We start from the raw sequence: 72,089 nt of genomic DNA on the forward strand, positions 1-72,089 counted from the left end.
TGGATGCATACAATTCATCTTCAAGCAAAAACCCAGTGATGTTCTTTGAAAAATTTGAGTGGATCAACCTCTTTTGCATTCTGGTCCAAATTGGTGATTTGTACTGCAACTTTATTTTTCTTTGCTCTAGTAACCTTGAGCTTTTTCCTACTTGTAGCCCTCCCTTCAAAACCCTTAAGTCCAGGGGATTGAACCCAATTGGCATATTTTTGGTGCATGCAATGTCAGCCTTTAGTTTCTGCCCAAAACTGGTTTCCTCAAATTCTTGCACTATCAACTTTTTGTTTTTGCCAAACTAATCCTACCACCATCTCCTGCATCTAAAGAGACACTGATTTGGAGATTTTGGCCACTCCAAGAGTTGCCTAAGTGCATCTGGCATTCTGTCGAACACCTGGTGTGCACAGTCTGTTTTGGCATGAGTTCTTTGTTTGCACTGTGATTTTGTTCCACTGACCCAGCAACCTTGTCCACTGAACTCCTAGCCACCCCTACCCTTGTTCTGTTCTTTGCCAGCTCCACCCTCGCACTCTAGATCGCATTGGCATTTCGTCGAGCAGGTGCCGTGCGTGCTCTGGGCACGCGCGCGCACTGAGCCGACATGCCGCACTGCCGCACTCGACGCGACCTGTCCCTGGCCCCTACTGCATCGCTGAACCGCGCACTAGCCCGCTCCCTGCTCCACGGCATCTCTGGCGCCCTACTGCGCCGCTGGCCGCGCCCTTGGCAGCACGCCGGCGTCGGCAGTGGCCTCTGCCATGTTCGGCACCGCCCAAACCACGCCAGCGCGCCAGCTGCCCCTGGGAATAGCTCGTGCTTATCCTCATGCTCGTCGGAACGCTTTCGTCGCCGCCACGATGCCCTGCCACTACAGGAAAGTGGTCGCCGGCGATCTTATCCTCGGCCACCGCGGGAGCCAGCCTCAAGCGCCTATTTAAAGGGAACCCCGAGCCTCTCCGAGCACTCAGGCGACATCAGACCCTCCCCGTAGAGCTCCCCTAGCAGTAGATTGACCGGAGAGGACCGTCCTCTCCAACTCCGGTCAGTTCGGCCGCCGCTAAGCTCCGGTGCGATTCGTCGCAACCAGCCACCCTTTCGCCCAACCAGCACCACCAGTAGCTCCCTCTGGTCCTTGCGGAGCTGCCCAGCTACCCAACTTCGATCGGGGACCACCGGAGCACAAAAAGCACTTCGCCACCGTAGCCTCTCTCCGCCGCGGAGCTCGCCGCGGGCGACTCCTTCCACCTCCGACGACCCAACAACCACCTAGGGGACCGCCTCAATCTAGCCGTTCCATCCCCGCCCTTGGATGCCCGTGAGGTGCTGCCATTCGTCGACGGCGATCGCCGGAGCCTCGCTCTCGTCGGGCAGAAGAGAGGAGAAGGAGGGAAGAACGGTCAAACCTGACCAGTGGGCCCTCTGGACCCACTGTCAGTGACCCGCGCGACCGTTCTCTCTCTGTTTAAGGGAAGGCGCAAACTCCCGAGTGCGTCTCCTCGACTGCGAAAGCGTATTTTCTTCTGAATCGTTTTCTTTTCTGGTTTTATTTAAAAACAGAGTTTGACCAGACTTTGACCAGCTATAACTTTTAAAATAAAACTCCAAACGAGTTGATTCTTTTTCCTACCTCTCTCAAATTTCATCTAGTTTATTTTAAGATTTATTTCAAAAATATTTGAGACAACTTTTGGTACTGTGTTTGAAATATTTGTTATTTGTATATTTTGCAAAATAGGATTTTGGAGAAAAGGGAAAGCTTCCAAAAAGTGCATCCTTTGCATACTCTTGAAGGCAAGCATTTCTGAACTCTGGCATAATATTTTGTTGTGGTGTTCTGGTGCGATCACAACACCTTTTGACTTGGTATATGCGTTGGCTTTATGTATCGATATAGTCTCGTGCATGAGTGCACTTTGGAGTTGTGTTGTGGTCAGCAATGGATACATTAGTGATTTGGATCATCCTCGTGAGCTTCTCATGCATACCGGTAGGAAGCCGGGAAAGTCGTGGTCTTGGGTAGACACGAGCTTGTCCCTAGTCCCTCGTCGAGACGAGTATGTCCGGCATGGCATGGTGAGGCTTGAGGAGTGGTGATTTATTTCACTAGTGGTAATATTGTTGGAGGATTCTTGGACCACCTGAGTCGGTTGTAGATCGAGTCTTGATCAATAGCTTCCTTATTTGTTGGTACCACCACTTGTCCCTGCAGGGGACAGGGTATGGTTCAGTAAGTTGTCAACCCCTTACCAAAGCACACACCGTACAGAGAGGCCATGGTGGAAGATACCGGAGGCCACCGGTAGGCATGCCACCTGGTCCGGGGGCATGGGTGTTTCCGGTTGGAGCCGAGGGGGGTAGCTCCCCTAGTATGCGCGCGTTATAAATTTTGTGATCCCATGCTACGTCGAGGTTGTAGCCTCCCCACTTAGAGTTTTTCTTGGCAGGTGTCGTGGGTGATTCCAGACACCGGTGAGTTAAGCTGGTGTGTGCAGGTCAGGCGTGTTTTCGATTAAAAGGCCGTAGACGGAATTAGTCCCGATGGACTAAGTAAACCCGTCACTCGTGGGAAAATGGTACTCCCTCTGCAGAGGATATATCCTGTTGGATAGTCATGTTCTTGAGTAAAGACCTCAGTCTGAGTTGAAACTAGTAACGGTATTCGGATGGAGAACGGTTTAGCTAGAACTCAGTGACGGTTTTTGGATGGAGAATGATTTAGCTACAGCTCAGTAACGGTATTCGGATGGAGATACATTTCGGCTAGACCATATTATCGGTTTTCGGATGGAGAAACGACTGAACTAAATATTGTTTATGATTATGGCACATATGAATTATTTCTGGACTAACCATTTATATTATGTATTCTTTTTTAGTATCCCTGGGATGGTTCTACCTCCTGGATACTCACTGTGATTATTCTCTTATAAGCCCTTTCTGTGGTGTCGCTCAGACGCCCGACTGCGGCATGCTTGTTGTTCATTTAACTCTTATAAGCCCTTTATGTGGTGTCGCCCCGACGCCCGACTGCGGCATTATTATTCTTGCAGTTTCCTCTCGAGGAGTCATTCAGACCCTCGTTTGGCACCAGTATTACTATTCTTGCAGTTTCCCCTCGAGGAGTCATTCAGACCCTCGTTTGGCACCAACATTACTATTCTTGCAGTTTCCTCTCGAGGAGTCATTCAGACCCTCGTTTGGCACCCAGTATTTTACTTTAGAATATTTTAACCATATGTGTGCATCATGGTCCTTCGCATATTTCGTGACAGACGTGTGATCATCTAATTAACCCGGAGCATGTTTGATATATTGTACCCGTGTTCTTAACGTTTGCGAGTACATTCAAACGTACTCACTGGCTTGTCCCTGGCTATTGTCTTGGCCAGATTCCTTGCTTGGAGATAAGCATCGCGGTGACAACCTCGGAACCTACGTGTTGACATGTGCAGCCTCGCGAAGATAGGAGTTATCCTGGTCAGCTGTTCTTGTGGGAAATGGAGTCCCATAGACGCAGATGTATCCAACCGCTTCCGCCCTCTACCATTAGAAACCAAGTGTTGTACTCCTAGGCCTCAATGGTCTTGTACTACATATTTTTGTACTTGCTTGGATTTTCTTGTATCAAGTTGGTACCTCATCAGCTAACAGTAATCCTGGGGCTGGTGAGCACACAGGCCGTTTTTCTGGGAATTTATATCCCGAAAATCCGGTCGTGACAAAGAGTGCAGACGCTCCTCCATCCGGTTCCTAGTACTAGTATAGTACATACCTCTATAGACTATAGTAGTAGTACTAGTACTAGTAAACTTTGCGCTTGGCTGTTCGCCTCTTCGGGAAGTCGAACAATAATAGTACTAGTATAGTGTATGCTTCTAGCAATCTGACACTGAATTAACTGTTGCACGTCCACTGCCTGAGCGAGGGAGAGCTTGCATTAGGAAAAAGTTTCTCCTTGTCCTGCGAGCCACCGCGCGCAAGCTTCTCCCGTCCTGCAAGCTTCTCCTCGTTCGGCAAGTTGACGGGACACAACAAAGTAATGCTAGTCCATACTGCCTCCTCTCCGGTTAATATGGCTTAATTTCAAACGAGATAAATACACTGTCTGTCACTGTATATTTGTAAAAATACGGTCAATGGACTTCATAATATGCTCATTGCGCTCAATATATACATTTTCCGGTGTTCATACAGTCACTAGCTCACCCTGGCTGAGTATGTGTGTGCATGCACGTGTAGGTTGAGCACTTGAGCGTGGCCGTGTGTGTTCCTTCGTGTGCTCGGACATGCATGCATTAGGGCGTCGCGCGCGTTTTTGCGTCCATGTGTACATGTGACTGTTGCATACACGTAGGGGGAGCACGTGTAGGGGCCACTAAAGGAGCAGTCAAATCACACAGTAAGTTAGTCGGAAGAAGCAACCATCATTTCACTCTTCAATGACACGCACGCAATATAAAATGGTTGATATGGAGAGAAAAAGAAAACCACTATATATACACTAGCAGGAGCCTAAGATACAAGCTTGCTTTCTTGGGTTTCTCTCTTCACAAGCATAGAACGACGGTGGCCACACCACTGGTCACATATCCGGCCTGATCCGCAGCTGGGGAAAGGGAACAATGTTTTGCGTAGACACGGTCGACATCGGCGAGGTAGAAAATCCACAGTCGGTGCGTCCCAATCGGGGGTCACCGTGGTATGGGCCGATGCCGCGTCCCAACCACCCTTTTAGCTACAACCCGACGTCTGTTTCGAAAATATTAGTGCATGTCAACAAAAATTATACTATCACTGTTCCGTTTCGAAAAAAAGCATATAATCTCTTACTTCCTACCTAAGGATCTTTATATTCAACAGACACAAAATATCCATTCGACTGTTCAAAATTACTTTCACTGCTGATCTGATGTCGAGGTAATTGCTACATCGCCACCAAAATCCACCATCTCTAAAGCTAAAGTAGACCGAGCTAACCCCTATATTAGCATATTACTACGATAAACAGAAGGCACTGTAGAATCATTTAGGACGTGAGCTTGTCAATCTGAATGTGGAGGGACACCAGCTTAGCCCCGGCCAGCAGCTTGGGTGGAACTGTGAAGAATGTCAGCTTCTGCACGGCGACGTCGCCGGGATCCCTGCTGCTTGTCACCTACATTTCCACCTTGACGGCGTCGGTCCTGCCTTTGGCCTCCCCCGGCGGGCCGTTCGCCCACAGCTTGGCCACGTAGTGTGGCAGTGGGGATGCCCCCGCTCTGATGCAGATGACTGACACGGTGATAGGCGCGCCGATGTCGAGCACGCCGCCAACCAAGAAAAATGCGCGGTCGTCCTCCTCCGCAAACAGCAGGAGCCGTGGCTCCAACAGTGGTACTTGCAGCCTGAGCACCTTGCCGTACTGGATCCTGTGCACGGGCATGGGATGCACGGTGCTTATGTGGTGGGAGAGCACTGGCGGTGGGCCTTCGTAGACGCAGACGGGCACAGGGCATTTGCAGGGCGCGAGCGGACACACGCTCTGGTGATCGGCGAGCTTGTGGTAAGTGGCGTAGAGCCCACAGCCTTCGTGCGGGCACTCCACCCTCACCGAGGAGAGGACGGCGTCCACCGCCGTGTTCTGCCCGTCGAAGCCACCGCCGCACTCGCACTTCTGGCACTGCCGCTGGTTCCCGGGGCGCTCGACGCGGCAGTCTGCGCAAGCTAGTTTCCCTCCCTTGCACTGCACAAATCAATCGAACAACACATCAATCAAGAAACCTGCACCTTGCTCGATCAGCCGAACGAACGAGGTGTATTCGAACCTCATACACTGGAGCCTTCAAGGGGCGGAGGCACAAGGGGAAGTGGAGCAAGGTGAGGTCCATCGAGACCATAGAGAGCTCCATCGTCAGGTCCTGTTCCGTCTGCATGATATCGCCCTCCTGGTGCACAACCATCTCTCGCTTTATTATGGCCGGGGCATTACAAAGCTTTACCGTCACATATTCATACTACTTCAAGGTGCATTAAATAAACACATGCAAGTATCAAAAGTTGAGTCACGGCATGCATGCATGCGTTGTAATTAATGCATCGATAAACGCAAATTATTGAAATATATCGAGTGCAGTGCTTTGATGTGTCGCATCAACTCGTACAAGACTGAGAAGTTTGATTACTACAACGCCCTCTCGCCTTAACCGCACCTGGCTTTGGCTGCACGACAGGTGGGCCACCGACCTGTTGGGCCCACCTGTCATAGACACAAAGGCAGGAGCACTAAGTCGATGAAGCTGCGTCCCTCCCTCGCCCATGAGCGTGGTGGCTGCCAGGACTAGGAGAAGCTTTCATTCGCTACACGCTCTCCCTCCTGCACGCGGTGGACATGCAACAGTTCAATCGATGTCAGATGGCCAAAAGCATATTGTAGTACTCCTCCACTGCAGTAGTACTCCATCATTGTTCAAGAGGCGAAGGGCCAAGCGCAGCCCGGACGCTCGTGTGGCAGTTTCATGTGTAGAGTAGTCTAGGATAGCGTATACCATGCCTGTAAGCTTAAAATCATTGGGGTCGGCTCCATGCTATATTTTTTTATTAAAATAATCTTCTGGCCCTACCTGTCATCCTGGTGATTCTAGTTTGCACGCTCATCTGGTCAAGACAGGAATATATATTTTAATTTGTGGTGGGGTAAATGTTAGAGGTTGCAGCAAATGGAGTATTGTACACTGCGGGTCTTTAAGCCATGTTTAGAGGCAACCATGTGGGGCCAGTGCTATGATGTGTCGCGTCAACTCGTACAATGAGGAGAAGCTTGATTTTACTACTACACACCTTCTCCCTTGCCCATGCGCGCGGTGGCTCACAGACAAGGACAGGCTTTTGTTTATAGTACTACAACAAGCTATCCCCCCCGCTCGCGGTGGACGGACATGCAGTAGTGGATTCGATACTGTAGAAGCAGTAGTAGTAACATCATTGTTCGTATTCTCGAAGAGGCGAAGAGCCAAGTGCAACCCGAACGTGGCAGTTGCGAACCTTGGAGCACGCATATAGCCAGGCTCTTGCAAGAGACAAAATTGCTATGTGAGCCCACTATTGTAGTACTTGCTAGTATAGCCCTGTAAACCAGAAAGGAGTATTTGCCTTTCTAGAGATTTCAACAAGTGACTAGACTACACCGAGATGGAGTACATATGGAGCAAAATGAGTGAATCTACACCGTAAATAAATAGGTAGTTCTCTCGTTTTCCTGTCAGCCTTGGTCGCGGTGCACAATATTGAGTATACTTACTATCATCTTCAAATTTACGAAGTCAGCATAGGCACCTCGTCGTCGATGGGAACGTCTCCTCGCACGCGATAGACGCGAGCGGTAGTCGCCTCCATAGGTGCTTGAATGCCAAGGAGGGAGAGGGTAGCAGTTCCCAAGACATTGAACGGTCAATGATGCACCCTCAAATTACATGCAGAGGGAATTAATTGGAGAAGCAGAATAGAGCCAGCACGATGTGAATGCAACAGAGTTTGGATTCTCATATAAAGGCGCCCCATCACTCCAATCCATCTACTCCTTAGTCTCTACACAACACTGCTCACTCCAGTCCAAGACCAAGTGACCAGAAGCCAGAAGCACCTATGGAGGCGATGGACGCGAGCGGCAGTCGGCTGTGCCAAATCATCCAAGGCGCCGGCCTACGGCCCCGCACCGCGCAGCGTTTCCAGACGGTGCTGGTGACCGCCGGCGTCATAGCCCTCGCCGATGCGGGCTTCGCCTCTCGCATGGACGACATGATGGTCAACTCCATCGCAAGTTCGCCGCTGTCAAGAAGCGTGTAGCGAAAGCTCCTACTCGTCCTGCCAGCCACCATGCTCATGCGCGAGGGAGGGACGCAGCTTCATTGACTTATTGCTCCTGCGTTTGCATCTATGACAGGTGGGCCCAACAGGTGGTTGGCCCACCTGTCATGCAGCCAAAGGCAGGTGCGGCTAAGTCACCGGAGCTCAGTCCGCGAGGGAGAGGGCGTTGTAGTAATCAAACATCTCAGTCTTGTACGAGTTGACGCGACACATCAAAGCACTGCACTCGATATAAGTCTTTTTACACATTTCAAATGGACTACAACATACGGATGTATGTAGACATATTTTGCTTCGTATGTAGTCACTTGTTGCAATCTCTAAAAAGACATATATTTGGAAACGGAGGGAGTACAACGCATGCATGCATGTCGTGACTTCCCTTTTGATACTTGCATGTGTTGATTTGATGCACCTTGCCAAATTTTGACTATAAATTTAACTAACCAAATTTTCATGCATGTCACAAAAAATTACGGGGCTGTTTGGATTGTGACTATGTTTGTCTTATGTTGCCACATTATTTTTCCCATACTTGCCACACTTGCCTAACTTGAGTTGCTCAAATTGTTAGACACACTTTGGCTTGCCTAAGGGAATCTTGCCACCCTTTTTGTGTCTATGACATGTGGGGTTCACTGCTAATAAAAAAATTCTTGTCTTAGGTGTGGCTATTAAAAAAGACTTATATTTAGGAACGGAGGGAGTAGAAAATATAAATAATAATGCATGTTGGGGCAACCCACGTTTCCGATATGTTTCTTGGATTTTTGTTTCTCAGGGCAATAAACTATGAATCACCACTTTATGCCCCTGTTTAGGTGCACGGTGCTGGACTGCTGGTGCACCCACTGTCCCATGCCCTTATACCAAATATTTAGCTATTCTTAATGTAATGCCCCTGGTAAAAATGAAGCCATGTCATTGTTATAAGCCATGATAAGTTTAGCCAAATGTTTTTGCCTGTAATTGTTTGAGACTCTGACTGTTTCCTCTGTAGCTTTTTGTGCAAACAGGGATATCCATTTCACCTGGTTGCTGTTGTGACCTTTTGGTGCACTGCACAAAACTCTTCTTAAAAGAAGTGACTTTTGTGCTGTTTAACTGGAATGTCAGAATGGAACAGTTGGTTCATTTCGATGGAACTGCACAAAGGGAGATCTGTGTTCCAATCCTCATCATCCATATTGGCACCATAACCTTCCTTTAGGTAAGAATGATATTTAATGTATGTGTTCATCTCTATTTTGCGACTGCCATGAAAAAATAATGCTATTTTTTACTAGTACACTTGTACTCCCTCACTGACAAAACCAATTCTAAAATAGAAGGCCAATCATGTACTTGGTTTCACCAACTGGTGAGGAGAATGAGAAACAGAGCATGAAGAGGAGGAAGAAGAAGAGCAAACAGTGCCAAGGCGATCTTGTTGAAGCCAGAGGCCTCAGTCGAGGCCATTCAAGGGCTCCGGCAATGACTACCTTACATGTGAGACGATCCTCCAGGGAGCCCTTCCACTTCTGCTGTCTCACTTAATTAATTAGGAGTACTTAAGTACCACTAATTTATTGCTGCCTAATTTTCCTGACGGTGTTAAAACAAATCTTTAGTAGCACCCTATGTTGAATAATGTACATGTGTATGTTTGTCTATGGAGGTGAATCATGTGGTGGAGCAGGGAGCGAATGCTAACTTTACCCATTAAGATAATGAGGGTGCTTCTATTTGTTAGTGTATGTTTCATCAATTAGTCCCACTGTTACAGTAATCTCACTCTCTCAATATATGTGCCAACAGGGATGCTCGATTTTGGTGGAACTGCACAAAAACTTTGGGTGCTTCATTGCCTCGACAGCTTCCTTCATTTCCTGTTAGTCGCTAATCTCGGCTTGCATTCTTCCTTTGCTATCAGTCACTTGGCTTATCTCGGCTTCCAGTCAAAGGAAATAGTAATTGATATGCTACCTCACACAGGTTGGTACTGGTCTTTATCCTGATTATTGTGCTTGTCATATGTATTGGTAATTTGGTATTGTGCTACTGTTTGCTGATTTCATAAAGGAGTAACTTGGAGCCTGAACTCGCAGGCAAATCATTACATTGGGCGATTTCACTAGAACTGCATGAAAAGATTAGATGGACAGGTACTTATGCTGCTGCTATGTACTCCAAAGTTCACTCAGACAAGCATCAACGTTGACAAGAAGAAGTGCCTATATTCATTCGAGTATCAACCGGCGTCAACCAATTGTCAAACTCTAAGTATTAGGAGAGTGAACGCCAAAAATATTGCTTAGCGCATAGCCCAGAAAAACGCAGTCCAGTCTTTGGTCCCAACTTGTGCCTTTTGGTTATCGGCACATATGGTAGCGAACTATATGGCATGGAGTCTAAAGATTCCAGACAAGTTAGTTGACGCGTATATTCATCTGGCACTTAATCAGTCTGCACGCCAGGGATGCTCCATTTCAGTTGAACTGCACAAAAAATTTGGGTGGTTCATTTTCTCAACCACCTCCTTTCTCGTCTGCAATGTAGAATTTTGGCGAGCTACAGGACCAAGATGAGCCAGTAAACTAGTTGGATGAAAGTAGTGGCCAAGTTGCTCAAACCACCCTCGGCACGAGGCCACAATTTGAGGATAAACCGACAAGCAAAGTTCAGATTGTCCGTGCTGCCTCTTATGTACTCGAAAGTTTACTCGTACAAGCATTACTTTTAGCAAGAAGTTCCTCCGGCTGAACACCATTAACCAGTCTGTACCCTAGGTAATTAAAGTTCGTCCATGTATCATATTGGCTGCGATCTCAATGATTTGCATGCATAAACATACTGAACATGTGTATATCTAAATCTTTTTGTGAATTATCTATGAATATTGTTGTGTGATCTATCAATCATTTGGATCCATAGACATGCTGAACTTGTGTATATATGAACCTTTTGTGTTGTTGATAGTGAATGTTGTGAATATGAACGTCTCCTGTGAACCTGAGTTTGATACGAATGTTTACCTTTTCTGTTGTACTTGTGTGTGAACTTGATAGTATGCCTACTGTGGGGTATGTGACATGTGGGTGTCAACGGCACACCTTCTTCCCGAGAAGAATTGCACCTGCTTTGTTAGGGTAGCAACAACACATCAGCTCTTTTCAATCTTTTTTCTTTGTCTTGCCCCCTCCCCCGCTCAACCCCCGCCGTAATGTTTTCGGCCTCAAAACAAACATAGTACAGCGTTGTTTTTGGGGCTTGATGAAAAATCGAGTGCTGGTTTCTGTAGGTTGGCCCGCCCAGCAAATGGGCTGCTGGTCCACCACGGACTGGGAGGCTAAAAATGCAAGTTGTATGGTGCAGAGGCAAGTAAAAAAAGCCATCGGGAGCCATCCATTGAAGAAAAAAAATCGCTCCTGATGTGCTTCTTCAGTCATGCCGCCAGCCCCCTCTTTAATCCAGTTCGCTCGGGGATCTGGTACCATTTTTTCCAGAGGGCGAACAAGTATCAGCTAGGCCTAGGTTTTGTACTTATTTTTTGAGGTCCATACGGGCCTATGGGCTTTTTCTTAAAGATCAGCAGCCCAATGTATTTTTTAACCACATTATATATATTTATATTATTATTATCGTATATTTTATAGAAACTTATATATACATTATAAAAACATCCCACGTGTTATTAACTTGTAAAAGTAAATGTTTAACAGAAGTTGGCAAGGAAAATCCTGGTTGTTTTTGACTCACAGGCAAGGAAAATCCTGGTGATTGCGTACAAAAGCTTGCGAAGATTTTAAGGATCAATGTAATAATAACGTGCTCATTTTTATTTTGAGCAATAACTCGCTAATTTGTTAATTATGTATATAAAAAATGTGCCTCTCCGGTTTATTTTTTGATATTAATTGCTCCTTCTAACATAACATTATATATATAACGAGCCCAACTAATTTGTGTATTTGAAGGAAGTGCAAATGGGCTGGGATTTCCTAGATAATATAAATGGGATGCATTGACGTGAAATTATTTGTTCACCCAGCCCAGCAAATGGAATGTACATTCTAGAAAACATGGGTTAAATATATGCCACATTTTTGCAGGCTGACATGTGGGCCAATAGGTCGAAGCCTACGCAGCGCGTTGTCAACTTGGTCGGCATGCACCTTCAATCTCTCGTCTTCTTCCTCCAGCGTCGCCGGGACCGCCTGGTCCGGCCTCCGGCGGCTAGCGCTCTGCTTAGCACGCATCGCTGCAAAGCGCTACCCCACTGCCGGCCAGGCTATCCTTCCACCCCTCCACACCTCCTATTATTCTCCACCGACTGCAGCCCCACGCCGCACCAGAACCAGTTATAACCCTTCTCCTCCACTCAATCTGCGACTCCACTGCCACGTCTTCCCATCTCCGAGTCGTTCCCGTCCGGGGCCTCGCTGTCGTCCACCGCCTCGCTGCGCTCGGTGCGGCGTGGTCAACAAATGAGAGTCATCGGAAGAGGACTGTACGTGGAGAGCTTGACGTCGGGGACCCATGAGGTCCATGGTCGCACGCAAGGAAAGTTCCTCCTTATTAAGATGAAAAAAATGTTTCCTCCACCTGACAGCTGGGATCCACCGGCTGTATCTTCGCACGGAAGGAAATGCCTCCTTGTTATGCAAAAAAAACTTATTCCTCCCGTTGACAGCTGGGACCCGTCAGATTTGGTGGCTGACTTGTGGGCCTACTAAGCGGACGTGTACGCAGGGAATTGTCAACTGAATCAACAAATGATTCTAGCAGCTGGACCGTTGGATGTTAATCCAACTGCCGTGCTCCTTCTTCAACCTCTGTTCTTGCTCCTGTCTCCCGTGGGCGGCACCGCCACTGTGCTGCCGCGCACCCGAACCAGTCAAGTTTCCCACTCCTCTCCATCCGCGACTCCACTGCCCCGTCTTCCCCATCTCCGGGTCGTTCCAGTCTAGGGCCTCGCCGTCGTCCACTGGCCTTGGTGTGCTCGGCACGTTGTGGTCAACGTGGTCAACAACCGAGAGTCGTCGGAAGATGACTGTACGTGAGAGGCTGACAGTGGGGACGCACCATCCCCATGGACGCATGCATGCAACAGAACGCGGCGTGGTCAACGTGGTCAAGGAACGACTTCCATCGGAAGTGTACCATACGTGGAGAGGCTGACAGCTGGGTCCACGGCCGCAGCAAGGAAGTGCCTCCTTATTACACGGAAAATAATGATTCCTCCACCTAATAGCAGGGATCCACCGGACGGGCCACCGTATTTTGCAAAAAAATGTTTCCCCCCACTACTAGGAAAAGGCCTACTAGTGGCGCACCAGTTTTGCCTACTAATGGCGCACTACTGGTGCGCCACTAGTACCACGCCACTAGTATTTTTTACTAATGGCGCACCACTCGTGCGCCATTAGTATCTGGTATACTAACGGCGCACCAGGCAGTGCGCCATTAGTATAGGCCACGGTGCGCCCATAGTGTAGGCCACTGGTGCGCCATTAGTATAGGCCATGGTGCGCCATTAGTATTTTTGAATTTTGAAGGCGGGAAAATAGTAGTGGCGCACTGTCTAATAATGGTGCACTATCCCCTGGTAAAGCACGAGGAGTGTGCGGCGCCTCTGTATCGGGCAACGTCACGACGGAGTTCAGATGACATCCGTGTTCGGTGTTCGGCCCGAGTTTGGTTATGCTTATCACGCCAAGCTTGATGGCCCTCGTCTCGTGTTGGAGCATCTCCCCGTGATCCGTAGATTGATCTAGTATGACCAACTCTATTGTCCAGGTCCTGTCATAGGTCATGGGTATAGCCCGGAGCCGCTACCTCTTTGTCGCGACGGCGAGGTGGCGCGGGTTGGTGTTCGTCATAGGTAGCCACTTTGTCCCGTACACGTGTTGGTCGGTCCGGTTCGTCAACATGATTATATCTTGACGGTATTGGCTCAAGGGCCTCGTTGTCAAATTGTGGTAGTAGCCTTTGTTTTGGATAGCTCTTTGCTGGACGCTCAAGGCCGTATTCTTCGGCAGCCAGGACCTTGGTCCATCTGTCATTGAGCGTATCATGTTCGGCTTGAAGCTGTTGTCGTTTCTTTTTCAGGCTCCTCACGGTGGAGATGAGCTGCCGCTTGAAGCTATCTTGTTCGAGGGGTTCCTCTGGTATGATGAAATCCTCGTTACCGAGGCTAACATCCTCCTCGGAGACCGGTAGATAGTTACTATCCTCCGAATCCTCGCGATCGACAGGTTCGTCTAGGTTGACTTGTCTTTCTTCCCACTCACCTGCTCGAGAGCAGGCTCGACGGGGCGGCCGGAGTCTTTGGCGTTGTCCGGGGTGTTATTGTCTCCGGTTCCACTATTACTGTCCTTTTCCCGACGCGATCGTGAGTGGCGCCGCTGATGTCGGCGCTTTGGTGGTGCTTCGACGGGCTTGTTCTCAATCGGGTCTTGCATGCCGTCGTCGTCCTCTTTGGGTGTATCCACCATATACATGTCGTATGTAGAGGTGGCCCTCCAACACCCGGTGATAGGCGGGTTTTAGCCTGGGTCGGCTCTGTCATCATCGTCCATACCGTCGATGTCTTCGGAGGCATAGTCTAGCATGTCGGTTAAGTCCTCGACAATGGCTACCAAGTGTGTGGTGGGTGGGACGCAAAATTCCCCGCACTCAGCCCCTAGTTCGGGCTCGGCGTAGTTCAGAAGCGACACTTCTCTGATGGCGAGAGATCGCATTAAGTCCAGAGCTTCGCTTAGAAGTGAAAACTGGACTGGTGGCTGAGGATCTGCGGAGCTGGGCCTGGTGAATGCCGCTCGGCCGTGCCCAATGGACGCAGACCTCAAGAGTTTGGAGTTAACATCCAGAGGTGAATTCGGCTTCCTGACAACAAGGAGAACCCTATTTGATTCCAGGTCTGTCGATAATATGTTCGCCTCTGGGTCTCCGACAGGGAGCTCCGTAGTAGGAGAGGGTCCGGTGGGGTTCATACTCCCGCGTTCGGACAAGGTGGTCCGCTCTGGATCTAAGGCCAGGGTAGGAACGATAGTTGATCCTTGAACGGAGCCTCGTGGTGGATTTGACAGGCTTCCTTCATGTGGGTGAGGAACGGCGGTCGAGGCCGAGAACCCGCTGAAGATCAAGTCTCCTCGGATATCGGCGATATAGTTCAGGCTTCCCAGCCTGTTCTGGTGAGCAGGAGTGTAGCTGTCGATCTGTTCAAGGCGACTAGTTGAATTGGCACGCTGAGCGAAGCCACCAAACACGAAAAGTTGTCCAGGGAGGAAGGTTTCCCCAGACACAGCATCGTTGTCGATGATCAAACGAGCAATCGAACCTTCTACCGATGACACAGTGGTACTCTCAATGAAAGCACCAATGTCGGTGTCAAAACCGGCCGATCTTGGGTAGGGGGTCCCGAACTGTGTGTCTAAGGATCGAAGGTAACAAGGGACAAAGGGGACACGATGTTTACCCAGGTTTGGGCCCTCTTAATGGAGGTAAAACCCTATGTCCTGCTTGATTGTCTTTGAGGAGTATAGGGGTTACAAGAGTTGATCTACCTTGAGATCGTAATGGCTAAACCCTGGCTGTATAGCCTATGTGAATTCTGATAGCCTCTATGGACTAAACCCTCCGGTTTATATACACACCGGAGGGGTCTAGGGTTGCACAAAGTCAGTTTGTAGAGGATGGAAATTACATATCCGGAGACCAATCTTGCCGTCCACGCATAGGAGAGTCCTACCCAGACACGGGGGAAGGGCTTCCGCCTTGTATCTACACGGCCCATCAGTCTGGCCCATATCAAATATCCCGGACAACCGAGGACCCCCTAGTCCAGGACTCCCTCAGCAGGGGCTGAGGAGACAGCTAGGGCGCTCGTGACAGCCAGGGAGCACAGCGGCGGCGCTGGTGGGAGTGGAGCGGGAGGAAGCGGAGCCATCGTGTAGGGTGGATTTTTATTTGTTCATCTTTCGACTTTTTGACAAACGCCGGCAGCGACCAAGGACGCATCTCACTGAGGGACGAGCACTCAGGTTGTTGTATCGGCTACTCCTTGATGCTGTTTCATTCAGCGTAAGACAATTGAGGCATGGAGCCAATAGATCTGGTGTTCGGCTCAAGATGACTTGTCACGACGGTGCCGGACACCGTGGCGATCTGTTCGCCGCCCGCCGCCAATCGGCGACAATGTTCCACCGCTCAAAGGTGTCAAACTGTCAATGAGACACATGGTTGGACGTTGAATCTTGGTTTATGGAGATTAGATGGTTTAAATTTGAAAGTGATCCATGGAGCAAGGAATACAAATGAAGATCTTCAGGGAACACTTGAGCTCAAGTTCAGCGATTTATAGTACGCGTTTAGCAATGTCGGAGTAAATGGCCACGGGTAGCCTAACCAACTACCCCTGGTTCTTGGGAAAAATTATCAGGCCTTTGGGCCTCCCAACGCTCCAAGCATTGGACCCCCTTCCCTGGCCGGCTACCTCTGAAGCCGAGTCACGGAAGGCGGCCCAGCCTCAAGCGAGCTCCATCCCCAAGACAACCGCGGGGTGGCCGACTCCAAGAAGCCGGCTTCAAAGAGCGCCGACTCCAAGAAGCCGACCGAGACCACAACCACCAAAGCTACTCCCACATAACGGTGACAAGACGGGGTGTGGCCACAGTGCGGCCCACTACCCCCGAAGCCCGAGGCGGGCATGGCTACAGGAGGCCGTACGGGACGGCCGCTTCCCATGCGGCTCGGCACTGTAGCCATGCTAGCCTCAACGTCATCCACGACAGACTCCCGTACGGCCCACGGGCAGCGGGCCACTTCAGCCAGAGAGAGGCGTGAAGGCGGCCCGGCCTTTCCCAGTCGGCCAAGGGCGTAGCCGGCCCCCAGAAGCCGGCTACTCCCTTCCTTGAAGCAGGAGCCCCCGAGGCGGCCCACTGTAGCCACGCTCACCTCGACAAAGCCCTCGTCATCAGAGGCAAGGCTACAGTAAGCAGCCGCCGACAAGACCCTAGGCGGTGGGGCCGGCCTGTCGACCAAGAAGCCGGCAGCCGGCGGGACCCACCAGTCGGCGGGACCCAACAGCCGGCGGAGAAGTCGGCAAGCGTAGACACTGACGGCTGGGACCAGTGCCCAGCCGTATTAATATTGTACCCCCAGGGGGGTAGGCCTATATAAACCCCCCGGGGCACCCATGCAAAGGGTTGGCTTCTAAGCATAGCACACACACCATAGATAGAGAGAAGAGAGAGCTAGCCTTGTTCTTCTTCTCCCTTGAACCTAACAGCTCTAGGAGCGATTGTAGCTACTTTCACCGATCTAGTGATCATGCGGAGACCCCGCAGAGCAGGACTAGGGGTGTTATCTCCTCGGAGAGCCCCGAACCTGGGTAAGATCCGCCGGCGTGCATGTCTTCGCCTCATCCCGTTTCCAGGCACCGGCAACGTCTTATTGGCACCCACAATGATAAGCCATCCATTGGCATATGTCGCACCAACCACCCGACATTTGGCGCCCACCGTGGGGCCAGGTGCACCATCGTCCGGAGACCTGTTCTGGACGGGAACCCTCTTCCTCCCCCGCGAGCGCAGCCAGCCTGCTGCGCCCGATGGCGTTTGCCTCGACGCGCTGCAAGGCGTCGGCGACGCCTGCGCAGCAAGACGCCTCGCCGATCTGCTCGGCGAGACTCGCATCTCCGACGAGCCTGCATCCGACGCAAGCACGGACTACCCCGAGAGCCGCCTCGTCAGCCTCCTCGACCAGCTTCACGTCTCCAGCGAGCCTGCTGCAGATGTGGAGTCGGTCGGCTCCACCGACCCGATGGTTGTCGACTCCGACACCGCATCGCTTGACGCCTACCCCTCCGACGTGGTGGTCTTCGACGACCCCCTCCCACGAGCCGACAGCGGCAGCAGTGCTGTCACCGAAGTGCTGGTCATCAGCCACGTCGCCAACTCGGGCGAGAACGCCCACGACGCCCTGCAAGCCGCAATGCACGACCTCTCCGTCCCCATCCCGGCCGATGCCGACGCCAAGACCTTGGAGGCACGCCGCCTCGCCCTCATCGCGGAGGGCCAGAAGATAGCCTCCATGAGACGCCTCACCGAGGCTCACCAGCGCGAGCCGAGCCGGCTTCGTCCAGAAGCGCGGTGCGGCCGTCGCCAGCATGCTGGGGGCATATCGCCCCGTCTACGCCACCCCGCTCGAGAATTTGCGAGCCGCCCAGGCGGCCGTAGAAGAGCTCAATGGGCTGGGAGCCGACGAGCTCCCCTACATGACAAGACAGATCCAGCAGCTGATCGACGCGGCTGCAGAACGGCACGAAGCCGGCGCCCGTGCTGATAGCCATCCCCCGCGCCGGGAGCACGCCGCGACGTCCCGCTCGCCGACTGCGAGCGGCGCACGCCAGAAGAAAGACAAGGAGCCGGCTGCCAGCCGCAGCCGGACTCGCATCACCATCGAGCGCGATGCGGAGGGCCGCCCTCGAGCAGTAGAGCACCAAGGAAATCTGCCCCCTCCTCCGCCTCGAAGAGAAAGACGCCTCACTCCGCCGCCTATCACACACCCGACTCTTGGCGACCGACTCGGCCGCCGAGAAGGAGTCGGCGAGAACGACGCCCGCCACAGGATCGACCGCCTTGCTCGATCCTTGGCGTTAGAAGAAGAAGACGATGTCGGCCCGCCATGCTTTGGCCCCCGCATCCGCGACGAGCCCTTCCCCAAAGGGTTCTCGCTCCCCAGAGACACGCCCAAGTACAACGGCTCAGTGAAGCCGGAAGATGGCTCATCGACTACTCCACAGCCGTCAGCATAGCCAACGGCAATCGACGCGTCGCCGTGAAGTATGTCCCCCTCATGCTGCAGGGCACGGCGCGCACATGGCTCAACAGCCTCAAGCCCTACAGCATCAACAGTTGGCTGGACTTCACAGAAGTCTTCGTCCGCAACTTCACTAGCACCTACAAGCGGCCTCCCAAGCCTCGCCAGCTCTCCCTCTGCGTCCAAGGGCCCAACGAGTCGACCCGCGACTACCTCACGCGGTGGGCCGAGCTCCGCAACTCCTGCGAGGGGGTGCATGAGGTCCAGGCCATCGAGTACTTCACCGCCGGGTGCCGAGAGGGCACCCTCCTCAAGCACCGACTCCTCTGCGACGAGCCGGCTACCCTCGACGAGTTACTGGTCATCGCTGACAAGTACGCCACAGCCGACTCCTCAATGAAGACCGAGCTGCGAGTAGACGCCTCGGGGAAGATGATTGCTCCGGCTCCCAAGACGCCGGCTGGCGACCCTAATCGGCGCCCCTACCAGAATGACCACAAGCGCAAGGGCCCCATGCCGACTTCCTCCAGTCGGCAAGTGGCCACCGTTGAAGATGAGCAGCCCGAAGAACGGCCCGCTCCCAAGAAGAAGGGTGGTCGGCCGCCTTGGCAGCCAGCTTTCTCCTACGAGCAGGCTCTTGATGCCCCCTGCAAATTCCACAGCGGCGCGAAGCCGTCCAACCACACAACCCGGAAATGCCATTGGCTCACCCGCATCACCAAGGGCGAGGGGATGCTGCCGCCTCCGCCTCCCGGCCCGCCGCCTCCAGCCCCCCAGCAGCCGGCGGCTCGGCCGGCAGTCGGCGCCATCCAAGACGAATTCCCTGAAGAGCATGCCGCCTACGTCGTCTTCACCAGTCAAGCCGACGACAAGCGCAGCCGACGCCGACAACATCAAGAAGTGAATGCAATTACCTCCAGCACCCCCGAGTTCATGCACTGGTCAGAGAAGCCGATCAGCTCGAGCCAGGCCGACCACCCAGACGTGATGCCTTCGCCTGGCTCCTATGCAATGGTCTTGGATGTCACCCTCGCGACGGAGAGGCGAGCAGCCAGATTTTCCCGCGTCCTGATAGACGGCGGAAGCAGTATCAACATATTGTACCGCGATACCATGGAGAAGCTGAACATCAAAGCAAAGCAGCTCATGCCGAGCCGCACCGTCTTCCATGGTATTGTCCCCGGCCTGTCTTGCTCTCCAATCGGCAAGATCAAAATGGATGTTCTCTTCGGAGACAAAGATCATTTCCGTCGGGAAGCAATATGGTTCGAGGTAGTGGATTTGGAGAGCCCCTATCATGCACTGCTTGGCCGACCTGCTTTGGCCAAGTTCATGGCTGTGCCCCACTACGCCTACCTGAAGATGAAGATGCCGAGCTCGAAGGGGATCATCACGGTAGCCGGCGACTACAAGAAGTCCATCGAGTGCGCCATGGCCAGTAGCCGGCTGGCCGAGTCCCTCGTGGTGGCAGAAGAGAAGAAGATGTTGGAACGGGTTGTGGCCATGGCCGGCAAGCAGCCGGCCCTGTCCCCCAACCCCAAAGATGGTGATGTGCAGGGCTCCTTCCAGCCTGCCAAAGAGACAAAGAAGATACCTCTGGACCCGGAGAACCTGGAGAGGTTCGCTGTCATTGGAGCGAACTTGGACAGTAAATAGGAAGGCGAGCTCGTCGATTTCCTCCGTGAGAATCGAGACATCTTTGCATGGTCCCCAAAGGACATGCCGGGTGTCCCGAAGGATTTCGCCGAGCACAAATTACATGTCCGAGCTGATGCGAAGCCGGTCAAGCAACCCCTCCGCCGACTGTCCGAAGAGAAGCGAAGAATTGTGGGAGAAGAGATAGCCCGGCTCCTTGCCGCTGGCTTTATCATGGAAGTATTCTTCCCAGAATGGCTAGCCAACCCAGTTCTGGTTCTGAAGAAGAATAACAAGTGGCGTATGTGTATACACTACACCAGTTTGAACAAGGCCTGCCCAAAGGATCCGTTTGCTCTGCCGCGGATTGACCAAGTAATAGACTCCACAGCCGGATACGAGCTGTTAAGTTTTTTGGATGCATACTCAGGGTACCATCAGATCAAGTTGGACCCGGCAGACCGCCTGAAGACTGCCTTCATCACACCCTTTGGAGCTTTCTGCTACCTGACAATGACATTCGGCTTGAGAAATGCCGGTGCCACTTTTCAGCGTTGCATGCAGAAATGCCTCTTGAAACAACTCGGCAGAAATGCCCATGTCTATGTAGACGACATTGTGGTGAAGACAGAGAAGCGCGGTACCTTGCTGGAAGACCTGAAAGAAACACTCGCCAACTTGCGCCGATTCCGAATCAAGCTCAATCCTGAGAAGTGCGTGTTCGGAGTGCCAGCCGGCCAGCTGTTGGGCTTCCTGGTCTCCGAGCGCGGCATCGAATGCAACCCCGTCAAGATCAAGGCCATCGAGAGGATGGAGATTCCCACCAAGCTGCGAGATGTGCAGAAGTTCACTGGCTGTTTAGCCTCCCTGAATCGTTTTATCAGCCGACTAGGAGAGAAGGCTCTCCCCCTATACAGACTCATGAAGAAGTCCACTCACTTCGAGTGGAATGATCAAGCCGACCAAGCCTTCCATGAGTTGAAGAAAATGCTGACCACTCTGCCTGTCCTGGCTGCGCCGACTGAAAAGGAGCCCATGCTCCTCTACATCGCCGCGACTAGCCGAGTCGTCAGCACTGTTGTTGTGGTCCAGCGCCCGGAGGAAGGCCGAGCCCAGCTAGTCCAGAGGCCGGTGTACTATCTCAGCGAAGTGCTATCCAGCTCTAAGCAAAACTACCCGCACTACCAGAAGATGTGCTATGGGGTGTACTTCGCTGCCAAGAGACTGAAGCCCTACTTCCAAGAGCACCCATCACGGTCGCGTGCACTGCTCCGCTCGCCGAGATCATAGGCAGCCGGGATGCATCCGGCCGGGTGGCCAAATGGGCCATTGCATTGGCACCCTACACAATCTTCTATGAACCCCGCACCGCCATCAAGTCGCAAGCATTGGCCGACTTCCTCGTTGACTGGGCCGAGACCCAGTACCTACTGCCGGCTCCCGACTCTACCCATTGGCGGATGCACTTTGACGGGTCCAAAATGCGCACCGGTTTGGGAGCCGGCATCGTCCTCACCTCTCCCAAAGGCGACAAGCTCAAGTACACGCTGCAGATCCACTTCGCCGCCTCCAACAACGTGGCCGAGTACGAGGCGCTCGTACATGGGCTCCGGCTAGCCAAAGAACTCGGCATACGCCGGATCCTGTGCTACGGCGACTCAGACTTGGTGGTCCAGCAATCGTCTGGCGACTGGGATGCCAAGGACGCGAACATGGCGAGCTATCGATTCCTCGTCCAGCAGATCAGCGAATACTTCGAGGGCTGCGAGTTCCTTCACGTGCCAAGGGCCGACAACGACCAAGCAGACGCCCTAGCACGGATCGGCTCCACCCGACAAGCCATACCGACTGGCGTCTCCCTCCAGCGCCTCCTCAAGCCGTCCATCAAGCCGTCTCCAGAGTCGGATTCCATCTTCGTACAGCCTGCACCAGACATAGCCGGATCCGACTGGAGAAACCCTGCAGGCGGCACGGGGACTTCAACAACGGGCCCGACGACTGCCGTAGTCGCACCCGGCCCGGGGACTTCAGAACCCGGCCCGGGGACTGCAACGACACAAGAAGCAGTCGGCCCGGGGACTGCAACGACACAAGAAGCGGTGGCCGACTCCAATTCCACGCCACCCAGCCCACCCACCCGAGTCATGGTGGCTACATTAACAGAAGAAGAAGTCACAGCTCCGTCATGGGCCCAGCCCATCCTCAAGTTCCTAGTCAGCAGAGAGCTGCCGGCTGATGAGATCTCAGCAAGACTAGTGCAACGACGAGCCGCAGCATACACAATAATCAACAGAGAGCTTGTGAAGCGCAGCATCACTGGAGTCTTCCAGCGTTGTGTCGAGCCAGAAAAAGGAGTGGCGATCCTCAAAGACATCCAGCAAGGCGAATGCGTCCACCACGCAGCCTCAAGATCACTTGGAGGATGCTAAAGAAATAGTCAAGAGCTGCAGAGGATGTCAAGTTTTTAGTTCCAAGCAACACCTGCTGGCTTCTGCACTCAAGACCATTCCCCTCACTTGGCCTTTTGCCGTCTGGGGACTGGACATGGTGGGCCCTTTCAAGACAGCCCGCGGCGGCTTGACACATCTACTGGTCGCGGTGGACAAGTTCACCAAGTGGATCGAAGCAAAGCCGATTAAGAAGCTGAACGGGCCGACTGCCGTGACATTCATCACCGACATCACCACTCGGTACGGCGTACCGCACAGCATCATCACCGACAACGGCATGAACTTCGCCAAGGGAGCACTGGCACGTTTCTGCGCGACGCAGGGCATCCGACTGGACCTAGCGTCCGTTGCCCACCCACAGTCAAACAGCCAGGTCGAGCGAGCAAATGGACTCATCCTCTCCGGCATCAAGCGTCGACTAGTTGTACCACTGGAACGATCGGCCGGCTGCTGGCTCGATGAGCTGACGGCTGTCCTTTGGAGTCTGCGCACTACACCCAACAAGTCAACCGGCTTCACTCCATTCTTCCTCGTGTACGGTGCCGAGGCTGTCATCCCACATGAAAAATGGCTAAGGAACAACGAACCTATATAGCAAAGAGACGGCCTCCAAACATGCCTTCCGGCTGTCAAAAACAGCCGGCTGGCTGGCTTCCTAAAAACTTAGCTTTAGTCCAGCAAAGCTAAAGTACTTCCGCCCCCCAATCGGCCAAGCACTCCTCCAGTACAGATTGCGGAGCAACTGTTGGACTGGGGAGGCAGCATCCAAGGGAGGGCGGCAAAGGAAACAGCGGTAGGATAAAAAGCAAAGTACATGGAAAGGCCAAATGCATGCATAAGTTATATATACACATAAAGCCCCCAACGGGTTGGCAACAGACATAAGTTCGAATACACCCAGTGGGTGGAATTGTGCAGACTTAACCAAACATTGTTCCAAAAGTAACTAGACAGGAAAACAAAAGATAGCAGACTAAGGCGCGACGCGGAGGCCGAGCTGGTCGGTGAAGGCGGCCTCGCCGGCCGAAGGGGTGGCCGCCTAGCGGGTCTCGGCTTGATCACCACCTACGGCAGGCGACGCACTCGCGCGCGACGTGGTGCTGGAGGTGCGGTCAGGCTGAGGCTGGCCGGCTGCTCCACCAGCCGGCTCGGCGTCTTCACCCTCCTCCTCCTCCTCTTCTTCACCCTCGTCGCTGGAGTCGATCTCCTCCGCCGAGTCTTCGCCGTCCGCCGGGTTCAGACCGAACCACTCCTCCGGCTAGGCGACACCGTTGTCGTCCACGTCGGGGGTGAAGAGGCTGGTGTCGGTGTAGTCGGCGATTGCCGAAGCCCGCCGGATGATGGCCGGCCGTGCCGGCTCCAGCTCCGTGTCGGCTTGCTGCCGCCAGGTAGCCAGCTGGTCCAGGCTCAGGCCGGGATACCAGGCCTTGACGAACTCCAGCGCCCGCCTGGCACCGGAGCGAGCCGCCGAGGCCTTCCAAGCTTCGAAGCGGCCGACTGCCACCTCCAGCCAGTCGGCAGGCCGACTGGGGGTGCGAGGAACCACTTGGCCTGGCCAGAGGGCGGTCAAGACTTGCGCCCCGGCTCGCTGAAGCCGGCGGAGCGGTCGGTGAGCCAGCTGGATGCGGGCCTGGATCGCCAGAAGCTATTCCTCCAGCGAGCGGCCGGCGGTTGGCGAGATTTCAAAGCCAGCCTGCCTTCGCGCTTGACGACGGGCCTCGATGGTCTGGTTGGCGGCAGTAGAATAGCCAGGGAAATACTCTGCGCAAGAAAGAAGAAGAAAGGAAGAAAAGAACACCAAAATCAGAAAACAAGCCAAAGTGGCAGATGGCAAGAAAGGACGAAGAGGTAGGCGGCTTACCGTCAACCAGATCTTTGATCTGGCCATAGCCAGAGATCAGAGTCTGCCTGGCCTCAGCCCAGCCTGCCGCCTCCGTCTCGTACTCGGCCTGGAGAGTGGCTTCGCGGTCCTGCACAACCTTCACAGCCGCCTTGTGGCCTTCCTCCTGGTCGGCCAACTTCTTGGCCAAGCGGTCGCGTTCCCGCACCAAGGCGGCGATCTCGGCATCCTTGGCACGAAGGGCAGTCTGGGACTCCCCCAGCTGTGCCCTCAGACTGGCGTTGGCCGCTGCAAAGACGGCAGAAGAAGAAAGAACAGTAAGAAGAAGTCGTCAAGGAAGATCCGACCCGACTGCTCAGCAGTCAGCCCGAATCTCGGGGACTACACCCAATGGGTGCGCTGACGCGCCCCCACATGAGACAAAGAAGCAAGCACGTACCTCGGCTCTCAGTAAGATCGGCGGTCTTCTGGGTCAGCTCCCGAGCCTGGGAGTTGAAGGCGGCCGCACGAAGATTGTGTTAGTCCTGCAAAATAGGCAGAAGATCGGAGTAAGAACAAGAATAGCAAAGACAAATCCTCCAAGAAGTTCCAAGCCGCCTGCTCAGCAGCCGACTCGGAACTCGGGGACTAAACCCAGGTGCGCTGACGCGCCCCCATGGAAGAAATCAAGATCAAGAGAAGCTAGATGGGAAGACTAACCCGGATGGCCGCCCGTGTCGCGAGAAACTCATCGGTGAACTGCCTCAGCGCCGCGGCTTGGCCCTGGAGCTGGGTCTGGACGTCCTGGGCAGCCACATTCATCACGGCCGTCCCTCCGCCTGGCGTCCACCCTGAGGTTGCGCTGGCCGCCTCCGCATCCTGGGCCGACGAGCTGGAGCCCACGGCCGGCTGTGGCTCCGACGCGGCCTTCTGTGGCTCCGACGCGGCCTTCCCCGCGCGCCAACGCGGCGGTGTCCGGACCGCCATCTCAGTCCTCACGGCCGGCTCGCCCCCCGCCGACTGTGTAGGCGGCTGATCAGGCCGGCCGCCTTGAGCCACCCCAGTCGGCGGGGTCAGCACCGGCGCCCTCTCCAGGATGATGACGTCGTCGTCTCTTCCCAGCCCTGGCTGGTCACCGCTGGCTCCTTCTGGCGAGGGCTCCATGGAACCCGGCGCCGCAACGCGCAGGGGGGTGACCATCAAGACCTCCCCCGCAGCTGCAGCCTCCGCTTCGGCCCTGGCAGCGGCATCGGCGAGCACCTTCGCCGCCTCCTCCTCCAGCGCCGCCTGAGCGGCGGCCGCCTTTTGTGCCTCCGCCTCTCGCGCCTCCCGTTCCGCCCGCGCCTCCCACGCGTTCCGTTCTATCGCCTCCTGAAGATCGGCCCGGGGGTCCACACGGTGGGTGGTGCTCCCAGACCCCCTCGGCGACTCGACGACGGAGGCAGCAGCCGCCCGCTCAAGCGACACTGGAGCTCTGATCATTTGATGAAAGAGACAAGGGTTCAGAAACCACCAAAGAAAAGAAAGAAAAAGAGTATATGAAAGAAAGCGAACTTACGCCAACACGGTCTGCGGTTGCTTCACCGCCTTGCGGAAGCGAGCCGCCTTCGCGGCCGCCTCCTCCCGCCTTGTAACGCCCCGGATTCGATGCGCCAGGTGTCTGCCAGTTATTCGCCGTCGTTGCCATGTCATTTGCTTGCGTGTTGCAGTTTGCCATGTCATCATCTGCATTTCATATCATGTCATCATGTGCATTGCATTTGCATACGTGTTCGTCTCATGCATCCGAGCATTTTTCCTGTTGTCCGTTTTGCAATCCGGCACTCCTATGTCACTCGGCGCCCCCTTTTGTCTCTTTTCGCGTGCGGGTATTAAACGTTCTCGGAATGGGGCGGTATTTGCCGAGTGGCCTTGGTATAACACCGACAGACCGCCCGTCAAATTTCGTCGCGTTCCGAGTCCGTTTGTTAGCCCAATCGTTGAACTCATAGCGGTACCGTTGCCGGTACCTTCGTCGGACGTTTTCGGTCTCTGGAAATTGTTGCCGGGCCTCTCCCTCTTCTCTCCTACAGCTCTTGGCCCTTCTGCACAGCCCCCCTGCAGTCCACCTAGCCTGCCTAACCCCCTCTCTCGATCGGATCCGTCGGATCGCGATCGGAGACTCCGAAACCCCCTCAAACTCCCCAAACCCTAGCAAACTGCTATATATAGCAGCCCCCCCTTGCCATTTTTGGCCTTCTCCTCCCTCCTCCTCGAAACCCGCACCCCCAATCATCAGCCGCCGCCACCTCCCACCTTCCCCTCAATTTCCGCGCCGGCCCGCTCCTCCTCCGCCACTTGGCGCTGCCCCCGCCGCCAGCCACCACCTAGCGCCGCCGCCAAGTCAGCGGAGACGCCGCCCGTGGCCACTCCCCGTGCGCCACGTCTCCCTCCCGCACCCCAACCGCCGCGGCCCGCCCAGGCCCGGGCCAGACCCGTGAAGCCCATGGGGGCCCGCGCCCGAGCCCGCTCGCCCGAACGAGCGCCGCCGCCGCCCGGCTCCCGTGTTTTCCCCGCCTCCGCGCCTCCTCACCGGCGTGCACCGCCGGCGCGCCTCCCGAGCTCCCTCGCCGCCCGTTCGCCGCCGCCTCCTCGTCTCCTACCGCCCCGCGCCCGAGGCGCCTCGCCTCCGTCCGCCCCGCCGTCGCTCGCTCTCGTCACCGGCGGAGCCCCGCGCCCCGGGCCCGTCGAGTCCGGCCGCGGCCGGAGCGCCCCGCTCTGCTCCTCCGCCGTTCCCGCCGCTCCGCCCCGTTCCTCGTCAGATCCGGCGAGCCCTCGACCGGATCCGCCCGCGCCAACCTCCACCACCCCTCGCCGGAGCCGAAGCTCCGTCCGGCCGCCGCCGTGGCCTCGGGCCTCCTGTGCAGCAATCTAGATGCCGCCGTCCCGGAATCCCGTCATCCAAACGTCGTCCCCGAGCCGTACCGCGCCGTCCCGAAACCCCTCCGTCCAGTTTTTCCTGCGAGGTCCAAATTCTTCTAAGTCCCAGGATTTTATCTCATGTTGCCTTGTTTGCCATGCCATAACTCCATGCATATTGCTCCGTTTTGTGCATGTAATATGTCAAATTGTTCGTCTCGTGATGCTCTTCATTTTGTTCAATTGCACCTTGTTCATTTGAGTCCATCTTGATACCCTAATCATCGTTGCAAGAGTGCTAGTTGCTGTTAATCTCTGGTTCTTATCAGAACTTGGAGATTTATCATTTTTGTATCATTTATTCTGTGCATCTTTTGAGCATGAGCTCTACATGTGTCTTGTAGTATGCCATGCCATCTTTTCAGTGGTTTAGTCCATGTATTTTTGTGATCCCTGTGGTGACTAGCACAAGCATGCAAAGTAGGCCCCGTAATATTTCTGATTTCAGAGACTTAGTGATTTCTCCAAGTCCTTGTCTGCTGTAATTTTGTTACCATGTAAACTTGATGCTACAGAGATATCCGTGCATATTTTGGAGATGTTCAGTAAGGATGTTTTGTAGCTATTGTTGTAATTGATCCATGCCTGCAATTGTTTGCATTTATGGAGTGACATAGCATGACTCAATCTTGCTCTACTTTTGCTATAATATATTTCTGGCAGATTCTTAACATGATATTCATTTTTGCCAAGCTTATTGTAGTTGATCCATACATGCTATGCTATTGTTCTTGCCATGGTTAGCTTCATAAACATGTCATCTTTCTGTAGGTGTGCTTGTTTTGTCATGCATTGCTCTGTAGTGAGTGCATCAAGCTCACAAAGAGGCCTTCATATTATTATTTCTGCCATGCTCTGTTTTCTGCTAAGTCTGAAACCTGATAACGAAACTTGCTATGTTTACATCCTTGCCATCATATCTTCTCGTCCTTTTTGGCTTATGGTCAGTAAGGGACTTTTGTTATATGCTTTGAGTAAATTCATGCCATGCTTTGTTTTTCCATGTTAATTTCCTGTAGCATGTTGATCTCGTGCTCTGAACATTGCTACCTGATGTTATTTCTGCCATGTCCAGTAATTCTGCTAAGTCTGTGAACCTGTTATTATTTGCAATCTTGCCATGTCCTTTTGAGCATGTTATAGTGATTTATGGAGATAGCACAGTGTTCATGTTTTGTTGTGCTTTACCTGTACATCATGCCCATGCCTTTTGATTTCATGTTGGGTTGCTTTAGCATATTGTTTTGATGCTTGCTATATGCCTAGTTGCTGTTTTGACCAGATTGTTGCTATGTCTTGTTTGGAGTGTATGTGTTGCACCGTTGCTCCGTTTTGATCATGCTCTATATGAAACTTGCTTAGTTTTGCATGTAGTCTCATATTATCATGTTGCATCCTTGTTTTGAGGTGTTTGCTTGATGTTTGTATGCATTTTGCATCAATGCCATGTTTAACTTGTTTTGCTCATATCTTTTAGACCGTAGCTCCGAATCTAATGAACTTTATATGTAACTTGACTAGAATTTCGTGTCGATTATCATGGTGCTCTTTAACTTGCTGTTTAACAACTTCAACTTAATGCTTGTTCAGTTCTGGACCAATTTCGAAATTTGCATATGAGGACTTGTCGGAATTGTTATATGTTGTTTCCGGCCTCATTTAAACTTGCTTTGATGTGTTGTTCTTGTATGCATCATCTCTTGGCACGAGTAGCTTCATATAGCCTTGTCTTGCATCATTCTTGGTTGTGCTTCATGTCTTGTTCATGTGTGGTGCGTTTACCTTGTTGTGTGCCTCTTCTCGATAGTTCCCGTGTCGTTGCGATCGTGAGGATTCATTCGTCTTCGTGGCTTCCTCTTCTTCATGGATTCGTTCTTCTTCCTAGCGGGATTTCAGGCAAGATGACCGTCACCTTGGATCTCATTACTATCATTGCTATGCTAGTTGCTTCGTTCTATCGCTTTGCTGCGCCACCTATTCACTTGTTCCTCAAGCCTCCCAAATTGCCATGAACCTCTAACCTTTGTCACCCTTCCTAGCAAACCGTTGTTTGGCTATGTTACCGCTCTGCTCAGCCCTTTCTTATAGCGTTGCTAGTTGCAGGTGAAGATGAAGATTGCTCCATGTTGGATTATGTTTATGTTGGGATATCACAATATCTCTTATGTTATTAATGCATCTATATATTTGGTAAAGGGTGGAAGGCTCGGCCTTATGCCTGGTGTTTTGTTCCACTCTCGCCGCCCTAGTTACTGTTATACCGGTGTTATGTTCCCGGATTTTGCGTTCCTTACACGGTTGGGTGCTTTATGGGACCCCCTTGACAGTTCGCTTTGAATAAAACTCTTCCAGCAAGGCCCAACCTTGGTTTTACCATTTGCTCAGCCTATTTCTTTTCCCTTGGGAGTCGCGCTCTCGAGGGTCATCTTTATTTACCCCCCCCCCCGGGCCAGTGCTCCTCCGAGTGTTGGTCCAACCTGTCAGTCGCCGGTGGCCACCAGGGGAAACTCTGGGCTGGCCTATCGGAAGCTTGGACAATCCGGTGTGCCCTGAGAACGAGATATGTGCAGCTCCTATCAGGATTTGTCGGCACATTCGGGCGGCTTTGCTGGTTCTGTTTTACCATTGTCGAAATGTCTTGTAACCAGGATTCCGAGACTGATCGGGTCTTCCCGGGAGAAGGAATATCCTTCATTGACCGTGAGTGCTTATCATGGGCTAAGTTGGGACACCCCTGCAGGGTATTATCTTTCGGAAGCCGTGCCCGCGGTTATGTGGCAGATGGGAATTTGTTAATATCCGGTTGTTGATAACTTGACACTTGACCTTAATTAAAATGCATCAACCGCGTGTGTAGCCGTGATGGTCTCTTCTCGGCGGAGTCCGGGAAGCGAACACGGTTTCTGGGTTATGTTTGACGTAAGTGGGAGTTCAGGATCACTTCTTGATCATTGCTAGTTCACGACCGTTCCTTTGCTTCTCTTCTCGCTCTCATTTGCGTAAGTTAGCCACCATACATGCTTAGTCGCTGCTGCAACCTCACCACTTTTACCCCTTCCTTTCCCTTTAAGCTTTGCTAGTCTTGATACCCATGGTAATGGGATTGCTGAGTCCTCGTGGCTCACAGTTTACTACACCACCAGTTGCAGGTTCAGGTTATGCGATGTTCTTGACGCGAGAGCGATGTTCGCTTGCTTGGAGTTCTTCTTCTGCTTCTTCTTCGATCAGGGGATAGGTTCCAGGTCGGCAGCCTGGGCTAGCAGGGTGGATGTCGTTTGAGTTTCTGTTTATGTTTCATCCGTAGTCGGATGATGATCTCTTGTATGATGTATTGATGTATTCTTGCGGCATTGGTATGCCTTGTATGTATCCCCAAATATTATGTAATGTTGATGTAATGATATCCACCTTGCAAAAGCGTCTTCAAGATGCGCTTCTATCCTTGGTGGGACCTTCGTGTTCCTTTAGGATAGGGTCGCATCTTGGGTGTGACACGCCTGGTGACGGCCGCCCCGCCCCTGGGTTTTTTCGTCCGACTGCCGAACAGACCCTGGGCGGCGCGACGCTTCTGCCCTCCGCCCCGAGCAGGCGGTGCAGCGGAGGAGCCCGCGCTGCGCCCAGAAGCCGGCTGGCGGCGCGGGGCGACTTCGGCTTCGTCGTCGTCCGGCCAGTCGTCGAAGGTGACTCCGAGCCCGGAGCCGCCTGCTTCGCCGCCGGCTTGGCCGCCACCCGGCTCGATGTTGTCGTCCATGCCGGCTGCCCCCAGGTCGGGGTCCTCCAGATCGTGTTCCGTCCGGTCGGGGACGAATCGACGCTCCGTGTCTGACTCGTCGGCCGGCCGGAGAAGAGGACTCTGTCAAAAAACAAGCCGACTAAGTTAGAGTCGGCCAAGAGGAACTCGGTGACGAAGTTAAGAGAAGAAGAAGACATAGGGAGAGCATACCGTGGGCGGTGGATTGGCTCGGCTGTATGGCTCCTTGCCGAACTGCCACTCTTCGGAGAGCTTGCAGTTCGCAAGGTAGTTCACCATATAGGAGACCTCCTCGTGCGGCATGTCCTTGGTGCACATCCGGCTCGGATCGAGCTGGCCGCTCATCTGATAGATCAGATGAGGACGGCTCTGGAGCGGAAGAACCCGGCGCGGGACGAAGGCGGCCAGAAGGTCAGCCCCCGTCAAGCCCTCCGACTGGGTCAACACACGCACTTGGGCGACGGCTGCGGACCCGGCCGGCGTCAGAGTCACGGCCCGGAAGGACCACTGGGGCCGCCTGCCCGCCGGTGGGCCGGCTACGTAAGCCGGCAAGTTGATGTAGTCGCCCCGTGGGGCGATGTATCGCACGTAGAAGTACGACTTCTGCCATTTCTTCACCGATTGGATCAGCGGGATGACGGGGAAGGGGTTGTCGGCGACCGACCTCCGCGACGCGATGAAGGCGCCAGTCTGAGCCGGCACGCCCTGCATGCGCGTGCCCAGCTTGGACTGGAAGAACTCCCCCCAGAGCTCGAGGGTGGGGAGGACGCCGAGGTAGCCCTCGCACAGGGTGACGAAGGCCGACAGCAGCACCACCGCATTCGGGGTGAGGTGGTGCGGCTGGAGCTGATAGAATCCGAGCCAGGAGCGGAAGAAGACGCTCGCTGGAAGGCCGATGCCGCGCAAGAAGTGCGAGCGGAAGACCACCCGCTCGCCCTCCTGCGGCTCCGGCGTGATTTCCTTCTCCGGCGCGAGGCGGACCTCCACCTTGTCCGCGCTTGGCAGCCGCCGCGTGTTGCGGAGGAACTCGACGTGGTCGTCGTGGACGTTGGAGCCATCCCAATCCCCGCCATACTGCTCCGTGGCGGGAGGCATGGCGAAAACAAGCACGGCGGCGGAGGAATGCATAGTGGAAGAGCGCGGCGGCGAGGCGCTGTCGCAAGAACCGGCGAGCGAAGAAGATGGTGGAGGTAGGAGGAGCGTGCGAGGGCCTGCCGCCCTCCACCTCCCCCTACTTATAGCTTCCCGAGGCAGGACCGGGGAAGCCGAACGTGCGGGGAGACGTGGGATTAACTGCACCCACTCCCCCCACGCCTCGTGATTATTGCGCATAAATGCGAGCCGAAACTGCCGCACGAGACGTGCGGGCGGTTTCGGGATGTAGACAATCCGCGCCTGGGCCAGGGCGCGGACGTGGCGGGCCCCCTCCCTGCGGCGACATCCCGTCACGCGCGTGGGCTGGCAGGCTTTCCGGCCAAGAAGGGCCACGTGGTTCGCAGACGGCCAGTGGCCGGCCCGCGGCCCGGTGCACGCACTGGCGCGCTCCCGCCCTCCGACTTCGGAAGATTTCGACCCAGGCGGCACACCTAACCAAGGCCGGCTCCCAGCTGCCGGCTTGCTAAGATGGGAAGCTGATCGAGCTTCTCAACTCCTACTCAACCTCGAAGCCCAATCAGCTTCGGGGACTACTGTCGGAGTAAATGGCCACGGGTAGCCTAACCAACTACCCCTGGTTCTTGGGAAAAATTATCAGGCCTTTGGGCCTCCCAACGCTCCATGCATTGGACCCCCTTCCCTGGCTAGCTACCTCTGAAGCCGACTCACGGAAGGCGGCCCAGCCTCAAGCGACCTCCATCCCCAAGACAACTGCGGGGTGGCCGACTCCAAGAAGCCGGCTTCAAAGAGCGCCGACTCCAAGAAGCCGGCCGAGACCACAACCACCAAAGCTACTCCCACATAACGGTGACAAGACGGGGTGTGGCCACAGTGCGGCCCACTACCCCCGAAGCCCGAGGCGGGCATGGCTACAGGAGGCCGTACGGGACGGCCGCTTCCCATGCGGCTCGGCACTGTAGCGATGCTAGCCTCAACGTCATCCACGACAGACTCCCGTACGGCCCACGGGCGGCGGGCCTCTTCAGCCAGAGAGAGGCGTGAAGGCGGCCCGGCCTTTCCCAGTCGGCCAAGGGCGTAGCCGGCCCCCAGAAGCCGGCTACTCCCTTCCTCGAAGCAGGAGCCCCATTAAGGAGACAAGACGAGGTAAGGCTACAGTGAGAGCCCCCGAGGCGGCCCACTGTAGCCACGCTCACCTCGACAAAGCCCTCGTCATCAGAGGCGAGGCTACAGTAAGCAGCCGCCGACAAGACCCTAGGCGGTGGGGCCGGCCTGTCGACCAAGAAGCCGGCAGCCGGCGGGACCCACCAGTCGGCGGGACCCAACAGCCGGCGGAGAAGCCGGCGAGCGTAGACACTGACGGCTGGGACCAGTGCCCAGCCGGATTACCATTGTACCCCCGGGGGGGTAGGCCTATATAAACCCCCCGGGGCACCCATGCAAAGGGTTGTCTTCTAAGCATAGCACACACACCATAGATAGAGAGAAGAGAGAGCTAGCCTTGTTCTTCTTCTCCCTTGAACCTAACAGCTCTAGGAGCGATTGTAGCTACTTTCACCGATCTAGTGATCATGCGGAGACCCCGCAGAGCAGGACTAGGGGTGTTATCTCCTCGAAGAGCCCCGAACCTGGGTAAGATCCGCCGACGTGCATGTCTTCGCCTCATCCCGTTTCCAGGCACCGGCGACGTCGTATTGGCACCCACAATGATAAGCCATCCGTTGGCATATGTCGCACCAACCACCCGACAAGCAAGCTCGGGGCGCTGCTTGCTGAGGATGGAGCTTCAGTAGTGGAAGCAAGGCCTATTGCTGTCACTGACCTATCAGGAATTAGCATTTCTGATCTTCAAGACGGGAACTTATCATCAGCAAGGACAATCTCAAGCATTATGGAATTGAAGGAGGATGGACTGAGGGAGTACGCTGATCTCAAGCAATCCTTGTTGCCTTACGACATATCTATTATTATAACAGGTTTCTCTGCCTTCACTCTGGCTTCGAATGATGGATCTGCCTACTCATTCCTCCTCGGCTGGATTGGAGGGTTCTTGTATCTACTGCTACTCCAAATATTTGTGGACGGGTTGCCGACAATTAGTTCTCCTTCAAAAGCGGGCAGTTCAGAGCCCACTGTGAATTTCAGTGGTGTAAGAAGGCCATGGTTGATATTGCCGATTGTAATGGTTGCGGGGGCTGTTGCACTGAAGTATGGTGTTGGTGGTGACAGCTTAGAGCTGACTCAAACTGAGCTCTTTGTTGGTGCCGCAGGGTTCTTGGCGAACAGGGTTGATGTTCTTCTGGCAGCATTCAAACCCTTACAAAGTAATTTGGAGAGCGAAGATGGATCTGTGGACTGAGCTTCTTGACGACATTGCTCTGGACATACTAGCATAATTTAAAAAAAAGGTGTAAAATGTAACAAGAAGTAGCATTTCATACTATGTCGACAGCATCAAGATATGAAGCTAAGTATTGAAAGTGCAGGGGACAAGCTCAGGGGTAGAATGTAAGAGTGTATGCTTATCACTTGATGCTCTTGGTAACTTCGTTCCATCATCATGCAAAACCATAGAAGTTCATTTCCTAGCATCCTTTTGAGAGTTGGTGAAGAACAAAAGGTCTGGTTAATAAAATCATAAAATACATTTTTAGCCATTGTAATGCTACTCGAACTCGAATTGTTCAGCTTTAGCCTACACAAGCTTGAGTACTTGGATGCGCTCAAAGGCATGTAGACCGTGACACCTGGAGATGCCAGATACCTCAAGTGGTTCAAATATTCATTCAGGTGAGACGGTTTAGTTACTAACTCAAATGTTCTAGCATTACCATGTGGTATATCTCTGTAAATAAATTAATTGACTGTCCCGGGCAATTGGGCTGCCAGATATTACAATACACATGTCTGTATATAAAGTGGAGTAGTTTGTTATATGTTGAGTGTTCTTATGATTGGAAATGTAGATTTATTTTCAATGTGTAAAACTAATATTTGTGAATTATACTTGATCCTGAAATATGTTAAGAATACCAGTTCAAACACTAAAGTGAGCGGATTCACAAATATCATATTTCAAAAGTATGATTTCACTCAATTAAAGAATATAATTTCACTAAATTTCAAAAAACTAATTTTAAATAGATAACCAGTTCCATGTTTTTTAAATAACAAGTTTCACATACTCTTGAATCAATTAGAAAAAACGAAATATGCTTCATGTATATGAAAACTGATTTGACTCATTTAGAAAAGAATGATTTCACTCATTTAAAAAATCAATGATTAGAAAATTGGTTTCACTCATTTCAAAAACTAATTTCACTCATTTTAAGAAATTGTTGTTTGTGAAATATAATTGATATTTAAATGAATGAAACAAGCAACTTCATGAAAAAAACATTGAAATAAGCAGCTTCACAAATATCAAATTTCATTGTCATCTACTCCGTTTGTACCATAATGTGAGATGCTTTTGCAAGCTTGTCTAGTTTGCAGTCTTAGGCCATTTCTAACCGATCCCCCAAAAGACCGCAAGGGAGGATTAATTCGGTTGTCCTCCTGTCGGTGTCAAAACCGGCGGATCTCGGGTAGGGGGTCCAGAACTATGCGTCTAAGGTCGATGGTAACAGGAGACAGGGGACACAATGTTTACCCAGGTTTGGGCCCTCTCTATGGAGGTAATACCCTACTTCCTGCTTGATTGATCTTGATGAATATGAGTATTACAAGAGTTGATCTACCACGAGATCGTAATGGCTAAAACCCTAGAAGTCTAGCCTATATGACTATGGTTGTGTATCTGCCGGATTAAGCCCTCCGGTTTATATAGACACCAGAGAGGCCTAGGGTTGTACAAAGTCGGTTCCAGAGAAAAGGAATCTTTATATTTGATCGCGAAGCTTGCCTTCCACGCCAAGGAGAGTCCCAATCCGGACACGGGTGAGAGTCTTCGGTCTTCGTATCTTCACAGCCCATCAGTCCGGCCCATGTCCAACAGGCCGGACGCCCGAGGACCCCTTAGTCCAGGACTCCCTCAGTAGCCCCTGAGAACCAGGCTCAATGACGAGGTGTCCGACGCGCAGATTGTCTTTGGCATTGCAAGGCGGGTTCCCTTTCCCGAATACTCCAAGATAGTCTTCGGACGAACGTGTCCGGATCTGCAACACAAGTACCACACACACAACCATAGAGAGTACAATATTTCACGAGTCCCATCCGCTGACAACTTTTTGCAAGATGAAATCACATCTGCCTGGTCATTATTTTGAACCGTTTTCGTCTGCCATTCCACGTTTCGAGACGCGGTTTCCATTGGCACGTCTTGTCAAAGCAGAGATCGTGTCCCCTTATTGCGGGATTCTCATCAATACGGGCGTGGGTAATCCAACTGTGACGTTTGCATAGTCCTTGGGAATAGGCGAGTTTTAAGGCGAGTGGGGAGGTGCTCGATATTCACTGCCTTTATAAGGGGTTAAGGATTCCCTTTCTTCACCCACACCTTCTCTCTTCCTCTGCCCCTCCATCCTTGAGCTCCAGCGCCCAAGTTCCCATCTTTTCCACCTCCAGCAAGCACTCAACCCTGTACGGATCCGGAGGGCAAGGCAAGTGGATGGCCTCCTCCGTTAAGGAGAAGGACATCGCCGAGCTTCGGGAGGCCGGGTATCTGGCGAAAGAAATCACCCACCGGCTTTCGACCAAGGGGCAAGTCGTCCCTACACCGAAGCCCAATGAGAGGGTGGTGTTCCTCCCTCATTTCGTCCGCGGGTTAGGTTTTCCACTCCACCCTTTCGTCCGCGGACTTATGATCTATTATGGGCTAGATTTCCATGATCTAGCCCCGAACTCTTTCCTCAACATCTCGGCATTTATTGTCGTGTGTGAGGCTTTCCTCCGCATCTAGCCCCACTTCGGATTGTGGCTCAAGATCTTCAACATAAAGCCGAAGGTGGTGGATGGCCAACACGCGGAGTGCGGAGGAGCCATGGTGAGCAAGATGCCCAACGTCACATGGCCCAAAGGCACGTTTGTGGAGACTGTCAAGGAGTGGCAGAAGTTGTGGTTCTATATCACAGAGCCCCGCGATGCCACCTGGGCCGCGGCTTCCGAATTCAAGTCCGGAGCTCCAATGTGGCTGACTTCCTTGATGGAGAAGGGCCCAAATTGGTCTTCGTCGGATGAGCTGATGGCGCTGTAAACATCAAGCTCGTCGACGTGATCTAGGTGATGCTAGTTCGCCGGATCCTCCCCTGCCAAAGCCGAACCTCCCCTTTATAGGAATTCGATCCAGAGAAGCACCAAACCTTGTTGAGACTCTTCGGAACCACTCACAAAGATGCCTGGAAGTTGCTCTTCAAGGGCGACGAGAAGCCGCCGGCCCTAGACTCGGATCGTGGGCACGATCTTTCCCATCCCGCCAATGCGGTAAGTCCCCTATGTCTCAAGGCGTACCCTCTACTTGCTTGTTCAAGGAGGGTAAGTAAACTTAACTGATTTATTCTTTCAGGTATGGACAGAGAAAGCGGAGCGGATTCAATGTTCGGCTCCACTGCCCAAAGAACCAGTCATCCCGCTCCTGGCAAAGATGCTGGTCCCGGCGCCCTACCAGCCGCCGGAGAAGAAGGCCAAGAAGAAGGCCAAGGGGGGTCGGGGTGGCCTCCGCTGCAAGGGCGCTTCGGACGTGATGTCGGAAGACAAGACTCACTCCTCTGCCACCAAAGACGACGACGAGGAGGAGGAGGAAAGCAACTCTCCCCCTGAGGGGGGAAGGAAGAAGAGGGCGGCCTCCACAAATTTGGAGGCGGAGGCGCCCAAGAGGGGGAAGGCCCCCCTCGCGGGTAACTCCGCATGGGATGTCGATAGCAGCCCAGAGCGGCGCCCCCCAAACAAGCCCCTGGCCGCATCGTAAGTACTAAAAACCCGTATGCATCCATGTGTCTGCTTCGTGGTATTAATATGTTAAATTATTCTATTACAGTCCGGCCCACGATAGCTCCCAGCGATTCTCATCAGGAGGTTCGCTAGATTCAAAGGCGATGGCCAGCGAGTCACCGCCGGCCGCTCACTCTCGCACAGCCAAGGGCGACGACGAGGTGGTGTCCCAAAGGACCTTCCTAGGCTAGGGAGAGGTTCAGGAGGCCGTCAGGGTGGCGCCAGAGGATGACTCGTCGGCCGCTGGACACCTGGGGGAGGAAGCCCCCATGGAGACTGGCGATGGGGACCATATCCAATTCGGCCCCTAGCCGAATACCATTCCGGACACCTACATGGCTCCGGAGTCAAGCGAGCAGCCTTCCCCGAAAAGAGGAGGTGTGCCTGTTCCGCCGGTGACCTCTGTCCAACCAGAGGCACCGGATAATCTACTGGAAGCGCTACGAGGCACTTCCATTGTCGATGAACACCGTATCCTTATGGGTACGGTGATTGAGAAGGTTCAGTCCGTCAAGAGCGGACTGACCGAAGCCTGCAGCATCCTGCTGACTGGCTTTGAGGTAAGCGACGCAAAAGAAAAAGTCCCAATATAGACAGTAGCCCCTGAGACACTATCCGGTGTTTGGAAAGAAAAGCTGGACAGAGGATTAATTAAATTTCGCAGGAAACTAACTAAATGTGTCTTATGTAAATAAGCAGACGTCGTTGCTAGCCGCGACCTCACACACTGCTGAAGTCTCCGGACTAAAGCACAGACTGGAGCGGGCCGAGGAGGAGCTCGGCCAAGCGAGGAAGCAGCTAGAGGACCAGCAAGGTATGTAATGACTTGCTATATATTCAGAAAGAATAAATGATGTGTTTTGACCGTAGTGTCATGATATGTGTAGGAGCGACGACCGAGGTCGAGGCCCTTAAAAAGGCCCTGGCCGAAGCCGGGGAGGAAGCTGCCAAAGAGCAAGCCGCCCGTAAGAAGCTCAAGGCCAGGCTTAACGAGGTCCAGCAAGAGCTCCAAGACCCTGTGAAAAAATGCGAGACCTTGGAGTGCGATGTTTCGGCTCGAGAGACCGAAGTCGCCAAGGCTCGCCAAAGCGCGAAAGAGGCCCAGATTGAAGCCCAGGGCGCCCTCCAGGAGATCCGGGAGGTCAAGAAGATTGCGGCGGGTAAGGAGTTTAGTATGCAGAGCAAGTACGTGAAGAAGAAGTATTTCTTACTAACCCGGGTTCGGAGTTCTCCAGGGGCGTTTGTGGATCTGCCATGCAGTGTGTCCGACGCTGCGGAGTTCTTCCGAGCCGAAGAAGGGAGCTCAATGGAGAAGTTGTTCTGGTCGCAATATCTTGCACCAAAACATCCGGTGCCCTTCACCGATCAGCTAAAACGGCTGGTCGAGCTGAATAGGGTGGTCGAACTGGCCATGAAGGATTTGATAATCCGGCTGTGGCCTGCCGAAGCTATACCCAGCAGCTACTTTGGCCTCGTGAAGCGGCTGGTGAATGCCTGTCCTCGGCTGGACGTTGTCAAGTGGTCGGTCTGCATCTTGTGGATGAGGTAGCGGCGGTGTGTTGACAAAGATGTTGATGAAGACCACATTGATGAAGACCTTGGCGATGAAGTGTCGGCGACAACGTCGCAGCGGTGTGTCGACGGTAATGTGTCAGTTGAAGGCGTGCCTCGCGGCGACGAAATGTCGATACCGTGTCATGCGGGAGAAGTCGATGAAGATTGCATCTCATTCCACACCGGCCTGGTGTGTGGAAAGTGCATGTTGAGGCCGCTTCTCGTAGTTGTGCTCGATGAAGTATGTTGGCTGGCAGTCGAGCTAGTCGTACAGGTCGATGAAATGGTGTAGATGTGGTCAATCGGTGGTGTAGATGCAGATGCAGTTGCAGATCGGTCGGTGCGGTCGTTCATCTTGACGTAGATGGCAGTTGGCGATGGAGGCCCATCTGGTCGTGGGTACCGGTCTTGTGTCACCCGTCGATGCACAGAGTCCAAGTCTTGTTGCATGTATCTCCTCGTAGGAGATTGATTCGTGTGGCCATGTGCATGATACCTATGGATACGTTAGCATGCATGGTCGTACTCCTACGCTTGGTTGGATGGAGACTCTACTGGTGGCTGCACAGGGATGCTTGGGGCGTGTTTCGTTGGTCACATCGTTTTTTGCCACTTGCATATTTGTTCTAGTTGGGCCTGATTGAGCATATGCAGACAACAAACCAACATCTGCATGTTGATTGATTGCTTGCATGTCCTCTCCTTGCATCGTAGCGACACTTTTATGCACTTTGTTTGGTTGCTCGCATTGTATGTTGTCACACGAGTGCATGTTATTTGGTTACATATGAGCATAGAGTTGTGCTCACCTTGTACCCTACTTGTGAGCTTACCAATACTACCCCAGCTTACACACGGTAACACCGAGCACACCAACGCCACAACACTCCTATGACGATGAACTGGACGAAGATGATGAAGTTCTTCAAACCTAACGGACAATCCACCTTGCCAACCCCAACCTTGTTGCATGAATGCTCTCGCACATACTTGGAGTCACTACTGCAGGTTGCTGCTAACACAACACTACAATCAGAGACCCTTCGACGAAACTGTGTGCGATGCATTAATCGCAAACGACGGTGTAAAAAACCGTCAAAAAGGGTGCAAAACGTTTGGGATGGAGGATGCATCAAACACGGTTCAGATTATAGTTGCGTGTGCGATGCTTGGCATATAGTTTAGTTCAATTAACTGTTTGCGATGTGGCAATACAAAAGAAACAAGCAGCCAGATGAAGGCCTGTGCGATATACGTCTTACGGTTCACTCGGATGAACTGTTTGTGATTAGGCACCACAAAAGAAACGGTCAGCCAGATCAAGGTGTGTGCGATATATGGCATGCGGTTCACTCGGATGAACTGTTTGCGTTGAGACAAGAGAACAGAAATGGTTCAATATATCAAGATGTGTGTGATACGCGGCAAACAGGTCTGTAATCAGATATGTGTGCGAAGACCGATAATAACACAGACGGTTGCTTCTAATAAGACGTATGTGATATGCTCTGTCTACACAACATCTATTGGCCATTGGGCGATGGGCGGTCATTCGGGAATGCCATTAGGATGCGAAGAGGGCATCCTATATCAGCAAGGACTAGCTGTTCCACCAATAGCTCATCGAAGAGAACTCTCAAGTTAAGTGTGCTCAGGCTGGAACAGCCATCAGATGGGTGACTGGATGGGAAGTTGTCTTGATGTTAAATTAACTGATGGGATGGGTCATCCCGGTCAAATTACCTTTGACCTGGATGATCCATCCCATGAGTTAATTTAACCTCGAGGTCCTTGTTTTTTTTATTTTTTTTTATTTTTTGACACATGTTAAAGAAGGTCTACCGCCTTACTTTTTGACAACGTGCGATACGTGGCATATAGTTGATCCATCCGACCTGTTTGTGATGGAATAAGCCGTGTGTGTTGTGGGCAAATGCTTGCTGGTATTCAACCGTTTGCGATTGATGAATTCATCACCGACGGGTTCCCTAGTGTGGTCTGTGTTCATCTGATCATCATTTTACTTCTTGTGCTAGCTCGATGTTCCTTCTATTCTAAGTTTCCATTAATTGATTGCATTTTATGAACACGCCACCATTTCCCGCCATTTCCTCACCTGTTTCCCGCGACCCAGCGATATTGCGCATAAACCTAGGTGGCGCGCGATGCACAGAGGCGACAAGCGCAGCCTGTAGCACATCCACCTTTTCCAAGCATGCCAACCCACCAAAGTGTCGCCTCTGCCATCAACCTCGTCGACGAGGAAAACGAGTAGGCGCCACGGGCGGTCGAGGCCGAGGCGCTCCCCGGCAACGCGATGGACGACGCCGTGATGTGCATCATCGCCAGGGTTGAGCAGACCATTGGCTCATGGCGTTTGAGCGCCACGGATCAAGATAGGCATGTCAGCGCCGACAGGCTGCAGCTCGCTGCACAACATGATCGATGGCGCACCGCAGAGCAAGCTAGGCGCATCCGCGCTGATAGGTTGTGTCTCGCCGCACGGCGAGACCGTTGGAGCACCGCAGAGAGAGAGGCGCGGCGCGCCGCACAACATGAGCGGATCCATCGGCGCTTGCCTAGTGTCGACATGGTGTCGCAGCTGGGTACACGTCCTGTCAGTACCCCCATTCCTCGCGAGGAGTGGGCAGAGGTCCTCAGCGCCGTACATGCACCAGAGGTTGGCCGCGCCGTACTTGCACCGGACGCGCGCTGCGCTGTTCGCATGGGTGGCACCGTTTGCCTTGTCCACGGCCCGCTGGATGCCAACGCGCTGGTCCGTAGGCTCGACCGCCTCCTTGGCCTAGGTTTCCAACCTGGGCGCAGTAGAGGAACATGGCCGTCGCATCCTCGAGTTGGTGATCTCCAATGAAATAGCGAACTTGGAGCTCGAGATCGTGCTCCAGATGTACCGTGAGTTTGTCGACCGCTTGGACGAACGCCTACACGAGTTCAGGAAAGAGCCAAGAGCTACCGTAGGCAAGGGCTGTTGGTCATGGTCTCATGGACACATTTTATTTTGTTGAGTCGTTTCGACGTGGATAGCTATGTATTCACAGCAATCATAGTATTGCTCTGTTTATTCCTCTGTTTCAATGTGTGTACTCTGTTTTCGGTTCTTATATGTTCTGTTTCAATGTGTGTATATACGCTTTCCATTCTGTATATGTGGATGATAACAACTAGATTCAAATTAGAGCATCTCCAATAGATGGTCCAAATGTAAAAGTGACTAACTTTTGGACCGTCTGAGGCCAAAAACGCAGCTCCAACAGACGGTCCATATGTAAAAAAAATTGGACCGTGGCCTCCTTGTGATGTAAAATACAACACCTCGTGGTGCAAACTTACATCACAAGGTGCATCTGGTCCAAAACAAGCCGCCGCCCGCGAACGCCCAGCCGCCACTTCATTTCCATTCCCGCCAGCCCGCACGCGACCTCCCACCCGTCCACCGCCGCCCCGCCGCCTCCACACCCTGCCGCCGCCCCGCCGCATGCCGCCCGCATCAGATCCGGCCCCGCCCTGCCCCGCCCCCTGCCGCTGTTTCCACGCCGCCCGCCCGCCGCGGATCCGGCCCCGCCGCCCGCCGCTGTTTCCACACTGCCCGCCGCCCGCCCGCCCGCCGTAGCTCCGCCGCCACTGCCCCGCAGGCCGCCGCCCGCCCGCCCGCCGTAGCTCCGTCCACCACCGCCCCGAAGTCCGCAGCTCCGCCCCGCCCGGCTCCGTCCGCCACCGCCCCGGCCGCACGCCGCCGCCGCTCCACCGCTCTCACCGCTCTCCGATGGCACCGAAGAAGACGCCGAAGGGCAAGTCGGGCTTCTTCGGCGTGAGGCAGAAGCCCTCCGGTAACGTCGGAGTGGAGTTCTCTGACGCTAGAAGGCGTTGGTGGATCGGCATGTACCCCTCCGCCCACGAGGCCGCACGTGCCTACGACGTGACGGTGTGGCGTGTCGTGAGGCCTCGGGCGCACCTCAATTTCCCAGAGATCGAGAGTCGGGTGGAAGCGGAGATGCTTGTGCCGCAGGGCATCAAGATGAAGGAGATCGCGACGAAGAAGAAGACGATGAAGAAGCCGTCGGTTGTCGTCAGTGCTGGCGAGACCGACGAGGAGGCGATGGTGAGGTTTGCTCGGGAGCATCCGGAGTATGTCCAGGCCGAGCTGGAGTACTACTGGAAGCGTGAGGCGGAGCAGAAGAAGAAGGGGCCGAAGAAGGAGGACGAGGCCGGTCCCTCGACGGTGATCCCCATCGAGTCCTGTTCCGAGGAGGACTGGGCAGACTTCTCGGAGGAGGAGGAGGGATGCTACGACCCGGAGAAGGAGGAGTTTTGGGCGCAGTTCCGCAACTCCGACGATGAGGAGTAGTTTATCTAGTTGTTTGAATACTTAGTAGTTGAAGTTCATGTATGAAACTATGTTGAATTTGATGTTTGAACTATGTTGAATGGACTAGTAGTAAATTTACATCTTCATTTTGGACCATCTATTGGAGTTTCTCTTTTGGACCATCAATTTGGACCATCTGTTGGAGTTGAGCTTTTTTCGAAGCTCCAAAACGCACTTTTTGGCGGTCCAAATTTTACATCTCCGGTTTTGGACCGCCAAATTTTGCACCATCTATTGGAGATGCTATTAGTATACAAAAACAGATAGAAAATGGAATTCATAATATTATATATATATATATATATTAATTGTTCATTAGTTCATCACATTATATATATATATATAATATCATCACATATACGTGATGATACTTAACTACTTGGTATAATGCATAAAATTGAAAATGAACAATACTAAAACTAATAATCCCTCCTGGGGACAGTATTCCGGCAGCCCCTCGCCAGCAGCTCCCTGGTGCGCGGCGTCTTCCCATTGTGCAGGCAGTACTCCGCCTCCTCCGCCTCGTAGCGCTTGATGTACCGATTTGCATCTTGCTGGCGGACGCACGAGAACGATCTTGCCATTTCGTTGGGCGCGCACCGGAGCTCCTTGTCGGTGGCACGCTGGATCTTATCGCCCCACCTCCACGCAGCCCGCCCCCAAAGCCCCGCCGCCTCCTTTTTCTAGGCGGCAATACGGGCTTCACAGGCCGCCTCGTACCTGGCTTCCTCATCCGCCATCTCCTTCTTGAACACCACTTGCCTGGCTTCTCAGCCGGCGGCAGCAACTTCCACAGACAAGGATTGTACTGGCCCCAAAACCAATTAAAAGTTGGGGGGTCCGGCGCAAGCTCATCCGGCGGCGCGTAGGGGTCCTCGTCGCTGCTATTTGAGTGAGCGTCCTCGGGGGCGGCAACTCCTCGTCAGCGCGTGGGCAGACCGGCGGTGCCATGGCAGAGATTTGAGAGAGAGAGAGAGGGCGAGCGAGGGGAGGATGTAGATGAGAATGCAGGCGGGACGACGTATGCAATGTAGTATTTCTTAGCGGACGGAATCTAGATCGATGGGGACAGTACACATGCCGGTCACCAGAATTTACGAGTACAATAGTTTGCATTACACACAATTCCCGCAGCAAAATCCGTGTGTGAACATAATAGCTGACGGTTTCCAATACAGAACCGTGTCTGAATAATGATCCCCGCTACTCACCTACCAAACCTCGAGCCGCGAGATAGAGTGCCAATCGTGTGGGGGCGGTTGTCTTGTGAGATCTTTACATTTTCTTTTTTTAACACCAGATATTTACATCGTCTGATGATTTTTTAACTCACACACAAGTACACAAAAATATGATTTTTCAAACCGTTATGGTTAGGCGTTGCATGTAGATGTAGTTCAAATTTTAATTACGGTCATTAAATGGCTAGAAAATCACTTAAATGTCTTTAAAAGGTCAAATGACCCTTGAACTTTTCCAAATTTTCACATGAGTTGTATTAGTGCACGTTAAACGTAGAAAAAAATTGAAGGCCGTAAGAGGAAGCTATCTCTCGTTCGTCATGAAAGATGGATTGTTCCCTCTCGGAACCACGAACCTTCTAGTGAGTTGCTCCGGTTTGTGAGGGTGTGTGTCCAAACTTTTGTCAAACAGGCCAATTTTTTTACCACATCATCTTGGTGCATGACATTAAATCAAGGAAGGTTTCATGTTTTTCTGATCATTTTTTAATTTTTTGGAATTAAAATGTCATGGCACTCCATGCATGTGCCCATGCCGTGAGACCAATATGTTTGAAAATTGCTTCTAATTTACTGCACATGGAATTAACTCGCACACAAGTACACAAATATGATTTTTCAAACCATTATGGTTAGGCATTGCATTTAGGTGTAGTTCAACTACGAATTACGGTCATTAAATGGCTAGAAAATTACTTAAATGTCTTTAAAAGGTCAAATGACCCCTAGAATTTTCCAAAATTTCACATTACAGTTGTAGTAGTGCACGTTAAACGTAGAAAAAAATTGAAGGCCGTAAGAGGAAGCTATCTCCCGTTCGTCATCAAACATGCATTGTTCCCTCTCTGAACCACGAGCCTTCTAGTGAGTTGCTCCGGTTTGTGAGGGGTGTGTGTCCAAACTTTCGTCAAACATGTCAATTTTTTACCACATCATCTTGGTGGCATCACATTAAATCAAGCAAGGTTTCATGTGTGTCTCATATTTTTTTAATTTTTTGGAATTAAAATGCCATGGCACTCCATGCATAGATATGCATGTGTCCATTTCGTGAGACAAATATGTTTGAAAATTCTTTCTAATTTACTACACACAGAATTAAGTCACACACAAGTACACAAATATGATTTTTCAAACCGTTATGGTTAGGCATTGCATGTAGACGTAGTTCAAGTTTGAATTACGGTCATTAAATGGCTAGAAAATCACTTAAATGTCTTTAAAAGGTCAAATGACCCCTAGAATTTTCCAAAATTTCACATTACGTTGTATTAGTGCACGTTAGACGTAGAAAAAAATTGAAGGCCATAAGAGGAAGCTGTCTCCCGTTCGTCATCAAACATGCATTGTTCCCTCTCGGAACCACGAGCCTTCTAGTGAGTTGCTCCGATTTGTGAGGGGTGTGTGTCCAAACTTACGTCAAACATGCCAGTATTTTTACCACGCCATCTTGGTGGCATGACATTAAATCAAGCAAGGTTTATGTTTTTCTAATCATTTTTAATTTTTTGGAATTAAAATGCCATGGCACTCCATGCATGTGCCGATGCCGTGAGACCAATATGTTTGAAAATTCTTTCTAATTTACTGGAATGGAATTAACTCGCATACAAGTACATTTCAAACGTTATGGTTAGGCGTTGCATGTAGATGTAGTTCAAATTTGAATTACGGTCATTAAATGGCTAGAAAATCACTTAAATGTCTTTAAAAGGTCAAATGACCCCTGGAATTTCCAAAATTTCACATTACAGTTGTAGTAGTGCACGTTAGACGTAGAAAAAAATTGAAGGTCGTAAGAGGAAGCTATCTCCCGTTCGTCATCAACCATGCATTGTTCCCTCTCGGAACAACGTGCCTTCTAGTGAGTTGCTCCAGTTTGTGCGGGGTGTGTGTACGTACTTTCGTCAAACATGCCAATTTTATTACCACATCATCTTGGTGGCATGACATTAAATCAAGCAAGGTTTCATGTTTTTCTGATCATTTTTGAATTTTTTGGAATTAAAATGCCATGGCACTCCATGCATGTGCCCATGCCGTGAGACCAATATGTTTGAAAATTCCTTATAATTTACTGCACATGGAATTAACTCGCACACAAGTACACAAATATGATTTTTCAAACCGTTATGGTTAGCCGTTGCATGTAGATGTAGTTCAAATTTGAATTACAATCATTAAATGGCTAGAAAATCACTTAAATGTCTTTTAAAGGTCAAATGACCCCTAGAATTTTCCAAAGTTTCACATTACAGTTGTAGTAGTGCATGTTAGACGTAGCAAAAAATTAAGGCCGTAAGAGGAAGCTATCTCCCGTTCGTCATCAAACATGCATTGTTCCCTCTCAGAACCACGAGCCTTCTAGTGAGTTGCTCCGGTTTGTGAGGGGTGTGTGCCCAAACTTTCGTCAAACATGCCGATTTTTTTACCACATCATCTTGGTGGCATGAGATTACATCAACCAAGGTTTCATGTGTTTCTGGTATTTTTTAATTTTTTGGTATTAAAATGCCATGTCACTCCATACTTAATTGTGTCATAGCCGCTAGACCAATATGTTTGAAAATTCCTTCCAATTTACTGCACATGGAATTAAATCGCACACAGGTACACAAAATATGAGTTTTCAAACCGTTATGGTTAGCTGTTGCATGTACATGTAGTTCAAATTTCAATTATGGTCATTAAATGGCTAGAAAATCACTTAAATGTCTTAAAAGGTCAAATGACCCCTGAAATTTTCAAAAATTTGACATGACAGTTGTATTAGTACTAAAAAAATTCTCGTACATTTAAAACACCATCCATTGCCATTTTACTCCAAATTCATCTTTTACAACTAATAAAAAATATCTACAACATCACACATAGTTGTTTTCTAGGAACCGTTTGCAATGAAAATATCTGGGTCTATTTAAGTCTCCCTCCTTAAGCTTCGCCGGCTCATCCGGTCCAGTGCCAACAACCCCCGAATCCACGAATCCCGATCCCCATTCCCGCACCCCCTTCTTGCAAAGATGACATCGTGGAAACGCTTCGTGAAGTCACGTACAATGGCCGCGTCCCCCCCCCCCCCCGAGCGTTGCCGCCTGCGCCGAGAGCGCGGCCGCCTCCGCATTGAGCGGGGACGCTTCCGCCGAGAGGGCGTATGCGGCAGCCGACAGGGCAGCTGCAGCAGCCGAGACGGCTGCAGCTACTGCTGCGGCAGCGGCTGCAAACACCAAGAGCGCTCGAGCCGTCGTCCATGCCGCCGATGACGCCCTGGCCTGGGTCGAGGCCATCCACGCCAAGATCGAGGATGCACACGCCAAGATATTCCAGGCCACCTCGGACTCCAGCATGTAACCCATGTCCGAAAAGGCGTGGCCGTGGACATGTGTTGGGCCTCCTCAAGCGGGGTGGCTGTGATGTCTACTGCGCAACTTTACTTTTGTAGACACGTGTTGGGCCTCCTGAAGCGGGGTGGCTGTGATGTCTACTACGCAACTTTACTCTTGTAGACACGTGTTGGGCCTCCAAGCGCAGAGTTTTGTAGGACAGTAGCAATTTTCCCTCAAGTGGATGACCTAAGGTTTATCAATCCGTGAGAGGTGTAGGATGAAGATGGTCTCTCTCAAACGACCCTGCAAGCAAATACAAGAAATCTCTTGTGTCCCCAACACACCTAATACAATGGCAAATTGTATAGGTGCACTAGTTCGGCGAAGAGATGGTGATAAAAGTGTAATATGGATGGTAGAAATATACTTTTATAATCTGAATAAATAAAAACAGCAAGGTAGAAAATAGTAAACGGACACAAAAACGGTATTGCAATGCTTGGAAATGCAATCTCCCACAATGCTAATATAATCGGATCATATAACTATCCCTCAACATGCAACGAAGAATCACTCCAAAGTTCCTATCTAGCGGAGAACATAAGAATAAATTGTTTGTAGGGTACGAAACCACCTCAAAGCTATTCTTTCCGTTCGATCTATTCAAGAGTCCATACTAAAATAACACAAAGCTATTCTTTCCGTTCAATCTATCCTAGAGTTCGTACTAAAATAACACCAAAGCAAATTCATATTCATAATACTCAATCCAACACAAAGAACTTCAAAGAGTGCCCCAAGATTTCTATCGGAGAAACAAAGACAAGAACATGCATCAACCCCTATGCATAGATTACCCCAATGTCACCTCGGGAATCTGTGAGTTAAGTGCCAAAACATATATCAAGTGAATCAATACGATACCCCATTGTCACCACAAGTATTCAATTGCAAGACATATATCGAGTGTTCTCAAATCCATAAAAGTATTCAATCTGATAACAATGAAATCTCAAAGGGAAAACTCAATTCATCACAACAAGATCGAGAGGGGAAAACACCATATGATCCGACTATATTAACAAAGCCCACGATACATCAAGATGGTGACATCTCAAGAACACAAGAGAGAGAGAGTAAACACAAAGCTACTGGTACAAACCCTCAGCCCCGAGGGTGGACTCCTCCCTCCTCATCATGGTGGCCGTCGGGATTATGAAGATGGCTACCGAAGATGATTCCCCCTCCGGCAGGGTGCCAGAGCGGGGTCTAGATTGGTTTTCGGGGGCTATAGAGGCCTGCAGCGGCGGAAATTCTAATCTAGGTGAACTTCTGATGGTTTCTCTATTTATTGGATTTTTGGTGTTGGTTTCACGCTAAGATGGGCCTCGAGGTGAGCACAACCCATTGGGGCAAGCCAGACCCACCAGGCGCGCCCTGGTGGGTTGTGCCCTCCTCGTCGCTCTTTTGGCCCTCCCACGAAGCTTTGGGGGTCTATTTTGTTCCAAAAAAATCTTCAAAAAGTTTCAGCTCATTTGGAGAACTTTCATTTCTGCACAAAAAACAACACCACGGTAGTTCTGCTGAAAACAGCGTCAGTCCGGGTTAGTTCCATGCAAATCATATCAAAACCATATAAAATTGTTGTAAACATGGCATTAATACTTCATAAATTATAGATACATTGGAGACGTATCAGCATCCCCAAGCTTAATTCCTACTCGTCCCCGAGTAGGTAAGTGATAAAAGAAATAATTTATGAAGTGTGAATGCTAGCAAAGTGCATAAGTTTGATCAATGATAATTTCAATCACTTTTCCTAGCATCATACAGCAACTCTTTCTCATAAAACTTATCATGATAAAGTAGCAATTGAAAATGGAATTTTTGTTGTGGAATGCTACCTATATATTCATCATAAACTCTTTTCTTTTGCAGCATGGACATTTGGACTTTAATATGGTTCAAAGCAATAGTCTAGTTTTGACATGAGGATTTTAATACTCAAGCATACCAACAAGCAACCATGTCTTTCAAAATATCAACGCTAAAATAAGTTATCCCTGGCCCATCATGCTCAATCATTGATCCATTCATGAAACACACTCGCATATTAGCTACACCCAATACTCAAGTACGATCATAGTGCTCCTAGTTGGTGCTCTGTAAGAGAAGATGGAGACTCAAATTAAAAATAAAAATTGCATAAAGTAAAAGAAAGGCCCATCGCAGAGGGAAGTAGGGATTTGTAGAGGTGCCAGAGCTCAAAGCGGAAATTGAGAGATAAAAAACATTTTGAGAGGCATACTTTTCTCACCAACGAAAATGACTTAGAGCTCCCAACACTTTCCATTCTAGATATATCATAGGCGGTTCCCAAACAGAAAATAAAGTTTATTCCTTTTTCCACCATACTTTCACTTTCCATGGCTAACTGTATCCACGGGTGCCCTCCATACCAATACTTCCCAAGGAATTTATTATTTGACAACATAAAGTAAATTCATTTTTCATTTCTAGACTGGGAATCCCTGATACTTTTGCCTTACTCTCGTGCAATGACAAGTGGATAAACACTCATCGTGAGAATAACACATCTAGCATGGAAAGTATTGGCCACCCCTCACCGCCTCGCGAGCGGTACGAGAACACAAAAGAGAAATATGTTTTGAAAATTAGAGATGGCACATACAAATTTGCTTAGAACGGCAAAAGAATACCGCATATAGGTAGGTATAGTGGACTCATGTGGAAAAACTGGTTTAAAGGATTTTGGATGCACAAGTAGTGATCATACTTGGTGCAAAATGAAGGCTAGCAAAAGATTGGGAAGCGACCAACCAAGAAACGAATAATCTCATAAGCGATCATTGAGCATAATTAACACCGAATAATGCACCACAAGTAGGATGTAATTTCATTGCATAACTATTGACTTTCGTGCTTGCATAGGGAATCACGAACCTTAACACCAATATTCTTACTAAAGCATAATAACTAATCAACATGACTCAGATATCACATCATCATATCTCAAAACTATTACAAGGAATCAAGTTTATTTTGTCCAATGATCTTCATGAAAGTTTTTATTATATCCTTCTTGGATATCTATCACTTTGGAACTAATTTTCATGTGTTGCTTTTGATAAGCTCGAAAAAATATAAGTGAAGATCATGAGCATAATATTTATTTCTCTCAAATTAATTTAAGTGAAGCAAGAGAGCATTTCTTCAAAAATACTAAAGCATACCGTCTCAAAAAGATATAAGTGAAGCACTATAGCAATTCCATAGAAAAGAACTTCGTTGACGGGATGTGCGTGCCGCTTACGTCGCCTCCCCGGAAACTATTTGAGGACTCTATTTTATTTAAAACTTTCAGTTATAAGTATTTTATTAAGAAACTTAGGCTCAACCGATACTAACCGATAATTGTTGAAGAAGAAAGGTGGGATGCCTACCGGGGCATCCCCAAGCTTAGATGCTTGAGACTTCTTGGAATATTAACTTGGGATGCCTTGGGCATCCCCAAGCTTGAGCTTTTGTGTCTCCTTTATTCCTCGCATATCACGGTTTTCCTAAATCTCAAAAGCTTCATCCACACAAAACTCAACAAGAACTCGTGAGATAAGTTAGTATAAACTAATGCAAAAACCTTATGAATCTCTACTGTAGAAAATCACTAAAATTATTATTCAACATTGCATACTAAATGCCTCTGCATATTTAATACTCCTCTCCTCAAATAGAATCATTAAACAAGCAAACATATGCAAACAATGCAAACATAACAGCAACCTGCCAAAACAGTACAGTCTGTAAAGAACGCAAGAGTATCAATACTTATTCAACTCCAAACATTATGAAATTCTACCACACTGTAGAAAATTTATTAGAGCTTATTTTGCAAAAAAATCAACATTTTATCACCTTCTGACTTTTCGCGGGAATTTTTGCAACATCGGAAAACTTTCTGTTTTCAAACAGCAACGTGTATGCTTGCAAAATAAGCATAGTAAAGGCAATCAATGCCACTTTTATTGAAATAAAAGATGCAAAACATTATTCTAAATGACCAGAAGCAAATACTAACAAAATAAAATGATGCTCCAAGTAAAACTCATATCACGTGACGAATAAAAATATAGCTCGAAGCAAGTTTACCGATAATGTTGGAGACGAAAGAGGGGATGCCTTCCGGGGCATCCCCAAGCTTAGTTTCTTGGATCTTCCTTGGATATTAACTTGGGGTGCCTTGGGCATCCCCAATATTAGAGTCTTGTCACTCCTTATTCTCCCCATATCGATATCTCACCCAAAACTTGAAAACTTCAATCACACAAAACTTAACGGAACTTCGTGAGATAGGTTAGTATGATAAAGAGCAAACCATTTCTCTTTGGTACTGTAAAAGACAAGATTCATAATTGTTTCCACACAATGCCTACTGTAGCATATCATTTCCACAATTTATATTTAGCAATATAAGCCATACAAACTAGAAAGCAAGCAAACTGTGCATTGAAAACAGAATCTCTCAAAAACAGAACAGTCTGTAATGATCTGGATAACTACCATAATTCTGCTACTCCAAAAACAGAACAGACAATTTGTATATTAAACTTCTGCAAAAATAATCAACTCAAAAGCACTCTTCTGTTAAAAATAAGAATTATTTTCGTGAGCGCAAAAGTTTCTATTTTTCAGCAAGATCAAATCAACTATCACCCAACATGATCCCAACGGCTTTACTTGGCACTTTATTGAAACAAAAGCAATAAAACATGATCAATACAGTAGCATAATCATTTGAAAACACAAAAACAGTAGGTAAAAGTGTTTGGTTATCTCCCAACAAGCGCATCTCTTTAATGCGTTTTAGCTTGGCATGATGAGTTCAATGATGCTCGCATAAAAGATAAGAATTGAAACATAACAAGAGCATCATGAATCACATGGCAAGCACATTTAAGTCTAACCCAGTTCCTATGCATAGGGATTTTGTGAGCAAATAATTTATGGGAGCAAGAATCAACTAGCATAGGAAGGCAAAACAAGCACAACTTCAAGATTTTCAACACATAGAGAGAAAACTTGATATTATTGCAATATGGAAAAGCATATGTTCCTCTCTCATAGTAATTTTCAGTAGCATCATGAATGAATTCAACAATATAACTATCACATAAAGCATTCTTTTCATGATACATAAGCATAGAAATTTGCCTACTCTCCACATAAGCAAATTTATTCTCATGAAAAGTAGTGGGAGCAAACTCAACAAAATAACTATCATGAGATTGAAAATTAAAATCATGATGACAAGTTTCATGGTTATCATAATTAGTTGTAGCATATATGTCATAATCAATTGCAACCTCCTCCAAAATAGTGGATTCATCATTAAATAAAGTCACAAACTCTCCAAATCCACTTTCATCAATATAATCATCATAAATAGGAGGCATGCAATCATCAAAATAAATTTTCTCATCAAAACTTGGGGGACTAAAAATATCATATTCATCAAATATAGCATCCCCAAGCTTATGGCTTTGCATATCATTAGCATCATGGATATTCAAATAATTCATACTAACAACATTGCAATCATGCTCATCATTCAAATATATTGTGCCTATGGCTTGATGTCTACTATGCAACTTTATTCTTGTAGACACGTGTTGGGCCTCCAAGCGCAGAGTTTTATAGGACAGTAGCAATTTCCCTCAAGTGGATGACCTAAGGTTTATCAATCCGTGAGAGGTGTAGGATGAAGATGGTCTCTCTCAAATGACCCTCCAACCAAATACAAGAACTCTCTTGTGTCCCCAACACACCTAATACAATGCAATTTGTATTGGTGCACTAGTTTGGCGAAGAGATGGTGATAAAAGTGTAATATGGATGGTAGCAATATACTTTTATAATCTGAATAAATAAAAACAGCAAGGTAGCAAATAATAAATGGGCACAAAAACTGTATTGCAATCCTTGAAAATGAGGCCTAGGGTCCGTACTTTCGCTAGTGCAATCTCCCAACAATGCTAATATAATCGGATCATATAACCATCCCTCAACGTGCAACGAAGAATCACTCCAAAGTTCCTATCTAGCGGAGAACATAAGAATAAATTGTTTGTAGGGTACGAAACCACCTCAAAGCTATTCTTTTCGTTCGATCTATTCAAGAGTTTGTACTAAAATAACACAAAGCTATTATTTCCGTTCGATCTATCCTAGAGTTCGTACTAAAATAACACCAAAGCAAATTCATATTCATAATACTCAATCCAACACAAAGAACTTCAAAGAGTGCCCCAAGATGTCTACCGTAGAAACAAAGATAAGAACATGCATCAACCCCTATGCATAGATTACCCCAATGTCACCTCGGGAATCCGCGAGTTGAGTGCCAAAACATATATCAAGTGAATCAATACGATACCCCATTGTCACCACGAGTATTCAATTGCAAGACATATATCAAGTGTTCTCAAATCCATAAAAGTATTCAATCTAATAACAACGAAATCCCAAAGGGAAAAATCAATTCATCGCAAACAAGATAGAGAGGGGAAAAACACCATATGATCCGACTATATTAACAAAGCCCGCAATACATCAACATCGTGACATCTCAAGAACACAAGAGAAAGAGAGATTAAACACATAGCTACTGGTACAAGCCCTCAGCCCCAAGGGTGGACTACTCCCTCCTCATCGTGGTGGCTGATACATCTCTGTCGTAGCTACTTTTCCAAACACTTTTGCCCTTGTTTTGGACTCTAACTTGCATGATTTGAATGGAACTAACCCGGACTGACGCTGTTTTCAGCAGAATTGCTATGGTGTTATTTTTGTGCAGAAACAAAAGTTCTCGGAATGACCTGAAACTTCACGGAAATTATTTTTGGAAATAATAAAAAATACTGGTGAAAGAATCAAGGCCAGGGGGCCCACACGCTGTCCACGAGGGTGGGAAGCGCGCCCCTGCCTCGTGGGCCCCCTGGAGCTCCACCGACCTCAACTATAACTCTATATATTCACGTTCGGGGAGGGGAATCCGTCGCCATCGTCATCATCAACCATCCTTCATCACCAATTTCATGATGCTCACAGTCGTGCATGAGTAATTCCATCGTAGGCTTGCTGGACGGTGATGGGTTGGATGAGATTTATCATGTAATCGAGTTAGTTTTGTTAGGGTTTGATCCCAAGTATCCACTATGTTCTGAGATTGATGTTGCTATGACTTTGCTATGCTTAATGCTTTCACTAGGGCCCGAGTGCCATGATTTCAGATCTGAACCTATTATGTTTTCATGAATATATGTGAGTTCTTGATCCTATCTTGCAAGTCTATAGTCACCTACTATGTGTTATGATCCGGCAACCCCGAAGTGACAATAATCGGGACCACTCCCGGTGATGACCATAGTTTGAGGAGTTCATGTATTCACTATGTGCTAATGCTTTGGTCCGGTACTTTATTAAAAGGAGGCCTTAATATCCCTTAGTTTCCATTAGGACCCCGCTGCCACGGTAGGGTAGGACAAAAGATGTCATGCAAGTTCTTTTCCATAAGCACGTATGACTATATTCGGAATACATGCCAACATTACATTGATGAATTGAGCTAGTTCTATGTCACCCTATGTTACAACTGTTGCATGAATAATCGCATCCGGCATAATTCTCCATCACCGATCCAATGCCTACGAGCTTTTCACATGTTGTTCTTTGCTTAGTCACTTTTCCGTTGCTACTGTTACAATCACTACAAAACTACTACCGTTACTTCTACCACTGTTACCGTTACTATCATACTACTTTGCTACTAAATACATTGCTACAGATATTAAGTTATCCAGGTGTGGTTGAATTGACAACTCAACTGCTAATACTTGAGAATATTCTTTGGCTCCCCTTGTGTCGAATCAATAAATTTGGGTTGAATACTCTACCCTCAAAAATTGTTGCAATCCCCTATACTTGCGGGTTATCAGTGGCCGTCAGGATGATGAAGATGGCCACCGAAGATGATTCCCCCTCCGGCAGGGTGCCGGAACGGGGTCTAGATTGGTTTTCGGGGGCTATAGAGGCCTGCGGCAGCGGAACTTCTGATCTAGGTTAACTTCTGATGGTTTCTCTATTTATTGGATTTTTTGGCGTTGGTTTCACGCTAAGGAGTTGTTCGGCAAACCTCCAGCTTTGCCAAATCCAAGGATCTGAGGAGCACCTGTTTCCCCGCTCTATATATCTAAACTGCAGCTCCGGCTGCTCCGGGAGCAGAGTCCTAGAGCGGGAGGGAATCCGAACAGGCCCTAAGATGGGCCTCGAGGTGAGCACAACCCATCGGGGCAAGCCAGACCCACCAGGCGCGCCCTGGTGGGTTGTGCCCTCCTCGTGGCTCTTCTGGCCCTCCCACGAAGCTTCGGGGGTCTCTTTTGTTCCAAAAAACTCGTCAAAAAGTTTCAGCTCATTTGGAGAACTTTCATTTCTGCACAAAAAACAACACCATGGTAGTTCTGCTGAAAACAGCGTCAGTCCAGGTTAGTTCCATGCAAATCATACCAAAACCATATAAAATTGTTTTAAACATGGCATGAATACTTCATAAATTATAGATACGTTGGAGACGTATCAGGCTGAAGATCTGTCTGCTTGTTGTCACCATCAATCTCCATGCGTGAAGCTAGTTGCGTTTGAATTTGTGGACAGTGGGAGAAAGTTTCTGGCATGTGCAGAGAAGGTTAGACCCTCTTTCGTTGTTACGAATCATTTGTTAGATGTGATTTAGACACTGTCACGGTCCCAAACCATTCATACCACACCTTCAACCAAACGCATCCTAAGACAGTGTCACAGTTTGTACCTATTATCTTAAATTGTCGCCATCTCATCAGCGGTGCCATTAGAAAATTATTTGGCACCGCTTCAGCAGTTTGTGCACCCAACTTTGGTCCACACATCCGAGCAGCCAACCAGTAAAATACTAAATCTTTATGGCACGAAGGAACTAGGCATCGGAGCAACTAGGTGCTCCGGAGTCCGGGTCCCTGATTTTTTTTTCTGCTGCATCGGCTCGCCAGTGCAGGGCACCGGTGCGAGATGTAGCAACAGTTGTCTTTACCCCAGTTTTGGCATACATAGTGGACGACATGCTATTAGTTCTATGTTACTAAATTTGTGCATGTACACACCTGTTAGTATCAATTAGCTGTCATCCAAACAATGTCGCTATGCTGTTGAAGTTATATTTACCTTCCTCATATAATGTTCAATTTGATATTTATTGTACATGAGTAAGAACTTGTAGCGTTGTTGTAGTTAATTATAGCTTCTGATGTTCCAGAATTTGGTTGTTGTCTCAGTAGCAATTAATTCATTTGCACATTGATCTTTTTGAGAAGATATGTCATAATTAACATGTTTCTTCAGTTTTTCAAAATAAGCATTGGTGATTTTCTATGTTGCTATAAACCCATTTCCCCTACAATTGTTACTAATCTACTTTTAAAAATTATAGGATGAACGGGAGTGTTCTTACTTGGAGTGGGTTGATCAAGAGTGGCCACAGTCTTTGAAGATGTGCCTAGCGAAGCTCTAGAACATGTATGAGGAAGAGAACAGACGTAGGCTTAGAGAAAGTGTTGTCAACGCTGAAGAATATTTGAAGATGCGGGGTAAAAAGAGGAAGGTGGAGAATGGGCTCAGATTTTTTTAAATCAGACTTTGCTAAGATGGTGTTGGCGAAGGAGGAGGCACTTTCCCAGCTGGACAGTGCAAAACAGGTTCTTACTGAACTAAAAGCTGAGGTGGATAAGACGTGCCTGGACGATCTCGATTAGGGAAATGTATATATTGTTCTAATGTTTTTCTTATGAAGTTGAACTAGCTACATGTTGTACTGTGCTGTTTTCAGGTAGTTATCGTACTGTGATGTTAAAATATATTTATGTGCCTGATATGAAATTGGCAAACAGTTGTTCAATATGAAATGTGAATTTGCATAATACTGGAATTATTAATTGTAAACTAATAAACCTGCTAAATGTGTCATGGAACTTTGCAAACGGTTCTAGCAGTAAAAGTGCTTGTGATGGATAGCCCAATACCACACAGTTTTCTTCATTAAATCATGTGTGATGTAGTTGATAAAAGCAAACAGTTAACCAAGGCAGAGCGTGTGTGATAGTTACACCTTTCACACACGAGCCTACACATAAAACTGTGTGGGATGTACATACGAACGGAAACATTTTCCCTGGATTGACTGTGTGTGATGTACATAAGAACGGAAAAGTATTCCTTGGATTGACTGTGTGTGGTATACATACGAACGGAAACGTTTTCCCTGGATTGACTATGTGGGATGTACATAAGAACGGAAACGTATTCCTTGGATTGACTGTGTGTGATATACATACCTACGGAAATGTTTTTCTAGGATTCACCGTGTGGGATGTACATACCTACGGAAATGTTTTTCTGGGATTCACCGTGTGGGATGTACATACCTACGGAGATGATTGGGTTTCGATGCCTCGCCCGATCGCACACGGCCCCAGCCTGTGTCCCAGGAGGGCCTATCCCCGACGATTTCTGGGTCGTGTGGGAAGGACCCCCCTATATCCCACACTCACTTGGCGACGGTTCCAAATGACGTCACGGAAAGGGGTTAAAAACCGTTTGTATATCACCGACGCGTACCAGTGAGTAAGCATCTTCTGCTGCCTACCTAGTCTTAAACTCTCCTCTGTGGTTGCTGTCGCCATACCCTAAAACTTGTTTGTTGCAAGCTTCCCATGAACTGTAAACCCCTGGAACCCTACCTTCGAACACCACATACCACTTGCCCTCGCAGTGCAAACGAGCAATAAGTTCAAGCAATAAGCATTCGAACACACAAATAACAAGCAATGAACAACTCTAGGAACAACTAATGGAGTAGAAGAGCATCAGTAAGCATGCATGATCATAGCGAGGTCAACCTACCACTACTTTGGTGTCATCCTACCACCCCATCCAAAAGAGGATGTAATCCTACCACCACAAGTTCGTGATCACTGCGAGGATCACCGTGAGGGGTTAGTATATACCACCTCACCAAATTATACAGACCATAAGGTTGTTTTTAAGCCCTAACTACACAAAATATACATCGTCATCGTCATCATCGTCCTTATCGTCATCATCATCCAGGATCATGCACGCTGTCGCCACCAATAGAAGCAGCACTAGTAGTAGTGCTTGCCCAGCAAGGTCCTCAGCCAGAGCACCCTGTGGGCTGCTCCCATGGCAACAAACCCAACACCCTGAGCTTTGTTGTCCAGCAGGTGGCTAAGAGCCACCATGATAGCCTCTGGGCTAAAGCCAATCTTATCCATGACGAGGTTGTAGAGCACAGGGTGGACGTCCACACTCTTGCTCTCCCTGATGGCGGTGGCCACATCATTCACTACCTCAGTCATGCTGCTGAAGACGCTCAGCTCCTCCTCCATGAAGCCCGCCCGCTTTCTCTTCCTATCAAGCATAGGAACATGCTCACCATCATTCTCAGAAGCATCTACTTTGATGGTGTCTGACTCCTAGGTGTTTGGATACTTGGGCATCGGTGAGCCTAGCGGCTGACCGGAGCCGATAGCATGCTTGCCGGTTGCCAGCTTGAAGGAGAAGATCTGCTGCATCTGGTGATAGTTCTGGATAGGGATATTGAGGAACTCTACATCCTTGGGGTGAGCCTAAGAAGAAACAGGGTAGAGAGGTTAGTTAGTATGGCAATGGTTCATAGGCTTAAACTGCTGGTTTGTTAGAATGGCCTGGTTTGTGAGTATACCTTGCCATACCTCGGGCCGGGCCGGGCTTCGTGTCGGGCCTAACCAAGCCCAATGTGAAAAACCTAGGTTAGGGCCTGGCCTGGCCCAGCCGTCGGGCCTAAAAATCAGGCCCAAGCCCAGCCCGTCAGCGTAAAAGCCCGTCGGGCCTCAGGACTCAGGCCGGGCCTCTTTATTAATGCACTAATATGGTGGGCCCAGGCCTGGCCCAGACTTCGGGCTTGAAATCTAGGCCCGAGCCCGGCCCATGGACAAGGTCAGGCCGGGTTGGGCTTTTTCGGGCCGGTTCGGGTCGGGTCGGGCCGGTTCGGGTCGGGTCGGGCCGACCGGGTCGGGCTACCCATGGCCAGAGCTATTTGTGAGCTAACCGTGATATGGCCTTGGTAGTGCTCTGCCTCCAGAAGGATTGAGCAGGTGTCCTCATCCCATTAAGCACCGCTGAGATCTCTGAGCTTGGACGCGGTGATCCACCTCGCTCTCCACTTCCTCAGGTGGTTGTACACCTGGGTTGAGGTGATCTCCTGTCCATAGAAGTTGAACGCCTGCTTTGCAATGAGGTTCAAGTGCACCTCCTTGAAGCCCTTGTCAGTCCTCACCCCACTAGCTATGATCTCACACATCTTGTTAAGCACAAAAGTGGATAGGAATGGCTGCCATTTCATGTTGTTCCCCCTGCCATCCTTCTTCTCCTTTGCGGCTGCCTTTTGAGTAGCAGCATGAGCAACAACATTGGGCTGAGCCAGCATAAATGGAGGAACCATAGGCGGCACCTCAAAAACCTCTGAATCAGGAAGCATCTGGTCCATAGGAGGCTAGGAGTCCTCGACGTACGACGATGGGAACTGGCTCCCGGACAGCACGATGGCCTGACAAAACTCTTGCGTGGTCATGTCATACAAACATAAGCATCATCAACACCACAAGACACTACACATGGATAATAGGAACTAGGAGTACAACATGGACAGATCGAACTAGCCGTAACACATGCACACATGGATGATCTAGTTGAAGACAACACTACCAAATCCATCAAAGCATACCACAGCTCAACACAGCATAACAGAGCACTAATCATGGACACATGGATGATCTTGTTCAACACTTGCACACTAGCATACCACCAATCCATCCATGACCACTAGCTACCAACACTTGCCCACATGAAAACAACCCCTAGCATGCTCCGAATCCATCACAACTAGCTAGTACAAAATAACAGTCAAACAGATCGGACGACCTAACCCTACCACATGGACAGATCTAGCTAGAACTAATAGAGAGGAGGTGGTGATTGAACTTATAGACGCCATCGGAAGAGCCACGGAGGAGGTATCTGGCATGTCGAAGAGGAGGAGACTTCGACCTGCCGCCAACGCTCGAGCCTACCTCACTAGAAACGGCCGATTCGACTATTCCTAGTGGGCCTAGCTAAGGGGTGCTTTGAGGTTCATGCTATGCGGGCCAAACAGTAAACACAGGCATCCAAACAGGCCATTTTCATCCCGCGCGGGCCTGGCCTGACCTAATGCAGCCTACCAAACGCACCCTTGGTGGAGCTTGATGTCGAGGGGCCGGCAGACGTTGTGGCATTGATGCAGATCCGATCGCATCTCTGTTGGAGAAGTCGCCGAGTGGTCTTCTGGAACGCGCTCGTGTCTACCTACTGGTGCGCGACGTACGCAGACAGCTGGTTGGCGCTGCAGTGTGGAATCCCCTGGCGAGGCCTCGGCTTCGATGATGAACATCGTGTGCACCGGCTGAAAATCGATCTGTATGTGGATGCAATCTAGTTGCATGGGGCTCGCCGTGTACTGGTCGTGGGGTTCCCTCCCGTGATTTAGTCTTGGTGTGTGGGCTGGTGCTACTGAGTTGTGGTTAGTTGGTGTCTTCGTCGACATTTCTGCGCCGATCAGCTAGGATTTTTCTCACCGGAATTTGGGTCTTCAAAGATTTATTTGGTGGCTAAAGAAAACCTAATCTAATAGAATTTTGAAAATTGAATTGACCAAATCCATTGAACTTATCTAATCTATGAACTGATCTAATCTTTGATCAAATCGGATGCCGCGCCCCCGGGGAGAGGAGACTAGTGTCCCCGGGGGTGGCCCGCTGCGGAAGTGGTGGAAGGACATAGGATCGGCGTCGTGAGACTAACCTCTCTAATACCATGTGAAAATTTGTAGGATCGAAAGAAGGTCTAGAGGGGAGATTAGACTACTTGACCAAATAAAAATCTAACCTTTTCCCAATTTTAGTTGTGGGTAGATTTTAGCAACTTAGCACAAGTCAAGCAATCAACTTACACATGCAATTTTAAGAGTGTAGCAGCGGAAAGTGAACATTGTATATGAAGGTAAAGGGAAGGGTTTGGAGAGTGCAAACACAATGATGACACTGAGATTTTTGGCATGGTTCCGATAGGTGGTGCTATCGTACATCCACATTGCTGGAGACTTCAACCCACAAAGGGTAACGGTTGCATGAGTCCACGGAGGGCTCCACCCACGAACAGTCCACGAAGAAGCAACCATGTCTATCCCACCATGGCCATCACCCATGAAGGACTTGCCTCATTCCGGTAGATCTTCACGAAGTAGACGATCTCCTTGCCCTTACAAACTTCTTGGTTCAACTCCACAATCTTGTCGGAGGCTCCCAAGCGACACCTAACCAATCTAGGAGTCACCACTCTCCAAAAGGTAATAGATGATGATGAACTCCTTGCTCTTGTGCTTCAAATGATAGTCTCCCCAACACTCAACTCTCTCTCACAGATTTGGATATGGTGGAAAGATGATTTGAGTGGAAAGCAACTTGGAGAATGCTAGAGGTCAAGATTCTTGTGGTTGGATTGGAATATCTTGACCTCAGCACATGAGTGATAACCCCCAAGTATATGGGATCGCAACAATTTTTGAGGGTAGAGTATTCAACCCAAATTTATAGATTCGACACAAGGGGAGCCAAAGAATACTTGCAAGTATTAGCAGCTAAGTTATCAATTCAACCACACTTGGAGATTACTTATCTGCAGCAAAGTGATCGGTAGCAAAGTAGTATGATAGTTTTGATAATAGTAGCAGCAGCAATAGTAACGGTAGCAGTGATAGCAGTAGTTTTGTAGCAAGTGCAACAGTAACGATAGTGATGGTAACTTAGCAAAAACAATATAAGAGAAATTCGTAGGCATTGGACCGGTAATTTGTTGGATGATATTCATAATGTGACAGTCATAACCTAGGGCGATACGGCACTAGCTCCAGTTCATAAATATAATGTAGCCATGTATTCTGTAAATAGTCATATGTGCTTATGGAAAGAACTTGCATGACATCTTTTGTCCTACCCTCCCGTGGCAGAGGGGTCCTGTTGGAAACTAAGGGATATTAAGGCCTCCTTTTAATAGAGAACCAGAACAAAGCATTAACACATGGTGAATACATGAGCTCTTCAAACTACGGTCATCACCGGGAGTGGTCCCGACTATTGTCACTCCGGGGTTGCCGGCTCATAACACGTAGTAGGTGACTATAACTTGTAAGATCAGATCTAGGACATGGATATGATTGTGATAACATAAACTGTTCAGATCTAAAATCATGGCACCCTGGCCCAAAGTGACAAGCATTAAGCATGGAAAAGTCATAGCAACATCAATCTCAGAACATAATGGATACTAGGGATCGGGCCCTAACAAAACTAACTAGATTACATAGTGAATCTCATCCAACTCCTCACCGACCAGCAAGCCTACGAAGGAATTACTCACTCCCGGTGGGGAGCATCATGGAATTGGCGATGAAGAAGGGTTGGTGATGACGAAGATCGAAGATCCCCCCTCTCCGGAGCCCCAAACGAACTCCAGATCTAGCCTCCCGATGAAGAATAGGAGGTGACGGCGGCTCTGTCTCGTGGAATGCGATAATTCTTTCTCCCTGATTTTTTTTCTGGAAAAATGTGATTTTATAGCATAGGTTTCGGCGTCTTCGGGGCCACCAGGTGGGGACAACCCACCTGGGCACGCCTGGAGGGGGCGCGCCCTGGTGGGTTGTGCCCACCCAGGTGCCCCCCTCCGGTGGTTGTTGGCTCTAGAAATTCTCTTTTATTGTATAAAAAATCCTCGCAAAGTTTCGTTCCGTTCCGAGAACTTTTATTTCTACACAAAAAACAACACCATGGTAGTTCTGCTGAAAACAGCGTGAGTCTGGGTTAGTTTCATTCAAATCATGAAAATTAGATTCCAAAACAAGAGGAAAAGCGTTAGGAAAATTAGATACATTGGAGACGTATCAACTCCCCCAAGCTTAAACCTTTGCTTGTCCTCAAGCAATTCAGTTGATAAACTGAAAGTGAAAAAGAAAAACTTTTACGAAGTCTTTTGCTCTTGTGCGCATAAACAAGCTTAAAAAGCACCCAGGTTTTCAGCCAATATTATAACTAACCATGCCGACAATAACTCTTAAAAATATATTAACTCATATCAATGACATAATCAGCTAGCGAGCAATAATAAGATATCTCAAACAGCAACACATTATCAAAACAACCATGATATAATATGACAATAGTGGTATCTCACTAGCCCTTTCTGAGACCGTAAAACATAAATGCAGAGCACCTCCAAAGTTAAAGTGGCGACTAAACATTGTAATTCATGGTAGAAAAGATCCAGTCATGATGCACCCAACATTAGCTACACACAATGCATAAGCATGACAGCAGTACTCTCAGGTTCTGGCGCTTATTTTAGAAGGTGATGACACAACATAAAAGTAAATAGAAAGTCCCTTCGCAGAGGGAAGCAGTGATTTGCAGGGTGCTAGAGCTCAAGTTTTTAGAGATGCACCCTTCTTGTTTACTTTGCGACCATCAGTTATCAATATCTTCCATGCTAAGCACGCTAGTGGCGGTTCCCAAGCGGTAAAGTAAAGGTTATGACTCCGTAGGAGTTTTTATTTGATTTTTTGAGAGATCAATTCTTTTTGCAGTTTGGGACTGGGCATCCCTATTATCGCCCTTTTCTCGTGCGATGGTGAGTGAGTAAACACTCATCCTGAGAATAACCCGCTTAGCATGGAAGATACCGACTACCTCCTATCGTTCCATGAACGATCCAGGCACACAAAAAGGATACTTATTTGAAGTTTTTAGAGATGGCACATGCAAATTTACTTAGGATGGCAGGGTAGTACCGTATATAGGTAGGTATGGTGGACTCATCTGGAATAACTTGGGTTCAAGGTTTTTGATGTACAAGAAGAATTCCCACTTAGTACAGGTGAAGGCTAGCAAATAGGTTGACAACCGGCCAGCTAGAGAGCAACAACGGTCAAGAACATCCATTATGCATAAGTAACATTGGACACTAGCATGAGTAGGATATGAACACCATGAACATAAATATCATAGAGGCTATGTTGGTTTTGATTCAACTACATGCATGAGCATGTGCCTTGTCAAGCCACTCGAACATTCAGAGGAGGATACCATATCATCATACTACATCACAATCATTTTAATGCAATGTTGACATCCAAGATAAATCATTATCCACTCCTAGCTACTTATGCATGGCATGAGAAACTATAATCTCTAATTTTCATTGCAAACATGTTTAACCATAATGGGCTGAATCATGGATACTAGGTTAAACATATTTACAAAAACAGAATAAGTTGAGTTCATACTCGTTTCTCTCTGCCACAGCCAATTCATTAAATGTCTTCATTATTTCCTTTCACTTGCATGACCGAACGATATGAAAATAATAATAGTGCAAGAGTGTCGTGGACTAAGCTAGAATATGTAAACATTTTATTCAACAGGAGAAGACAAGGTAAAATGGGCTCTTTGTTAGATTAACAATTATGCATATGAGAGCCACTCAACATTTTCATCGTGGTCTTCTCCTCGGTACGACTCAAATAAAAAGAAAAGAAATTTAGAGAAACACACTGAAATATTTCCCAAGTTTTTGGTTTTCCAGAACAAGCAAATAAAAGGGAAAAGCAAAAATGAGAAAAACTATTTACACGGGAAAGCTCCCAACAAGCAAAAGAAGAACAAGGAAATCTTTTTAGGTTTTCTTTTTAGTGCTACAGCTAACTACTCTAGAATGAAAAATCAAAGAGAAGCAGGAAATATTTTTGAATTTTCTCAAAGTTTTTCAAACACACAAGAAGAAAGCGAGAAAATAAATATAGCATGGATAATACAATGAAAAAGTGTGAACGCCGACAACTGAAATGTGTGAACATGAATGTAAGGTCGGTGGAAATACATACTCCCCCAAGCTAAGGCTTTTGGCCTAACTTGGTAATCAGTCAGTAGTCGAAGAAACCATGGGGTCCCATGTCGAACTGCTGAGGAGCGGGCACCAGTGGATCCCACTGCTGAGGCTCCTCCTCTGCTGCATCCTGGTAGTTCCGGTAGGCGATGATATCCGCAGGCATAATCCTGTATCCACCCCTGGCAATAGAATCAAACAAGGCAGGTGCAGGCAATGGAATAATATCCCGAGTGTTTTCACTAAAAACTAGATTATCAGGAATAGGAATGTTAGGGTAACCGCTTGGAATAAACTGGTGGCGTTCCATGGCCGCACGATCTAGGTAAACCTTGGGCAAAGGATAATCATGCAGGCGTATCTGAACGTTAAAGCGAGCCGCCAAGCGAGTAGCGTAAATACCACCATGTATTTTACCGTTGGATTTATTAATGTGAAGGCGACATGCCACAATAGCTCCCAAGCTATAAGTGTTGTCGTCGTGAAGTGCGCGACGCAAAACAATAAAATCTAGAGCACTGAGTGCGCCTACTTTCTCTCTAGCAAGTAAACACTTTGCAATAAATAGAGCAAAATAGTGCACAGCAGGAAAATGTAAGCCAGCGGCGGTGATACTCGACACCCCTCTCTCATCCTCCACTGTCAGAGTATGGTAAAAGCCATTGAACTCTGCGGGCCTAGGCTCTACCAAACCACCATCAGAAGGAAGCAAGCATATTTCACAGAACTCAGTAAGCGGTATCTGATGGGATTTAGCATATAAATTAAACTGCACCTTAGGGGGATTATTCCTAGGAAGAAAATTAAAAGTTTGCACAAAAGAGTTTATGAGAAGATGATAATATTCACATTCTGCTGCGATGAAGTCGGTGAGGCCGGCATTAGCAGCATATTGTGGAAACTCTTGAAGGATTCTGGCCCCTTCCATGAACAGGGTATGCGGCCATTCGCACGGCCATACTTTCGCCATTCTCTGGGTATGGAGATCACAGTCATACGACTCCCCAATAACTCCCTTGGAGTTCTTCTTGGAAGCAAACTTCCTAAAGATATTCATCTTTTTCCTATGAACAAAATTCTAAATTTTTTAGTCCACAAAATATTCTCAACGAAACTTTACAAGATTGATAGCAACTACTCATAGGGATGCCTAGAGGCCATAGCAAGCATTGAAACTACTTAAAACTCTAAGAATTCAACATGCAAGCTCATCTATAGCAGCACCAAGAGTAGCTAATTATTAAAAATATAAACCACTAAAGCAAAAACTAATAGGACAAACGGAGGAGTCACATATATACCAAGCAACAATCCCCCGAAATAGTTTCGAAAACGGAGCTTCGAGCAAAGAGATCGAAATCCATGGGTTTAAGAGCAAGAACACAAGAGAGAGAGAGATGAATGGTGATTTTTTTCTGGAGGTAGGTGGTGATGTGCGATGAAGAGATAAGTGAGGGGGCCCACATGGGGACCACAACCCACCAGGGCGCGCCCAGGTGGGTTGTGCCCACCTGGTGCACCTCCCTCTGATGTTATTTGCACCAAAAATGCTTAAATATTAAAAAAATCGTATTAAATTTTCAGAGCATTTTGAGAACTTTTATTTTTGGGTCATTTTTTTATTGCACAGGAAAGTCAGAAAATAGATAAAACATGGAATTTTATTTTATTTAACTAATAAAAACAGAAAACAAAAGGTAGGGACAGAAGGTAGTGCCTACTAAATTCATTAACTTCATACCTCTAAAAGATGATCCATTAATAAGGCTGATCAAGTTACCTCAACGGGGATATGAATGTCCCCAACAATAAGCATTTCATATTTCTTTTAAACAGTTGGTAGAGGTAGTTGAAAACTTCCAATAGTGATCATCACCGATTTTTCAATAACATTAATACCATTCACTTCGAATTATTTTTTCGGAAAGTGCACCGTATGCTCATTACCATTGATATGAAACGTGACCTTGCTTTTATTGCAATCAATAACAACCCCTGCAGTATTCAAGAAGGGTCTACCAAGGATAATCGGCATGTTGTCGTCCTCGGCTATCTCAAGTATAACAAAGTTAGTCAAAATAGTAACATTAGCAACAACAACAATGGGCACATCCTCACAGATACCGATAGGTATGGCAGTTGACTTATCAGCCATTTGCAGAGATATTTCAGTAGGTGTGAGTTTATTCAAATCAAGTCTTTTGTATAAATAGAAAGGCATAACACACTAACACCAGCTCCCAAATCACAGAAAGCAGTTTTCACATAGTTTGTTTTGATGGAGCAAGTTATAGTTGGTATTCCCGGATCTCGAAGTTTTTTAGGTACTCCATCTTTAAAATTATAATTAGCAAGCAAGGTGGAGATCACAGCTTCCGGTATTTTTCTCTTATTGGTGATGATGTCTTTCATGTACTTTGCATAAGGAGGCATTTTCAAGATATGAGTCAAGCGAGTACGCAAAAAGACTGGCCTCCGCATTTCAGCATCAAATTCTTCATCGTCTTTCTTTTTAGTTGACTTAGGTGGAAAGGGCATAGGTTTTTGAACCCATGGTTCTCTTTCTTTACCGTGTTTTCTAGCAACAAAGTCTCTTTTATCATATCTTGTATTCTTGGATATCAAGATCAACTGCAGGTTATATCTCAACATCATTATCTGGTTCTTTATTATTTGTTTGAGTGTCTTCATGAACCTGATCATTATCTTTTTCATTATCAGAAAGTGAGTGTTCACTACCAGATTGAGTTTCAGCATCAGAGATAGAAACTTCATTATCATTGTCAGCAGGTTTTTCTACTTCAGGTTCACTAGAGGCATGCAAAGTCCTATCATTTTTCTTTTTCTTCTTTTTAGAAGGACTACGTGCATCAGTGTCAACTCTTTGAGAGTCTTGTTCAATTCTTTTTGGGTGTCCCTCAGGATAAATTGGTTCTTGAGTCATTCTACCTCCTCTAGTCATTACTCTAACAGCATGATCATCGATATTATTATTCATTTCATCTAGCAACTCTCTTTGAGATTTAGCAACTTGTTCTAACTGAGTTTGAACCATAGAAGCATGCTTACCCACACCTCTGACATCATTTGAGATTCTAAATAACAAGTCACTCAAGCGAGCAATCATATTAGAATTGTATTTCAATTGTTTCATAACATTTGCATTGAAGTGGTCTTGTTTTCTAGTGTAATTCCCAAACTCATAAAGGCATTGGCTAGGGTGCATATTGTGAGGATTGTCATTATGATTGAATTTCATTAGAGAATTTACCTCTACCACCTTAGGTGGTGGTGGTGTATCAAGCCCATGTATTTCTTCAATGGGAGGTAAATATTTGACATCCTCGGCTTTAATACCTTTTTCCTTCATAGATTTATTTTCCTCTTGCATATCTTCAGGACTGAGATATAAGATACCCCTCTTCTTTGGAGTGGGTTTAAGCGGTGGTTCAGGAAGAGTCCAATCATCATAATTTTTCAATATGTTATTCAATAATTATTCAGCTTGCCCAATAGCTCGTTCCCTGAAAACACAACCAACACAAGTATCTAGGAAAACCCCAGAAGCATCGGTTAGTCCATTACAGAAGATATCAAGTATTTCATTTTTCTTAAGAGGATGATCAGGCAAAGCATTAAGCAATTGGAGAAGCCTCCCCCAAGCTTGTGGGAGACTCTCTTCTTCAATTTACGCAAAGTTAAATATTTTCTGTAAGGCAGCTTGTTTCTTATGAGCAGGGAAATATTTTCCAGAGAAGTAATAAATCATATCCTGGGGACTACGCACACAACCAGGAGCAAGAGTATTGTACCAAGCTTTACACTAAAAAAAGACACATCCGTGACATTTTGGGCCGAACAAAAAAATTCTGTCATACTTATGACACTTCTATGACGATAATTGTGACAAAACCCGGTATCATCATAGATGTGGTGGGGTCCTACTTCTATGAAAAAAATCATGACAGAAAATAGGCTTTTCATCCTGGGCGGGCCAGAGACTCAGCTGCATGACATTCTTTGGGCCGTCCATGACGAAAAAAACCGTGGTAGAAGCGAGGGTGAGGAAAATATCGGGGTGTTCCCGGTTACGGTGGGTGGTCGGGGCCGAGCGATGCACGTTTCTCTCGTACACGCACGCGCGTGGGTGCGAGGCGTTGAGCTCTAACTGAACCCGAGCGAGGCGTTGGGCTCTAACTGAACCCGAGCGATTGCACCGTAGGCTACACGTTACTGAACCCGAGCGATCGATCGATGGCTGTTAACTGAACCCGATTGAGCGATTCCTTCGCTACTGCTACTAACTGAAGCCGGTCGATGTTGCCTCTGGAAGAACAGTGAGCGTTGCTGGGGGGTTTGGATGAACAGTTCCCGGCGGGGGTGGATGAACACGACCCGTGGTGTTGCCTCTGGATGAACAGGACCCCGATGGATCGAGCCGGTTGGGGCTGGATTAACAGGACCCTATGGAGGGTTGGATGAACAGGACCACCCCGTGGAGGGCCGGATGAATAGTAGATGGTGGAGGGCTGGATGAACAGTGTAGGGTAACGCGACAGAAAACAAAAAATTTCCGACCTACGCACCAGCCCAGGACCACTATGGAGACTGCATACATGGTTTGATCTTTTTCGTTACCGACTCGTAGCGCAGCGGGAAGTAGAGTCGATGACGATCGGCGGTGCAGATCCCCGCAGCTAGGATTTACAACCTCCCAACCGCGAGGATGTATACCCTCATCTGCTCCTCAGACAGCCCTCCGGGAGGCGGTCGAACAGCCCCCCGGACGGTGTCGCGGACAGCCCTTCGGGAGGACCTTCGAAGCTCGAACGGTCACTTAGACAGCCCTTCGGGAGGACCTTCGAAACTCGGACGGTCACACGGACAGCCCTTCGGGAGGCACTCACGAACTAAGACCGAAACTATGATCTCTCTACAGAGTTGCACACATACGGTGTCATCTATCCGGCAGGGCTTCGCCGTCCAGAACTAGTTCCTGCCGGAACCCAGACAGCCTTACGGCTCTACGAAACTCTTTTCGTGGGAGGGAGAGAAGAAACCAGATAATGCATGGCATGTGTATGAGAGCAAGGGATGAGTGTGGAGGGCTGCCCCTCCACCTCTATTTATAGGAAATCCCAAGGTGGTAG

At 49.1% G+C, this 72,089-nt stretch overlaps 1 protein-coding gene and 2 pseudogenes across 1 annotated transcript; 2 read left to right on the plus strand and 1 right to left on the minus strand.

Annotated features, from left to right (window-relative positions):
• Positions 1–5,026: 5,026 nt before the first annotated feature.
• LOC109731969 (putative E3 ubiquitin-protein ligase SINA-like 6) lies at positions 5,027–5,939 on the minus strand (annotated as a pseudogene).
• An 8,716-nt stretch (positions 5,940–14,655) lies between these two features.
• Positions 14,656–34,730, plus strand: LOC109731968 (uncharacterized; annotated as a pseudogene).
• An 8,910-nt stretch (positions 34,731–43,640) lies between these two features.
• Positions 43,641–44,222, plus strand: LOC109731967 (uncharacterized). Its single transcript, XM_020291152.1, has one exon. It carries the CDS (start codon positions 43,641–43,643, stop codon positions 44,220–44,222), a length of 582 nt encoding a protein of 193 aa, XP_020146741.1.
• The last annotated feature ends 27,867 nt before the right edge of the window (positions 44,223–72,089 follow it).

This window comes from Aegilops tauschii, chromosome 2, assembly GCF_002575655.3.
Source record: "Aegilops tauschii subsp. strangulata cultivar AL8/78 chromosome 2, Aet v6.0, whole genome shotgun sequence".
In the NCBI taxonomy this organism is placed as follows: domain Eukaryota; kingdom Viridiplantae; phylum Streptophyta; class Magnoliopsida; order Poales; family Poaceae; genus Aegilops; species Aegilops tauschii.

Excerpts from the sequence above, each read along its gene's own strand:
- LOC109731967 (XM_020291152.1), top strand. The coding sequence starts at position 43,641 with ATGGCACCGAAGAAGACGCCGAAGGGCAAGTCGGGCTTCTTCGGCGTG.